The sequence below is a fragment of the Bactrocera tryoni genome, chromosome 4 (assembly GCF_016617805.1).
Source record: "Bactrocera tryoni isolate S06 chromosome 4, CSIRO_BtryS06_freeze2, whole genome shotgun sequence".
NCBI classification, from domain to species: Eukaryota; Metazoa; Arthropoda; class Insecta; order Diptera; family Tephritidae; genus Bactrocera; species Bactrocera tryoni.
The window spans coordinates 59,775,990-59,848,078 of record NC_052502.1 but is presented as its reverse complement, the minus strand read 5'-3'; the positions used below and the strand labels follow the sequence as shown (position 1 = coordinate 59,848,078).

At 36.4% G+C, this 72,089-nt stretch overlaps 2 protein-coding genes across 2 annotated transcripts; one reads left to right on the top strand and one right to left on the bottom strand.

The window, feature by feature from the left end:
- Positions 1-23,544: 23,544 nt before the first annotated feature.
- On the top strand, positions 23,545-26,656 carry LOC120774629 (piggyBac transposable element-derived protein 3-like). Its single transcript, XM_040104352.1, has 5 exons — positions 23,545-23,570; positions 23,698-23,837; positions 23,924-24,018; positions 24,052-25,141; positions 26,631-26,656. The coding sequence occupies exons 1-5, from the start codon at positions 23,545-23,547 to the stop codon at positions 26,654-26,656; spliced, it is 1,377 nt and encodes a 458-aa protein (XP_039960286.1).
- A 10,891-nt stretch (positions 26,657-37,547) lies between these two features.
- LOC120774628 lies at positions 37,548-38,038 on the bottom strand. The gene is made up of 3 exons (XM_040104351.1): positions 37,916-38,038; positions 37,710-37,848; positions 37,548-37,648 (listed from the first exon to the last, which is right to left on the bottom strand). The coding sequence occupies exons 1-3, from the start codon at positions 38,036-38,038 to the stop codon at positions 37,548-37,550; spliced, it is 363 nt and encodes a 120-aa protein (XP_039960285.1).
- Between the last annotated feature and the right edge of the window lie 34,051 nt (positions 38,039-72,089).

Sequence of the window (72,089 nt, the reverse complement as noted above, 5' to 3'; positions counted from 1 at the left end):
TATAGCTTCCATACAAACTGAACACATAGTTACTAACAGAAATTCACCTGTGAAGGGTATTTAGCTTCGGTGCAACCGAAGTTAACGTTTTTTTCTTGTTTTTTTTTTCATGATTGACGCTGCCGCTTCGCTGACAGCATTCCAGTTCTCAGTGGACTTAAACATAAGTGTCGTCAAATTTTCCACCGCAAAACTACCACCGAGTGTAGTTTTAAGTTTTTCCCTTGTACTTAAAAAGCGAGGGCAATAAAAGAATACATGTTCGGAGTCTTCTAAGCACTCTGAACACGTCGGGCAATTCGGACTAAAGTCGTGCTGGAATCTGTACAGGTAGCTTCTAAAGCACCCATGCCCACTTAGTATTTGGGTTAGGTGGAAATCCAGGTCCCCATGTCGTCTGTCGATCCAGGAATGGATCACCGGTATTAGTCTGTAGGTCCACCGTCCTTTAAGTGAGGTTTGCAACCGCTTCTGCCATATCGTTAAGCTTTTCACTCTCTCTTCTCTTTTGGCTCCTATAGATGGCTCTGATAATTTGTAAACTCGTTCGTATTCGTCACCCTGGATGTCAATGGGCATCATATTGGCTATTACTTCAGTAGCATCACTTGAAATTGTTCGGAAAGCGCTGATAACTCTTAGTGCCGATAGCCTGTGCACTGGGTTTATTTGTCTGGCATATTCTTTGATGCCTAGCGTCTGGATCCATATTGGAGCTGCATATAACATAACCGATCTCATTACCTTTGCTAGTAAAAAACGCCTGTTGGAACGCACGCAGCCTTTATTTGCCATCATTCTTGATAAGGCATTCAGGATTTTATTCGCTTTACCTGCAGTGTACTCTAGGTGATCCTTAAATTTGAGCCTTGAGTCTACTATTACTCCCAGATATTTTAGGTGTGGCTGTGAATGAATCTCGCACTCCCCTATGGTGAGAAATATACTTTCCTCTACTTTTCTTGTACTTATGAGCAAGACTTCTGTCTTTTGCTCAGCCAGTTCTAAACTCATTGAGGAGAACCATTGGCGCAGACCGTTTATGCACTCATTGCATTTGCTCCGGAGGTCGTCGAGGTGTTTAGCAACTGCTACCACAATAAGGTCGTCTGCGTATGCAACTAATTTAATAGCTTTCTCTTGGTGTCTCCTTAGCACCCCATCATACATTATATTCCATAGAAGGGGGCCTAGTACCGAGCCTTGCGGTACTCCACTCGAAATTGAGTAGCTCTTTGTGCCTTCATCTGTATCGTATAATAGTCGCCTGTTTTCAAAATAACTTATGACAATTTCCATAAGATATTGAGGAACACGTATTTCATCTAGAGCTTTGATTATGTTTGTCCACCTTGCTGAGTTAAAGGCATTTTTCACATCCAGGGTGATCAGCGCACAATATTTTTTTGTTCCTCCTTTCCATCGCTTGCCACTTACTGCGCATTTCGCAGTGTCAACGACATCGTATAGTGCGTCAATGGTGGACCTCTTTTTCATAAATCCGTATTGTCTTTCTGATAATCCGCCGGCTTTCTGGATTGCTATCTCCAAGCGGTTTCTAACTATGCTTTCATATACTTTGCCAATAGTGTCAAGCATACATAGAGGTCGATATGAAGATGGTCCCTCCGGAGGCTTTTTTGGGTTTAGGAAGTTGAACCAATCGCTGGACTTTCCATGGGTCGGGAAATATTCCTTCTTTTAAGCACGCATTGTACATTTTCATGAATAATTTAGGTTTCAGAGTCATGGCTTCTTTTAGGGCTATGTTCGGAATGCCATCTAATCCAGGCGCTTTGCTGCTTTTAATGATTCCGGCTATGGCCAACATTTCTTCTTCACTAACTAGCAGTGGTGACTCCTCCACTTCGGTTAGAGGCTTAGCATGAGAAATACTGTCGTGTTTTGGAAACAAAGTTTCGACGACATTTCTCATAAAGGATGCGCTTTTGGGTTGGTCGGCCTTATTCTTGAATTTTGACATACAGATTTTGTATGCTGTTCCCCAGGGATCTTCATTTGCTTCCTCACAGAGTTTTTCAAAACACTTCTTTTTACTGCGACCGATGGCTGACTTCAGAAGCTTCTTTTGACTTTTAAATATATTCCTAAGACTGCTTTCATTTTCTTCACTCTGATTACGTTGTAGGCGGCGTCTAGCTGAGTTGCAGAGTTTTCTGAGCCCAGCTTTTTCTTCATTCCACCAATACACTGGTCTTCGGTTGTTGTGGTGTGCTGTATTACGCATAGTTGCGTCGCAAGCTGTGGACAATTTTTCCCGCATTGCGGTCCAAGTTCGCTTTTGGCATGTGCTCCTGCTGCGGTGTTCCGTCCCTCAAGCATATGAGACTTCGGCAATAACAGCTACGTGGTCACTATTTGTAAATATATCCGACACCGCCCACTTAATGTGCCTACTAAGGGCATCGTTGGCGAACATGAGATCGATTATGGAGCCTTTGTTTCTTTTTTGAAATGTGTTTTGCGTTCCCCTATTCATGATCGTAAGATTCGTTTGGCCGAGGAATTCAAGTAGTAGACGCCCACGGTGGTTTGTGCGCCTACTACCCCAAGCGGTCGACCACGCATTGAAGTCACCTGCGATTATAATCGGAGATTTTCCTCTGGTTTCTAAAGCAAGTTCCAGGAGGAAGTCTTCAAAATCCTTAATTGAGGCACTGGGAGGAGCATAGCAGCTAACAAAGTATATGCCTCGCATATTTACCCATGTGAAAAAATTATGCCCTCTGGAACGAGACATAAATGGTTGTCCTTTACATGACCATATTGCAGCCTTTCCAGATATGTCTGTAGTCCAAGTGCTTTCCGAACGCTGGGAGTATTGCTCGCTTAGTAAGGCGACATCAATGTTTTTTTCAAATACTGTCTGTTTTAGTAGCTCTTGTGCTGCTGCGCAATGGTTCAAATTTAATTGTATTATTCTCATTTCCCTAGCGATTTCGCCATCTCTAGATATTTGGGGCACGTAGTACTCAGGGCTGAGTGCACTGCTTTGCAAAGCATGCAGCTTGGATAGTTAGTACATAACTTCGCTACATGTCCACCGGCTCCACAACGTGTGCATAGAGACGACCTGTCCACAGGGTTGCAACATTTGTGCGCCATGTGCCCCAGATGGAAACACCTGAAGCAACGGGGAATAGGGGAGTATTCCCGGAGGCGACATACAGACCATCCGATCTTTATTTTGCTTCCCTTGAGCGCAGTCTTGGCGTCCTGGGCGCGCAGGCATAAGATAGCTATTTGTGTTCCGCTTCGGGTCTTTCTTATGCTCTTAATGTTTACTTTTCCCAGATTTTCTATTCCGCACTCTTTTTGCAAAGCTTGCACATAATCATGACGTTGTGGGTTTTTGGCTGTATCGCAGCCATTTCCCCGACCACTCCTTCTAAGGCACTTTGGAACGATTCGGCTCTTTTATCCGCTTGGTTTTTCAGCAGTAATAGCAGATTTCCTTTCAACGTTTTTTTTATGTACGTTACGCTTGAGCCCAATTCCTCTAAGCCACTGTCGCCTTTTATTTTCCGGAGAATATCCGCGTATGATGCACCATCCTTTTTCGTAAGTATAATGGCGTCTGGCCTCGATCTTATTTTCTGTTCGAGTGGTCTTCGCTTCTTAACAACGTCCACCCAAGCTTCGCTTGCGTTGGGTCTAACCATTGTATTGGCTTGCATTAATTTCGCTGTCTCGCTGTAGGTGGGCTGATCCATTTTGTTAACATTTTTCGGCTTTTTTGTTGGAGGTAAAAAGCCTATTGTCTTACGCAGCCTTTTCGGGGTATTTACCTCCTTACACATTGGGGAAACCTGGGATACTTTCCCTACCATAATCCTTTTGGGTAGGTTTTTTCCGCCTTTCTCAGTCTTAGCATGTAGCGCCACTATGTTGCTTACCAAGTCGCGCATGGCCTGGTTTATGTGCCTTTGGCCAGCTATCATGTTCTCCAATTCTTTTATTTTATTACCCAACTAGTTAAAGTTTTGGGTAGTTTCGCTACTTTGGATTTTTTCAGAAGTTTTGCCACTTTCAATTATGTCGGCATTTTCGCATTCTCTTTTTGATCCAGCAGCGGTGGATATCTCATTTTTTCCGTTAGGAGGTGTTCTCATAATTTTTGAGTTTCTTTTAAAAGGATTCTCGGGGGTGCATCCACTACTGTTCTCAGAGGCCATACCTCAATGAGAAAATAGTTGGAAGCTACTGACAATAGGTATGTTCAGTCACTGCCCCTAAAACCTTGCTAATATTTTGAATAGTTGGCAATGCCAAAACCACAGGGAATACGAAAAAGGAGAAACAAAAGGAGAACAGCTGATCAAAACAAAACGGCAATGCAAAAATTAAGCACACGCTTTGTTTGGATTGCTGCTACAGGGGAAAAATAATCTGCTTTCAATAAAAAACACAGAATATTTGCGGGTAAGTGCAAATGAATTTTTATTAAAAAATACAAATTGTACTTATCTTATCTTGAAGATTTTGTGTCCGTTTTAGTTATAATAGCTTCCGAAAGCCTCAGCAAGGAAATTGATAGTAAATGGTGGGAAAAACTAAGTATTTTATGAAAAAACCCCAGAACCGCACCAAATCACAACCACTTCACTTCACTTCACAATTTATGTAGTGTCTAGTGCATGGGAATATAGCCTTACTGTAGCAAGAAGCTCGATGGATCTCTTGCGATCGATCTTGAAACAAAAGAATCTTACGAGAGCACAAGAACCTGCAATTCCGCTGTGGCCTAATACCCATAGTATTCGTATCATAAAATAATAACGAGGTTAAAAATTACTTAACTTACGGTTAGTCAGCTGGCTACTGTTGCCGCTATCAATAGCTGAAAATCGACCGCTAATAAATTTTCAAAAGAGTCATAACTAAAGTGTCTCACAGATTCTATGCTAAATGAATGTATTTTTATGACTGCCACACCAATGACTGTATTTTTATATTTATCAACTTCCGACGCGTGCAAATAATGGAGAAATAAAGTGGCGAATAACCATAAATCACCTTATTTTGAGTGGCCGCATAAAAGACTTTATTTTATAAATGATACTCCACGCACTCAACCGGTAGATTGTTGCATACTGTGTGTACTATTGTCAACCAATATTGTAGTCTCTGTACCTTCGTTAAAATAACGATGCCGGACCTGTTATACGAATGTTGCGCATACACCATGGTAAACTATATATTAAACTAACAAAATTTAGTATTTTAAATGCTGAGGAATTTGCTTTTATAATAAAAAAATCACAAGTTTTAGCAAATATTTTAAACTAGTTAAAAGTTTCATTGAAAACAGCTTTATTTGATAAGACAAGCGTTGTTTAAATGAACTGGCATCACTTACGATGCACGCTAACATTTCCGCTGAAGCCAGTGGATTTCTGTTGCGATCTGCCGTTGTCGGAAAAGTACTTCAAAATGGTTAAAGCTTGTGGTCTGAGATCATAAAATTTTTTTGATTATTATGAGTACATCTAATATACATATGTATGTATTCGAGATGGAAAATGCTTAAAAAACTGTGAATATTCTGACTCCTAATGCTCCAAGCATTCTTTGTGAAAATGTTTAATGAGCTTCCCACGAAAAAAATTTTTCAAAAGTTTGGCATACATGGTATACATATGTAAGTATATTAACAATGGTAAAAAAGCATTTAGAAGCAATCGAAATTTACTGTCTAATTGAACACAACTTGAATCAAAACATTAAAATGAAGTATAATTTATTATTATTAAGCAAAGGGTATACCAAATTAAAAGCTTAAATTGTGCAAAAATTAATATAATTTTGTCTATCATAAGCTAATTTGATGATAACATGATTTTAGATTCAACTTCAAATAGTGAAAGTAAAGCGATGCTCATTTTATATATCTAAAATTAAATTAAAAGCAATTGCCATACATTTCGAAGGGTATATTGTACTACAAGGAGTGTTCCAAAGTAAAAAGGATCTTTTTGAATCTAGCGCCCCCTGGTGGCGCCATCTGTATGTCAACTAGTGCGTTAGAATCTGCTATCTATATCGATTGTTCAGTGAGAACTTCACGACATTTCATCTATTGGAACTGAATTTATGCGTTTTAAGTGTCAGTACGTTTGTATTATCGGTGCGAAAATGAGCTTCGAACATTAAATTTTGTTTTAAAATTGGTAAAACTTTCCACCCGGCCACAACGTTAATGCGGTATTCTACCTTGGAGTTTTGAAGCGTTTGGTGCGCCGCATTCGACGTGTTCGGTCCAAATATTGCGAAGATGAAAGTTGACGTTTGTTACATGATAATGCGCCGTCTCATCGATCGACGCTTGTGACCGATTATTTTACCAAAAATCACATTTTAACCATTATCCGCTCCCCGTATTCACTTGATATGGCACCGTACGACTTCTTTCTTTTCGGAAAAATGCATTTGTCCATGAAAGGAAATCGTTATGCAGACGTAATGGCCAATCAAAAGGCTTGCACCGGTAGGAAGATACTATTTTGAATAAAATAAATTGATCTTGCGGAAAAAACAATTTGTTCTGTTTTTTTTTAAGTCCTGTTTACTTTGGAACGCACCTTGTATATACCTATTGATGCTATCGTGTGTAGCTCTTGCCTGCAGTTAATAGCCGAGTAGTCATTTGTTCAAAAAATAATGATGGTTTTGGTTTGTTTAGATTTTTCGTGATTTTGGACGTTGGACATGTTTATTATATTATACAGCGCAATTTCGTTTAGTGCAAATGCTGAATTCCGGTTATTTAAAGTTCTCTTCATGTAAGATACTGGCCAATCAGGGTTATCAACCGATTTTATCCAATTTCACACTGTCGGTAATACAAGTAGATCCTATAAGAATTGACTTAAGCGAATTTGGCTATTGTAGCTATGGTGGTGTACATTTAACCTATTAAAGAGCGGGCCACTCCCACAGATGTCCCTTGCTACTATAATACTTTGTGCCATATTATGGTTTTACATTATTTTTTTTTTGCTTTAAAGGCGTTTTATGGGCACGACAGTGGTCCGATTATGCCTATATACGACTCGGCCTTACTTTTTGGTCAAGGAATATGTGTATCAAATATGTTAACTTTTTCTCAAGTTACAGCTTGCACGAACAGGACGAATGGACGGACAGACAGGCATTCATCCGGATTTTAACTCCTCTGGTTACCACATTTCTTTCTCGCTTAGTTTAAGGTGATACGTGCAACCGTTTGGTGAACAAAACTATTTTGGTTTGTAGCAACATTAAAAAAATAAAGGTTCAAATAGCCAAAAGAGCGGCAAAAAAATTTTGTTGTAAATATCCAAATATTAAAAAAAGAATTTAATAAAAATGTGCTGTGACAGCTGAAACAAAAGTTATGTATTAGAAAATAATATAACTGGTAGTAATAAATCTTAGAATATCCTTACAATTAGTATAATAATATACCAAGGAAATATATGAAAAGATTTCTGTAAAGCTCTAAAAGAATATACATTTTATATGTATGGAAATTTGCAGCACTAAACCTTTTACAATTCCGGTACTGAACCAAAATGTAGTATATTTGGAAAAAGTTGCAAAATTTAACAAGCTACACTAACGTGGTGTGAGCTTTTTGCGATTCATAAACTTTGCTATTATGACTATCATTTTGACTGCAACTTCAGCAGATGAGCGTAAAACAAATAAAATACAAATTTTTGTTCAATTACTACTATTTTTTTGCTTTAAAAAACACATCCTTTGTTTACTTATGCATTTATGTATATATACTAAGCAATCTGTATGGAAAAATGTGATAAACTAACTCCTGTGAATTAAATCAAAGCTTCTACCGACTTTTGATCTATCTAGCGAGTATACTACTTTTGGCAAGGCAACTACAGCAACCCAGCAGTTCAGATCGACCCATACATACTGTAATATATTGTGACAAAAATGTAATTTAAATTCCCCAGGTAAAACATATTTTATAAAGATGTGTTTTGGCAAGTTGGCTTTACTGTCCTCAATTAGTGTACTATGCCAAATATGAGCGCGATTTGTCAGCCAGTTTGTTTACAGCAGCTCCTTAAGTCGCTACACCTCAGTAGTGCGTTGCGATTTTTACAATAAATAAAAATATTTGAAAAAAGAATTTCCCTCAAATTTTGTATTACTAACCAAATTTCGTATGAGGAATGTCGAATGTTGAAAACATATTATGGAGGTTCAGTTTTGTCAAAAACACAAGCATATGAGTGTTACAAAGCCTTCAAAGAAGGTCGAGAGATCGTTGAAGACATGCCTCGTTTTGGCCTCTTCAACTGATGAAAATACAAAAAAAGCGAAGGAGAGGATTGAAATCGTAAGGCAATTGTTAGAGAGATGGCAACAAAGCTCGTCATCTCTCGCGGGTCCGTTCTATTGGTTTTTTGAATATTTTGAGTATGAAACGCATTCTTGCTCGGCTCGTCCCGATAAAGCTGAATGTTTTTCAAAAAAAAAATACGATTGTGACCGAACTTAAAGCCAGCAATGAATAGCTTCGATCAGCCACCGTATTTACTACACACTCAGCGCGATTTTTTCTTGTTCCCCAAACTGAAATTGACGGTCCGTGGAACCCGTTTTCACTCGATCGAAGAACTGAAACATAATTCGATGAAGGAGCTGAAGGCTATCCCAAAAATTGCTAATGAAAAATGGAAAAATCGTTGGCATAAGTGGTGGGAATTACTTCGAAGCAACAAAATAAATATTGATGAGTAATTAAATACGTTGCGTTTAATTTACAATTTGCGGGTACTCTTTTGTAACAATGTGTATGGATTTATTATATAACACGACTTCATTCCATCAGCGAATCTAAACTTTATGAATATTTATGATATAAGTTTGAGTAAATGTTATCTGAATTTGAGTTTTTATTGTTATATTGTTTAAATTTTTGTATAAGTTAAAAATATGTTCAAAAAATTTCCTTAAAAAAATGGTAAGCACTGAAATTGTTGAATGATTACATTACATTTTACAACATTGTTAGAGAATTAAATGTACCCAGATAAAAGCCACACAATTTAAATGCAAAAAATATTATCAAGTTAGTTAACAGTAATTGAATAGCAATTTCCAAACGTTTTATTTAAGAACAACTTTTTTTATGCTAAGAGATGAGGATTTCTTATATTTTTGATATCGAGTGTATCAAAAATGTTTTTTAATATTTTATCTACACTTTTCAATTTTAATCTAATATTTTCATAAATTTTTAAAATGAAATTTAATATGAAGTCAGCTTTCATAAAAATTAAATTACTAAAAATATGCATTCTTAAAAGATATATGTATGTAAGTATATTTAATCTATTTAAAAAAAATATAAAGTAATTTGTATACAAACACCCTGTACTTACCTTTAAGCTTTATAGCAAAAACAAAACCACTACTATCGTGGATTCATATTGTTTGTTTGCTATACGAACGACGTTGTTGCTTAATTATAAAATGACGAGAGACGAACATCGAAAAAACGAACGTTTGACCTTACATTTAACGAAAGATTTTTAAATAGAAATTAATTCACTATAGCATTATGATTGATATACATTATTCAATTTCCACTCACTTCGGTATTAACACCATTAACAAACGTAAACATATGATAGAAAACAAAATTACCTATGCAAGCTATTTTATTTCACTTTACACAGATTTTTTGCTTTTACTTGAACACTTACAACTTTTCACTTCATTTTAGTATTTATTTACACACTTGCACAACTCTGACTCGAGATTTTAAACTAAACAAAAGAATTTAAAATGCTCTTTTACTATAAATTTCTCACGCGTTTATTACTATTTTTCCGCCACACGAACTGACGCCGATGACCGATCGCAATTGAAAAACTCCAATTGACTGACTCTGAGCAAATGTGAAGTTCATGTATGGAGTTTACCACGACAGCGGCGTTGCTGTTATCGTTGTGTAGTAGTATGTGGTGGAGTTTGAATATGGAGAAGGCGTCCATTGTTTTTGTCCACCTTGCTTTGCGTTTCCTCATCGCAGCATAGGGAAGGGGTAATGCATTCGCTACATATGTACCTACTACATTACGGTAGCTGTTGCTTCTCTTTGCAATGTTGTTTTGTTTACAAACGAATTTAGCGACTGAGTTCTCAAATGAAAGAACTCGCAATGTTTATTGAATATAAAATGTAATATTAAGTTATACTATAGACTTGTATACATACGTACTTTGAAAAAAAGAGTTATTTTAAATAATATCAGTTAAATGAAATGAACATTTTTTTGGACTTTTAATTTTCATTTACTACTTTTTTAAGTAATTTATCGATAACATATTTCTAACTTCTTTTGTATAAACTAAAACGAATTAATAAAGCAAGAGCATATTATAAATAACATGAACAAATCGCAGATCACAGTTTGTGGAGCAGAGTAGAAATTTTTTAAACAAAAAATCAAGGTATTCTGAAACTCATTGGAAAAGAAATGTAAAAATATAGTTTAGGTGTTTTCACATTATTTAAGGAAGTACTTGGAAAAATTTATTATTCAAATGACATAGTTGGTGCTTTTAGCTGCACTTTAGGGTAAGGAATTTTACAATGCCTAACAAGAAGTTTATTCTTTGATCAGTGTTTTTCAGTGCCAATGCCACAGAAAATAGTTGCAAACATATTAACATATAGTATATACATACATACAAATATACACATCTAAGCATGCAGACGAAGCTAATATTATAGGCATTATAAAATGGAGTTGGGCGTCTCAATTGTTTTCGGTAGGTAGTCTATATTCACTAGTAAGGTACATATTGATGCTCTGTTCTCAAAAGGAAGCTGTACTATCCCAATTATGTTACATATATAACCTAGGAACAAAATTGGGTATAAATATCATGTACAAATTCAAATATTTCACTGTTTTACCGATAGTTTATTACAATTGTTTTATCATTGACCTATTGATCCCAAGAATTGTATTATATAAATACATTATATACATATATATTACCTATAAAAATCAGCTATGTTATTTTACATATCAACTTTTGTTTGAATTTTAATATCAAACTGTTTGATTTGTATGATAAAACGTTAAAACTTAAATAAGATTCTTTAGATTTTTACCACTGGTGGGGGAAAAATAAAGACCTTATTCAAACTGAGAATTATTCATTCTATTGGCAGTTGTGTTATCTCCTCAAGCTCCTATGTCCATCTCATTGGAAGCTAGTTCCCTTTTAAGCTCCTAGACTCGTTTCCTATTATCCTCGGCTCTCCTCCATATATATTCTGGATTAATTTCCCCTTCTACGCGCAGCTTCTTCTCAAATGTGATCTCTTCTACGCGTAGATCACCTTTCTTTTAGCGTTGTCCGTAGTGTTCAACATTTTTAACTATTTTTTTTAATACACTGTTTTTATTCCTCAAAAAAATAGTTGGAGGTAATTGTTTTGGTACCCTGGTTAACTTGCTGTGCCTCGATTCACAGCCACTGAATATTTTTTTAAATAACAGTTTTACACAGCATTTAGTTTCGTAATCAAACGGCTTATGTGATCAAAAGAATAGAGGGGAACATACACCCCACCTACAATTTCATTATTTATTTGCCTGTGTAGGTAACAGGGCTTTTATGTTGCCTATAAACATACATATACTTGTATAATAGGACTTTTACATCTGCTACAACTCTCTTGGCAAGTTATAACCAAATCCTTGATATTGCCTCTATTTTATTCATACAGGTCTTTCAATTTTGGCACAAGCTGCTTATCCGGCTCGAAAGACCAAATTTTTAATTCAATAAAGACTTTGTCAACCTTGCCGCTGGTGGGGGGAAATAAAAAAGTATTTTCTTGAGGGAGAAACCTTTCATTCTAATTTTATTTTTAAATTTGTAAGCCTTATATATGTACTATTTTTGAAGTCTTACTTATCTAATTAAATATATGTATGTGTATGGGCTGCACACCACATGGGGTTGATTTTAACTATACAATGCAATACATGTGTGTGCGTGTGTTATAATATTATTTTTGCTATATGGTTTGGGATTACTTTCAAGTCTTCTTCTTCTTAATTGGCGTAGACACCGCTTACGCGATTATAGCCGAGTTAACAACAGCGCGCCAGTCGTTTCTTTTTTTCGCTACGTGGCGCCAATTGGATATTCCAAGCGAAGCCAGGTCCTTCTCCCCTTGGTGCTTCCAACGGAGTGGAGGTCTTCCTCTTCCTCTGCTTCCCCCGGCGGGTACTGCGTCGAATACTTTCAGAGCTGGAGTGTTGTCATCCATCCGGACACCATGACCTAGCCAGAGTAGCCGCTGTCTTTTAATTCGCTGAACTACGTCAATGTCGTCGTATATCTCGTACAGCTCACCGTTCCATCGAATGCGATATTCGCCGTGGCCAATTCGCAAGGGACTATAAATCTTTCGCAGAACTTTTCTCTCGAAAACTCGTAACGTCGACTCATCGGTTGCTGTCACCGTCCAAGCCTCTGCACCATATAGCAGGATGGGAATTATGAGCGAATTATAGAGTTTGGCTTCTGTTCGTCGAGAGAGTACTTTACTTTTCAATTGCCTACTCTAAGTGTTCCCTCCATAATTTAAGTATGCTCTGGGCATCGGTCACTAGATCACCTTTGGGGGTTTTACAAGAGTATGCGACGGTCTTGAAACCTTCTGTAAGCCGCCGCATTATTTCGTGGAATTTTCGAGCATTTCCCCTGTCGGCCAGCGTATCAAGCTCTTCGTACTCACGCATTTCGGCCTCTTTCTTTTTCTGTCTGCAAATGCGTTTCGCTCTCCTTTTCAACTCTCGGTATCTATCCCATCCCGCATGTGTTGTGGTCGATCGTAATGTTGCAAGGTAGGCAGTCTGTTTTCTCTCCGCTGCGACACGGCACTCCTCGTCGTACCAGTTGTTCTTATGCACTTTCCGAAAACCAATGCTTTCGGTTGCATCTGTACGTAAGGAGTTTGAAATGCCGTCCCACAGTTCCCTTATACCGAGTAGTTGACGAGTGCTCTCAGAGAGCAGGAGTGCAAGCCGAGTTGAAAATCATTCGGCTGTCTGTTGTGATTGCAGCTTCTCGACGTCTAACCTTCCCTGTGTCTGTTGACGTGCGTTTTTTGCTGCACAGAGGCGGGTGCGAATATTGGCTGCAACAAGATAGTGGTCCGAGTCCATGTTAGGACCTCGAAGCGTACGCACGTTTAGAACGCTGGAGACGTGTTTTCCGTCTATCAGAACATGATCAATCTGGTTGGTGGCTTTTCGATCCGGAGACAGCCAGGTAGCTTGATGTATCTTCTTGTGCTGGAATCTAGTACTACAGATAACCGTATTTCGGGCCCTGGCGAAGTCAATCAGCCTCAACCCATTTGGGGATGTTTCGTCGTGGAGGCTGAATTTACCGACCGTAGTGCCAGATATACCTTCTTTTCCCACCCTGGCGTTAAAGTCGCCAAGCACAATTTTGACATCGTGGCGGGGGCAGCTTTCATATGCGCGTTCCAAGCGCTCATAGAAGGCATCTTTGGTCTTTGGCTTTTACGTGGCGGGTCCCAAACCCAGCGCACAACCCTATGTAGGGGATGTTTATGTATGTATGTGTGTTGCATATATGTATATTTTTATTTGTTTATTTATGTACGTATGTACGTATGTTCAATATATTCGCGAATACCCTGTCAGCCACGGCTAACCACTTTTGTCAAATATTCCAATACAACTATACATTTTTTCTGTATGCACTAACACCAACTCACATTTTCGGGTTGTTTTTTGTTTATCTAAATGCGATGAATAAAAGTTTCTTTCATTTCTTGATACAGATAATATTAATCTTTTCTTTCAGGTATGATTATCATATTATACAATTAACCTTTCTTTTTTTTAGATATTACAAATTCAATGTAATTATTATTTATTTTTAGGTATCAATAATGTTTTTCTTTAATAAATCTTTTTTCAGATATTAATTATTTTTTTAAATGAAATATATTTTCATTTATATAAATTATAATAAATTTTTGTAAATATGTAAAAAATAAAATAAAATAAAAATTTTAAAAATTAAAAAGTTTTGTTTGAAATTTTAAGAAATTTTAAAAGTAGGAATCAAAATATATAAGCCCGTATCAGCTGTTTAAAAAGAGAAAATGAAACCCTGCATCAGCCGTGGATTGGGGATATTAGAGCAGTACAGATATACTTTTTTATATGACACTGCTGAATGAGCACAACAGAGATGTATGATCAAATGTATTCGTACGTGTAAAGGGAAAAGTGGAGAATCTTCACGCGGCCTATGGCAATCTAACCACATTTTTAACCACTTTACTACCTACTGTTTCACAGGTTTTTTAACCTCTCGCGGCTGGCAGGGTAGATTTTTAATATTAGTGGACTTTTTGATTCTTCTGGTATACTGTATTTTGGCTTCATCAAACATATAAAATATACATTTTTATGTAAGCATTTGGAATTCTAAACATTAGTAAATGTTATGAATAATTTCCCAGCCTTTCCGTTCACACTTGAATATTTTGCACTCGTCCTTGCTACTATTCGTAAATTATTCATTCCAAACTTGGTTAAATGGCAACAATTTGCATGTGTGTAGAAAGGCGTTAATATATACTTCTATACATTTACACATTCACCATTTAATAACGATTTGTTCAATAAAATAACATTTGAATTAATATAGTAAATGACAAATAACTAAAATGATGACTTTTAAAAAAACATTTTTTACTAAGCGTTTAAACAACGCTTGTTTGAGATCAGTTATTATGAATTCTTCAATTGGAAATATTCGCAAGAACACGAAAATAATAATGAGTATAAGGATTTCCTTAAAAATATTCAGCGTATTCATATTTATTTATTTATTTTAATATGACTTGTAAATAAATTTACAGACATACTAGAAAAAAACGAAACTGGCCTTCGTCCCAGTATTCATATATCAAAAATCACTAACTACTAAAGAAAACTTAAGTTCCTTGCTAATCTCAATTACACCATCCTAAATGGTAATGGTGGATAATATTCGAAACGAATTAAGTTTCATCTCTATTAATTTGCAAATTTTTTAGTATGTGGTATTTGAACAGTATTGTGACCTATGACCAAGTCTTCTATCACCTTCCTTTTATAATATAACCAACTTTTTTTTTTAACATGCCTCACACTAAATTATTGTTTCCTAACAATCATTTAGGTATTGACCTTATTCAATCTATTTTTGACACACAGACATGCTATTTTTCGGAAAAGATTATTTAAGCATTTTAACTATATATATCTCACACATTGTACTGTGGTCAACATATTCGGTACCAAGAGTATTCAACACGTGGGTGCAATTCGATTTCGCATTTTCGCGCCATTACATAGGAATATGAAAAGAATGTCTTTAACCAAAAAGTGAGCGGTACCACTCCCATCTTCTAATATTTACACCGGTTCTTTAAAACCTTCTCATATCATACCGGGAGTAAATTTAATGTGTTTGGCGTCTTCGGTTATTGATTTATCGCTTTAAAAGATTTCCGATTACGCCCATCTATGAAGTCGTAGTTTTTTTTGGACCAAGGAACCCGCATACCAAGTTTCATCAATACACGACGTCATTACATTGAATAATACAAGTATGTATTTGTATATGTTACCATTGTACTCACTCTTAATGATAATGCGATGACTATTTGTTCGCACATCCATTACAGAACTTGTTACTTTCAGACCAGTTAACTTAAAAGGGATATCTCGTACAATAACTGAAACTACATTACATGTGCGCCCTTTAGCAAATACTGCGACTTACTTATACCATATCTGGTAATCCAGTAAATGACAAAGAAAATAACGTCATAACTCACATAAGGCTCATATTTTAAGTTACCACCATTATAGATCACTAACCTCGGCAACAAACATTAAATCATATACAGTACAACGAAATTGAGCTTACAAATAAACAGTAAGCAATGTTAAAAGAAAGCAATATGTAGTGTGAAAGTAATTGAAAGAGCTTGCATTACGCTCACCTGCTGAAATTGTAGTCAAAATAATAGTCATAATAGCACAGTTTATGAATCGTTAAAAAGTTCACACCCACTTGAGTGGAGCTTGTTAAATTTCCAACTTTTCAGCATTCGTTTTCAAACATGCTTCATACTGTTTCAGTACCGGAGTTTTGAAACATATTTAATTTTAGAATTACATATACGGAAATACTCTTAGAAGTTAGAAGAACTAGTTGCGTATCTTTTTCCGTTCTTACATTTTTTTTTTCGATTTACGGAAACCAATTATTTATAAATTTAGTGAGTATTTAGAAAATTACAAAAAATTGTATTATGTTAACTAAGTATCCAGCTGCAGATATTTAGGCTTCTCATAGAATTAGAGTTTCTGCTAATGGTCGACGGAAAAAAAATAATCTATAAATCGGCACACTATAATGAAAAATTTGGTTTGCACTTACTACTTTTTGACATGCCCATATGTACAAATCAAATTATGTAAATGAATCTTTAATTTAGCACTATCCATTCGGTTTCATATAACACCACTGTCGGCCACTTGGCTTTATGCTGCATTATTATAGCATCTACCACGTGAATACATAAATAGTATCCATCCAAACAAAGCAGTGCTCAGCTTACTTATACACCCTCCCTTCCTCCTCGTAAAGGAGTTGCCAATTTGTACATTATTCTGTTTTCCTTTCTGTCGCCAATTGGCAACAGTTAAAAGTTGTACTAAATTATTTATTTGCTTCTGTAGCATCGTAAATCTCGGGGTGTTTCATGTATTATACACAACCTATGACCTCGAAATATTCATTGGGTTGTCAAGAAGTGGTAATTTTAAGCCATATTATTCACTTTTTCACTATTTCCTATACATATATACTATTTCCCGTCAATAGCACCTGTTGCAGTATTCTTCCGAAATTTCTTAGCATTTTTATTTGATATACGATTAATTAAAAATATTTTTGTGCTTCACTAACTTGCTTTATACAGAAATTCTAAGAAATACAATAAATAGACAGATGAATAGAGGTAGATATCGAAGAAACATTTGACAACACCTTTGATGCGACCTCTCAAATGATATTGTAATAATAGCAGTAGGAAGGTTTGAAAATGTACTCCGTCGTGTTATAGAGAGCGCTCACACTAACGAATGAATTGAGCTCTAAGGAAGAACTTAGTATTATTAATTAATAGCACCAATTAATATATGTGACCTGGTCTACGAAAAGGGGGCTTAGGTGTCAAAAAAAAGGAGAACAATTAATGAGATAACGAGAAACTGACGATTATTTTTAACAGCTTTTCCCAGAAAACTAGTTTTCGCACGTTTGCCCCCTTTTCGTAGACCAGGTCACATATATGGAGTAATTGCTTAGACGAAAAGAGTTAACCGTACCCACGACAGTCAGGTGTACATAACCGGAATGGACCCTTGGCCCTATACCTTTTCACGAATTTATAGAGTTTTCACAGAAAACAATGATAAAAGATGGGTCAGGGAAGTGAAGATCCAGTCACGAAAACACGCAAGCAACAGAAGTAAACTTTGCAATTTCTTTATCCAATTGTAATAGAAGTGAAACACTGAACATAATAAATTTTTGATTTCAAATTCAACATAATGATAGGAGAAACAAAAAAGAAAGGCTAAGTTCGGGTTCAACTACTATTGAAATGATCTGATTATATAACTACAGGCATGTTGAAATAAATTAATAAGAATTTTTCAATGAATTGTGATTGTTTTTAAGTTCGGATATTCTCCCGAGATTTTCGCAAAAATTATTACACTAAACTATCATTCCCAGATGGGAATACAGCAGCAATCTCACGGGCCGATTAGCACAAACGTTTCTGTTCTAACTTCTCCTTGTTGTACAAGGTGCGTTCCAAAGTAAACAGGACTTACAAAAAACACAGAACAAATGATTTTTTCGGCAAAATCAATTTATTTTATTCAAACTAGTCTCCTTCTGCTTCAATACAGCTTTTTGCAAGGTCCAAAAGCATGTCAAACAAGTGTTTTTGCTCGTTGGCCGGTATAGCCGCCAGTATGCCGGTGCAAGCCTTTTGAATGGCCTCTACGTCTGCATAACGCTTTCTTTGCATAGGCAAATGCATTTTTTCGAAAAGAAAGAAGTCGTACGGTGCATTTCGGGTAAATAGGCGTGGTTAATGGTTAAAATGTGATTTTTGGACAATGAGACGGCGCATTTTCTTGCAACAAATGTCAACTTTCATCTTCGCGATATTCGGCGCACCAACCGCTTCAAAAATCCAACGTAGAATACCGCATTAACGTTTTGGCCCGGTGGAACAAACTCTTTGTAGATAATACTCTTGGAACTATAAAAAACAAATGAGTATTGTCTTCACTTTTGACTTCTCCATGCTCGATTTTTCGGGTTTCGGCTCGTCCGGTGCTTTCCATTCAGCACTCTGGCATTTCGTTTCGGGATCATATTGGAAACGCCATCGATCGTCATTTATGTCATCACGACTACTTTGAAAACATTGAAACCACTCGTGAACTCTGCTATGGGATAGGCACTCATCGCCAGGAACTTGCTTCATCAATTGAAACGTTTCAGTAAAAGTTTTACCAATTTTATAACAAAATTTAAAGATTTAATTTGTTCGAAGCTCATATTCACACCGATAGCACAAACATACTGACACTTAAAACGCAATAACTTCACTTCCAATCAATAAAATGTTATGAAATTCTCACTGGACAATCGATAGAAATAGCAGATTCTAACGTACCAGTCAACATATAGATAGCGCCACCAGGGGACGCTAGATTCAAAAAGTCCTGTTTACTTTGGAAAGCATCTGTTAATTGAAGTTCCCTGATGATAGTATGAATAAGATATAAAGCTTGTCAAACTACTTCCACTGCTGAATTGTTTTTGATGAAGCTGTATACTTGTCTGCTGTTATAAGCACCATCATCTTGGTGATTTTCACAACGTTTAATCTTCTGTATTATTTTACTTCTATCTTAGAAATTTGCACATATTTTCTATTTCTTTCAGACGATTATACATAATATCAAAGTATTTCTTAGCAATCACTCCATATTCTACCCATATATTTTCGTAAACAACATTACATAGCTCTCTTTTTCTTGGTGAAGAAATAATTTTTTCCCCTAAGTTATTAACTATTATAATTGATTTTAAGTCTTAAGCTTTTTAACATGGTAATGGTAAAACCATCAACAAAATTTGTAAGGAAACGGCGAATCGAAGATTGCTATTAATTCTCGATTACGAGAATTGTTTTCCTCACTGCTGCGATAAATTTCAACGAGTTACGCAAGACCATTTGCACCACATTCTTAATTGCCCTAATATGTTTGCCATAGAAATGACAGTGATTGCATGCTTGCGTTGTATGGTATAGTAATGTATAGTTATTGCCCACGAAGAAATCGAGGAGGCTCTAAGGGTATATTGGAGTGTTTTACTGACATATAAATTGTTAGATATTTTAGCGAAAACTTAATATTTGACCACGGTACTCTAATCCAGTGTAGATTGATCATAATTTCATGTCTTAATATTAATAAAACTTTTAAAGAAGTTAAAGTTCGCCTGATTTATCTTCGTGTAACTTCTGGCTATTCAGCAAATTCACATGACCATTCCGAGGACACCCTTTTGATTCAATTGAGGATATAAAAGCTGAATCGAAGAAGGATTTGATGGCCGTCACGACTAAGCGCAATGATGACTGGAAAATTCGTTGGCATTAGTGTATTGCAGCATAAGGGAATTGCTTTGCAGGAAATGAAGTGGACAAAATTCACCTTTCAATTTGATCACAGCCGATAGTGAAAGCAGAAGGGCGTAAACATATTAGGAGTATGAATTTTAAACCAAAGTTTAGTCTGACTTCATTCATACTCAGCATACATTATGTTTATGAAACTTAATTCCATTAAAATAGACCAATATGTATGGCCTACATTAACGATTGAAACTAGGCTGGAAAATTGCAAACCTCTATGTCGGGGATTTTAAAGTGGCGTTAGATTAGAGCATTACTTTTGGTATTAAACTAAGGTTTCCAATAAAACTCCATATGTATTTGCAAGCAATTGGTAATTGTATTTAGTATAGGGAAACCGCAATGGTCCGTTTCCGCCCATCTGCTATAACAACCTGCTCAGAGTAGCTTTATCTATCTTTATTAGTTTGACAAGTTATAAACAACCGTAAGGTGAAACTATTTTATTCTGTAATGAATTAATAAACCATATCTAATGGTAAATTCATACATAAATTTGTACTTGACACTATTGAACACTGCTGAGTTTAAGGCTACTAACATAAGATATACATACGTAGCTACATAGAATCACCCTCAAAGGGACGAAAGTTCTCATTTGTGTTGCAGACAACGTACTATATTTACGAATGGAATTCCTGTATAAATAAAATATTTAACAGATATTCGATAAATGAATGCACATACAAGTATGAATGCATTTTTATTTTCGGTACAGCATTCTTTACAAATCTTCTTGCTGGCAAAGTTTTGGCAATTTTATTGTTTGAAAGTTCGTGAAATCTATGTTGACTAAATAATTTAAAAATTTTACGTGAAAATGGATTTTAAATATTTTATTTAACAACACTTTATTTTTTCATTCATTCACCGAAGCCACTTATGGTGTTCATATAGTTTGGAATAAAAAAACTCACAGAAAGGATAAGAAATTCCAATAAGATTAGTTTTAGCCCAGACTTTGGATAGTATTCCGCTTATAGGACGACTTTATCGTTAATCTTAAGGAAATTAAGGATATATATATAGTTATATATAATAGTAATGGGTTTAAAGTGTAATATTTTACTTTTTAATTAACCAGTAATTATTTAAAAGTAGTTGCGCATTTGAATTGTCACGCAGAAACAGTCTCACGCTCATGCGACCCTTGAATTGAAGAAGTCACGACAAATATACATATATGCTCAATGTGAGACACAGATAAAGTCTGTTTGTATTTATTTGCTAATTAAAGAAAATCTTTATGTAGAAAAATTATGTCGTAGCACTTAAACTAATTAGTTAAATTCTGTTTTACAAACTTTATTTGTGCGTTAAGATAGTAGTCTGGTAACTTATGCCTATTTCCATGACTTCTTTATAGGAAAATAAAAATTAATTATCTTGAATATTTAGAGTGTTTTTATTTACATATTGAAATATAAAAAAAAAATTCATTTGAAAAAGTTTTACACTTTATATTATTATTGTCACTCGAAGTTGGAACCTCAAAAAAAAGCACATGGGTAGCCCGAGTGATTTTGGCTCTTGAAGTTATCTGAAATCCAATATTCTTGATTATTCTTCATCTATAGACATGTAATTCTGGTCAGAACTACTGAAGTTAAATTTCAAGGGTAAATAACAAAATGGCCGACTTTGAAAAAAAGTCCTTTTATTTTAGCAAAGAAAGGGTTGTAAAATAAAAAGATATGATTGAAAAAAATTCTCGTTAGTACCGACGAGAACTATAAATGTGTCGAACAGCGTTTTAAAATTTTAAAGCAATCACTTTAGTAGAAAAAAAGTTAGGACCTGGGCCGACCAGAAAAACAATGTTTTGAGAAAAACGCGTTTAACCCTGGTCGAGACCAACGGTCTGATACACTTAGTCGAGACCAATCGTGCTTGGCTAGGCCAAGTGGTGTTTACATACATTGGTATGGAAATACGTGTTGTATTTACGTTCATATATTTCGATTTTATGAACTCAAGTTACCAGACTACCACCTTAATACATTTGTCCGTAAGTTTAGGTTTGTTGAAAAATGTGTGCTCCCCTCTGGAAATTTACACAACAAAAGGAACATACAAGTAGTTATGGAATACGCTGACAATTTCCATTACAACAAGTGGTATTTCGTATAATTTCACTAATTTAGTTATATTTGCATGATCAATAAGCTTTAATTGCTTAAATGTTATTATTATTCATTTTTACTCTAAACGTGCAACTGAAAGACGTTGTACTATTTAGATGTATGTATTTACTCATTTTGTTTAAAATTCGCCAATGATCAGATCGAATTATTGTTTATTTTCCTCATATTTTTTGATTTGCGATATACAAGTACTAGCATGTGTGTGTACGAGGTGTGTTCAAAAAGTATCGCGAATTTTGTGTTTTTTCAAAAATTATTTATTTATTCATGAATATCTATTTTGTCCCCTTCAAAGTAATCCCCATGAGATATTTTACACTTGTGCCAACGGTTTTTCCAATCTTCGAAGCACTTCAAAAAATCATTTTTTTTTTTATCTTCTTCAGCTCCTCCTTAGATGCTGTCTTTATCTCGTCAAGAGAAGCGTAACGTCGTCCTTTCATGGGCCTCTTCAGTTTAGGGAACAAGAAAAAGTCACAAGGGGCCAGATCTGGGGAATACGGTGGCTGCGGCATCATTAGTGTGTTGTTTTTGGCCAAAAAGTCGCGCACAAGCAACGATGTGTGAGCAGGGTCGTTGTCGTGGTGCAAAAGCCAATTTTTGTTCTTCCACAAATCCAGGCGTTTCTGGCGGATTGCTTCGCGCAAATTGCTCATAACTTGCAGGTAATATTCCTTATTTACCGTTCTTCCCTGTGGCAAGAACTCATGATGCACCACGCCCCTGCAATCGAAGAAAACTGTCAGCAAACTGTGGCGATACTTATTGAACACACCTCGTACTTGTCTACATCGAAATGACTAATCTGGTAGACTAGTCCAGACTAGTGCTGGAACCTTTGAAAATGATAAAAAAAGAAAGAAATTCATAATAAATTCATAAATCCATCGAAAACGAGAGCCAAAATGACAAACAATATTAAAATAATTTATGGGCGATCTGTGGTCTGGAAAAGGGTGTGGTTGAAGGGCTTAACCGTCCGGTCAATGACAAAACTTTCACCTTTCGTTCAATGACCGGGTACCCGGGTACCCGGGTACCCAGGTGGAGCAGATGTAGAAATCGTTAGTATACTAAATAAAATTTTTTTTCTGTGTAAGTTGGCTACATGGCATAGGAAATAACTATAAATGGGGACATATTCTATAGTTCTCGTTTAAATAACGAAAGCGGAGTGCCAAGGTCTATGGATATTTAGGTACCTATCCCCTTTTCATTTCAGACGGAAAGAAATAACGAAAGCTGAGTGCCAAGGTCAATGGATATTTAGGCACCTATCTCCTTTCCATTTCGGACGGAAAGAAATAACGAAAGCTGAGTGTCAAGCACAATGGATATTTGGGTACCTAAGCCGCCCCCTTTATATTTCGCACGAAAAGAAAGAAACGTGTTCAGTTGGAATTCTACAAGCCTAGTGAACAGAGTTACAGATAAAGATACAGAGATAAGTGAAAAAACATACAAAATAAATATTATCAACAAACAAATTGTATTTAATCTAAATACAATGGCTGATTCAACGAGTTCTCCACGGTAAGGCGAGCTTTATATATTTTATTTTCAAGTAAATTATTTATTTTATGTTTTCATGTTAAAAAATAGTAATTAGTATAATAATATACTATATAATAGTATAATAATTAGTTATTTTTGACCATAGAGTCACCCGTTCTCAAGAAAATAAAAACTTCGAGAAAACGTTCGAAGCAGAAGAATCTCATGATGACCACGTGTTGGATAGTAGTGATGATGAATTTTTTCCACCAAACGAGGCGGTAGCTTCGGATTGTGATGATACAGGTAATTAACATTTATATTTTCTCTTGAGTATATTGATAATTATAACGTAATTTATGTTAAATAAATTGTGTATTTTTTTATAATAGATGATGAAATTGCACCCAATAATGAAGATAATGAAGACGAAGAAGATGAAGAAATTGAAGATGGAGAGGATAAAGATGAAGATGAGCAATGTGAAATAGAAGCGACGTTGTCTGGACTAAAAGCAAAAGATGGCACTCAGTGGGCTGCGACACCACCAAGTGAACATCAAGCTGAGAGACGTAATATTGTGCGAAAAAGATGTGGACCTAATAGAAACACCAATTTGTTGTCTAATCTAGACACATTTAAATTATTTTTCACACCGGAAATGGCTGATATCATTATACGCCATACTAATAAAAAGGCAATCTCAACGTATACAGCATATAATGAAAAAAATCCAGAAAAAAAACAATTAGAGTGGAAAAATCTCGAGCTGCAGGAATTTTATGCATTTTTGGCTATTTTGATAACTTCTGGCGTAAATAATTCAAATACTGATAATGCAAGGGAAATGTGGCAGCCGTATTCATATCCATTATATCGCGCAGCAATGAGTATCAATCGCTTCTGGAATATTATTCGTTTTATTCGATTTGACGATGCCAATACTAGAGCTCAGCGCTTAGAAAGTGAAAAAGCTGCTCCAATACGAGACATTTGGACAATGTTAAATAGTAATTTAGCAACACATTATAAACCAACAGAATACCTAACAATCGACGAGCAACTTTATCCATACCGAGGTCGAACTAGATTCACTCAATATATTCCATCAAAGCCAGCTAAATATGGAATTAAAGTATGGTGGATATGTGATGCGGAAAATTCGTATCCACTTACTGGACAGCTTTACACAGGGAAATCGAAAGATGGGCGTGAGAAAAATGTTGGTGAAAGAGTTGTTAAAGACTTGGTGGCACCATATAAAGGATCCGGTAGAAACATTACAATGGATAATTTCTTCACAACTCTGCCACTAGCAAAATTTTTATTATCTTGGAACTTGACGATTGTTGGTACTCTGAAGAAAAATAAAGCATACATTCCACCAGCAATGGCTGTTTCAAAAACTCGAGAAGAATTATCCACTGTGTTTGGCTTTCATGAAAAAGTAACTCTATGTAGTTATGTGCCAAAAAAAAACAAGGTAGTAATTATGCTATCATCAATGCATCACGAAGCAAAAATTAGTGATAGTGCACAGAAAAAACCCGAAATCATCGAGTTTTATAACTGGTCCAAAGCTGGAGTAGACACGATGGATAAAATGCTTGGTAGATATACTACAAAAAGGTCAATTCAACGATTTTTTTACAATATTCTCGATATCGCCTGCCTTGCAGCATATATTCTGTATTATGAGAATAATAAAATGCTTGTTAAAAAATCGTATGAACGACGCTTAATTTATCGGCAATTGGGCAGAGAGCTTTGTACTCCATTCGTTGAAAATCGTGCGAATAATGCACAAATTATGAGGCATTTCTCAACGAAAGTGGCGATTGAATCTCTTCTTGGTCGAGCTGTCAATCCAATTGCGCAGCCAACATCATCTGTATCATTGAGACATCAGAAGCAGTGCGATTCAACTGGAAGGAAAAAGATTACTGGTGTATGCTATGAATGTCTTCAAAGTGAATTAAAAAACGTCGCAAAACTAGAAAAATATGTTCAGTATGTGAGAAACCTATTTGTGATGAACACTGTATTACAACCACGACATGTGAAGGATGTACAGAATAATTTAATATACTTTAATTCTTATATAGCACTGTATCATAATAAATAAAACAATATAAATAAACAAATAGTAAAAAAATACAAAATACTATTACCAAAATAAATAAAAACGGAGTTAGTTTGTTCTTACTAACTATTTTTTTCTCAGCGGGTACCCTGGTACCTGGTTATTTAACGGAAGGGGTATCAAGTTTGATAGTTAATAACTTTTATTAAATAATTGATTCTAAACAATTTTGACGAAAACTGGGTGTCAAATAACTTTAATTTTGGGGATCCAGGCGGCCGTAAAATTTTTTTGAGGAGGAGTTAAGAAAAATTGACATGTAAAGTGAAATGGATACCCGGATACCCGGTCATTGACCGGACGGTTAAATCGGTTTTTATCGATTTCGGATATGAAAAGATTGCAGTATTTTTATTGATTTTTTTTTTTTTTGTGTTATTGAAATTGAAATGAATTTTTGATGACTCATGCTCAGTTCTTGACCGATGCTACGGCTGCTACTATGCCGGTCTCTTTCGACCAATTCAGCGATTTTCTCGCAATTTTCGACGACAGGCCTTCCGGAGCGTGGCGCATCTTCGACCACCTCTACACCAGAACGAAAACGTTGAAACCATCGTTGTGCGCTGGAAATGGAAACTGTATCGGGTCCATAAACTGCACAAATTTTATTGGCGGCTTGAGATGCATTTTTGCCTTTAACGTAGTAGTACTGTAAAATATGCCGTATTTTCTCTTTATTTTGCACCATGTTTGCGACGCTATAACTCACGAACGACTTAAAAGAAGCGACAATCAATCACGTGTTAGCGCGTGAAATGAGCTTCCCAAAAAGGTATAGCATGACCCGTTGCGACGAATAAAACTAGAACTACGCGCTTTCAGCGCAACTAGCGAAAATACCGCAAGACTTTTTTGACAACCTATTATAACTTATGTGACTTATTTCAAATAAGAATCAAATTTTGAACGTTCTTATTATATATACATACATATATATTTTTTTTTGTTCACAGATATGTTACCGCATTTATTGTCCTAAGAACTCATTTTATCAATAATATTACTTTTCTGTAACTGTTTGCCTCCACCGCCAAAAGTTTTTCGGAAACATCATTTTTCACATGCCACACTGAAGGACCCGCAAAAAATATCTTCTTCTTCTTAATTGGCGTAGAAACCGCTTAAGCGATTATAGCCGAGTTAACAACAGCGCGCCAGTCGTTTCGCAAAAAATATACTAGTTATAAAAATATTGGATACCTGTGTTCCATATTTTTGAATTCCCCAAAAACTTAAATTTTGCCTCCTCCTTTTCTTCAATTTCATTCCTTAAAACTGAAATCGCTGTGTCGCAGAAAGGATCGAATTAGAAAGAAAGGTTAAAGGAGAAGTTTTCTGTTAAGAGTTCTCCGTCTTAGCTTTAGGTTACCGGACCATTGTAATGTTTTTGAAGCAGAATTCATTGCTATTAAGGTAGCGGGGGACGTTCTGGTACGAAGTTCAACCTCTTTCATAGTGAAGGACTTACAGACAAAGCGACAATAGTAGTGCTGAGCTCGAACGAAAGTCAAGAAGTGTTTGTCTTCACTGGAAACAGCTTGAAGCTACTTCATATTGACATTTGGACATAGGAGAAACGCTAGTAACTGCTCCTTGTGGCACCCTTGTCTCCTTCACATCAGAGTGGGCCCGAGTTAAATCTCCATTGGTATTTTGCGTTCTGACACTAAGTCAATGGACCTCACATGCGCTTAGCAGGTGCTGGTCGACAACCGGGATATATAAGCTCAAATCACTTCGACGAATTGTGAGGATCTTATGATCTATAATATAACAGTGTTAGGCATCATTCCATGATAACGATGTAAGGATCGACCTCTTAAACTAACCAAAGCAATATTAAACAAATATGTAACAATAGTCTTTTAGCAAAGACTTTTGGAGACTGTTAAGATTTTAACTCAAATCCTAAATGGTATAGTACAGTCAGTTTCTATGAGTAGTTTCAATGGTCATAAAAAATCATCAGAACATAGTATGTAATATAAACTCGAATCTGCTGAACAATAAAATTGGATACACAATTTAAGTTGTTTCCTTAATGTTATTTGTATATCCATTTAACTATGTGCGGCGAATTTGTTGTCATCAGTATATTTTAATTTCTTCTTTAATGTTATTTGTATATCCATTAACAATGAAACTCTGAATGTCAGCAAATTAATTGAATACATGCATAAACGTAAATATGTACATATTTTTTGACACTTTCAACGCCTACTAATAAGTATCTCTGCGATCCGCGTACTTTTATTAAATCCATTGTTATCTTTCGCTCGCGTTATTATCCAATAGTTGGTTCCAATTATTATTACGCAAATTTATAGCATGCACATTTTAACCAATTTGTATTCGTTGACGTTAAATGAAAGAATTGGTCATGCACAAGAGTAATAAATATCAAAAGCAGTCACAACTTGCATTAGAGTTGATTAACTTATCTGGAACTTTATGCTTCAGCTTTTGCAAAGTTAAGACTTATGGCTTATTATAAAATGAGTTAGTTTTCGTATTTTAAAAATTTTTTTTTTTAAATTTTTTCCATGTATTCCTCCAAACTATTTCCCGAATCAAGGAACAAACAAATTCAAACTAAACTGCTAGTTTTTAAACTTTGATAAATGTTTACATATAATATGGAAATTTATAGTATGCACATTTCAACCAATTTTTATTCATTGCCGTTGAATGAAAAAGTTGGATATGCACAAGAGTAATAAATATTAAATGTATTCACATCTTGCATTAAAATTGATTTACTTATCTGGAACTTTATGCTTCAGCTTTTACAAAGGTATGATTTATGCTTTATTATAAATTGAGTTGGTTTAGGTATTTTTTATATCTTTCTTGACATTTTATGTGAATATTCTTTAAATATCTCTCTATCGCATAAACCAACAGAATATGTAAACTTGAAATTTTGGAAAAATAAAAATCGACAGGAATCAAAGGAAAAATTCGAACATTATTTTGGAGTGGCAGCCAGTTTTTGAAAAATATTTTTTTTTTGTTTTGCAGCTTCTTTAAATAGCGACAGTTACTAATCAATAGTCTATCATTGTTTTATTCTTCAAATGACCACAAGGGTTGAAATCATCGCTAAGAGGACACGTCCTTGTTTCAGAACATCCCCTTAAATGATGATTTAAATAATGGTTTCATTGTAGTAATTACCCAGCTAACATATCCAAAAGGTAACGCTGCTTGGGGCTTTGAGATGAATTCAGGTCCTAGCCTCGGACTCATTACCGAGCTGCACTGCATATTCCTTGCTTTTACACTGCCGGTGAAAAATATTACCCATTGTAAGTCTTTAGTCCTCCAGTTAACATCAAAAACCACAAATGTTTGGAGGAACTCGACTCCTTGAAAGTGTGAACTTAGAAAAAATCGACTTTTTCCAAATTTTGATAGCTTTTAGTTTTTAAAATAAATCACTAAATTTTGAAATCGATATCTCAAATGATTTTGAATTCTAAAATGTAAGCGTTCTGGTCAATCAGCTTAATCGGTTAATCTTTAAACGCACTTTGCTCTTTATAATGCATTTTTTGAACTTATAAATTCTTAATAAGATAAATAATTTGAAATAATTGAAATATTTATACACATTGCTTTACTGGAATTTGGTATGGCCAGAACCCCGGTAAAACATGTTTTGAAAAGAATTGTTGATCACTTTTTTAAAAGTATTATTTCTTTGGTTAAAAAATTGTTGCCTCTTTGGTCACAAACACAGGTGATATGGATATTTAAAATATCAAATATTTTTTAAATTGTTTTAAAAAGATTTAAAACCACGGTTATTCTCTTATCGAATGTTTTCTTATGGTGACCTTGAACGGACACCTGTTGCTATCAGTGTGCGATAATGCGCAACCGTCAACATTTATATACATACGTATATACTATGTATATATAATACCAAATTAATTAAACCGTTTGGAGAGGAAATGTAAATAAAACTGTTTACTATATGAAAGTAAAATCAAAAAAATAATTGAATATCATAAAATAAAAACGGTATGAAACGAAAAAATCATAATTTCCTAAATACCACAACCATTCATACAATATGGTGGAAATCTTCAGGATTCTACTCAATGTTGATGCAACTTCCACCACCCTTAAAAGTATAAAACTTAAAATAAAATTTATCTTGACTAAACTTTGAGCAGCAACCATTATCTCGCTCCCAAACAATGAGTATATTTCGTTTTCCACTCAATATACAGTGGTGAGTTGCTTAATTGAGTTACTGGGCAGTAAATGTAGCGTTCGCTGGAGTTCTTGTCTTCTTCGTTGCGTTGGTGGTGAATAGAATTCGTTGTGCTGTGCTGTATGGAATATACATATATGCTGTCGAAGGTCACGCTCGCCGACGGTTTAATTCTGGACTTTTTTAAATTTTTTGTACGGTGTGTTGTGAAAATACAAGATGTTAAGAGTGCACAAATGGAATTATAAATATTAAGTAAGTGAAAGGTGTTTTAACTCAAAAAATATCAACGAAGACCGAAAAATTTAAACCTCTCGACAATTAGTATCTATTAAAAGTGCTTTGATGATTGTTACCAAATGCTTGGATTACAGGCAACAGCAATTAAATTGTAAACGAAATGTGTGTTAAAGTGTGTGTGTATGACTTCTTATAAAGAAGTTTTTATAACAAATGTGAAATGAAAATAAAATATAAAGCTTGTGTATATATGTATGCTTATACATGCATAAATCAAGTTCTGGTGCACACATTTCATAATTAAAAAAGGGCTTGAGAATTCCATATTAAATAAAAAGTGTACAACTGGCCATTCCAGAATTGGTTTGTGTTTGTATCTGTGTGAATACGGTGTAGTTGTGTGATAATTCAATGTTTATTGTTGTTCTTGTGAATTGCAATAGCCCCTTTCCCAAGTTCACTACACCTTCACCTCTGCCATACTGCTAAGTGCAGCAGCAACAACAAAAAAACTAATAGCAGTCGACGTTTGCAGTTCGTTAATAGAGTAATGCGGGCGACGTTTAGAAAAATCCAATCCAGTGCTTTTCCACAACAACAAAAACTACACGACTTATAGTCGCTGTAAAGTGCCAGCAAAATTGAATTTATGTATTATAAGCGGTGTCTGGCTGTTGCTCAGGCCCATTGGCAGCTGCTATTGTTCGGGTATGTGTGTGTGAATTTTTGTTTGTGCAGCCATGAGTGTTTGTTGAAGAAGAAACTGGTATATTTTTGTCAAATGCCGGTCTAACACAATACAACGTATGCTTTTGGTTACGACGGCGGCATTACTCTAATGACAAGCAATTTATAAGGCATTCACTGACCTATGACAAACTATTTTAGTTTTAGGGAGAACCGTGTCCATAAAATAAATCATGTCTTGTTACACTTGTGAAGACGACGGAAATAATATCGCCAAATGCTTAAATCCAATAATTGTGGAAAAATTCACGTTGCGTGTGAAGGTAAAAATGTCTATATTTAGTCATAAGTGCGTGCCTAAAAGCAAATTGAACACTAAAGAATAATTGAGCTGTGGGTATGGTTACAAATGAGAATTCTGCATTTTTACCAACAGATATCCATTCCCTTCTTCGTCCAGTAATATTACGATCAAACTCTTCTCTTTATTAAGCTCAATTAGTGTTCGGTCTAAAAGAAGTAATCGTCTGGAATAATTTATCTATGCTGCAGTAGAACATTTCAGAAAAGCGAAAAGTATTGATATTTGATATAGTCCATATGTAAATGTTTCATATATTAGGGAATGAAAATACCTGTTCAAACCTGGATGTGATTTAATCTATTTCAACGAAGCTGAGTGAAAATTAGTACGAAAAGCCAAGCCATCGCTACAATCTCATTACATATTGCTCAGGTCGAACCACTATAGCCCCTTACACAACAATAATTTAAATGTCATTTTTATTGGACTGGAGTCGACAGGAATCAGACAAAAGTGTTTCCAATCACATTTAATAACGATTCACATGTACTACATAAATATATACAAATATATATATGTATAATATATAAACAAGTAAGGAAGGGCTAAGTTCGGGTGTCACCGAACGTTTTATACTCTCGCATCATAAAGTGATAATCGAGATTTCATTATCCGTGATTTACATATTTTTCAAATACCGTATTTGTGTAAAGTTTTATTCTGCTATCATCATTGATTCCTAATGTATATAAATTAACGAGACGGAGGTTTATTTATTAATTAATTTTATTAGGTCGGCACTATGTGCCTATTTTACTATCTTAAAATTATTTATGTTTTTTTAGCGGCACTATGTGCCTGTCGAGTCCAGTAACTTAAAAAGAGTGACTACACTTAACTTTAAAGTTTATAATCTAACCTATGCTTGAGCCGGCCTACGTGACCAAAGATGCTTGGTCAGCTAAAAGGGTTTGCGCGTTTAGCGCTCACCTGCAGCTATTTGGTTTTGGGGGAGAAGACATGGTTACGCGTGTTTCGCTCACTTAAGAATTTAGCGGATGCGCGTTTAGCGCAGTTGCACTTTTGGTTGTAATAGGACTCCAAAGTATGCAAACGGTTTGTATGTTTCTAGCATATAATGTGGGAATGGAATTTATGTAGTAGTTCATAAAACATTGTGTTAACTTATATTATACAGAGAAGGCATCAGATGCAATTCAAAATAGCGTTATATTGGAAGAAGGCGTGGTTGTGAACCGATTTCACCCATATTTCGTACATGTCATCAGGGTGTTAAGAAAATATTATATACCGAATTTCATTGAAATCGGTCTAGTATCCGTAGTTCCTGAGATATGGTTTTTGGTCCATAAGTGGGCGACGCCACCCCCATTTTCAATTTTTAAAAAAAGCCTGGGTGCAGCTTCTTTCTGCCATTTCTTCTGTGAAATTTAGTGTTTCTGACGTTTTTTGTTAGTCGGTTAACGCACTTTTAGTGATTTTCAACATAACCTTTGTATGGGAGGTGGGCGTGGTTAGTATCCGATTTCTTTCATTTTTCAACTGTATATGGAAATGGCTGAAGGAAACGACTCTATGGAGTTTGGTTGACATAGCTATAGTAGTTTCCGAGATATGTACAAAAAACTTAGTAGGGGGCGGGGCCACACCGACTTTTCCAAAAAAAATTACGTCCAAATATGCCCCTGCCTAATGCGATCCTTTGTGCCAAATTTCACTTTAATATCTTTATTTATGGCTTAGTTATGACACTTTATAGCTTTTCGGTTTTCGCCATTTTGTGGGCGTGGCCAAGAAATACGTGTACCATGTTTCATCATGATATCTCAATTTTTACTCAAGTTACAGCTTGCACGGACGGACGGACGGACGGACAGACGGACTCTACTTGTCACCCTGATCACTTTGGTATATATAACTCTATATCTGACTCTTTTAGTTTTAGGACTTACAAACAACCGTTATGTGAACAAAACTATAATACTCTCCTTAGCAACATTGTTGCGAGAGTATAAAAATAATCGATATTCGCTTCTGTGATATACGTTCATATAAATGTGAAGCACACATAACAACAATAAACAAGTAATAGTAGCTGAAAGTAGCGAATAGTGTATATTGCATAATACGTTAATTGATATCTACATATAATAATTTCCGCGAGAGCCTAATTAGTATTGAAAGCAAAATCCGTGTCGAAAATTCGTGTGGAATGTTTATTCTTATTAAAGTAGCATTAAATAAACAATCTGTTGAATGTCATCGATTTGTCATTTCTCAGCAAAGAGTGACATAGCCGCTATCTTCAATGCTACCAAATTTTACTTTGCACATGTTACATTAGTTTTATTATAGTGAATGATTCAAATGGCAATAAGATTTTTTCCTTGTTTTCTTGGATTTTTAAAAAATAGCTCTTAAAATCAATTATACTAAGTTATAATAAACAAAAATAAAGGGTTACTGCAACGTTTTTGATCGAAGAAAAATAATTTATATATATGAATCTTTAGATTTGTTAGCGCAGGATTGCACGACAAGTGCTGCCCATTTGGGCATCTGACATGGAATGTTCGATAAATTTTGAATTTTTTATGATACTTTAAATAAAGATAGAAGAAAAGTAACAAATGGTGTCCAAGAATAAAAATTTTACTTCGCAGTGTAAGTTCGCAGCTCTCGAATAATTGACATATATTAGAAAACAAAATAATATCAAAAATATGTTTTATTGGTTGCGTTTTCCTAAAAAGGCTACCGCTTTAGAGCTAATTTCGTAGTTGACTAATAAGAAATGGAAATAAACAAAACTACTACCACTTCCCACTGCATCCCATCCACAAATTACAATCAGTGAAATTCGTTGTTGTATTCGGTATGAAGGTTATGTGGGTGTTTACCAACGATACGCCTTTGACTCATTTATTCGACCATCTCCGGCATATTAGCCGATTTCCCACCTCAATACACTTAACGCCGCCACTAGCCGCGGTGCTAATACTACAAGTATACTATATACACACATGTATTAACAAAAGTAACATTGTACAGCTCTTTCTTCCCTTCAGCCAAATTAGCAAACACCAAACACGCATACCATTAATCCACATATGAAATGCGTTTTATAGGTGAAAAATATATTTAATAAAACTAGAATTTTCTAAAAGTCATTAAACATTTACTTGCGGTTCAAACCAAACTCAATGATATTTGTACGAATTTATGAAAATTTGCTTACATGGCGCTTAAGTGGAAAAATAATGTCCATAAATACCAAAAGCTGCGGATTAACACAATAATTTTCATTTTAGAATTGGTAAAATTATAATACGATTATTCTACCCTGCACCGAAACTCGTGCTTTTCTAGTCATTTGCTAATTTCACAGCCTCAGTGCTTAAAGTATTGCGGATTACTAATTGTTGAAACGGGTTAAATTGGAATCATTTACATTTATTATTAGAAATAAATTTGTTTGTTCGCATGCATTTGTCGATCTATATGTTCTTAAATATTGCACAGAAATTAAATATTATATTGAAAGTTTTTTGTTTCTGAGTTAAAATATTTTCGTTAATATTTTATCATCAAAGGATATTTTTAATGCAAAAGCTCCCTAATCGCATTAAATATTATTACTGGCTGATGATCATAAAAGTTTAAGTGTCCATTATAGTTGTTTAACACCTCCACATAACTTTAATATTTTATTAATTGCAATTAAAAAGGTGAAATTTCATTCAAAATTCAACTGTCAATATTTAATAAGCATTAATAAGTTTTAAGAATGACATACTTTTTTTCTCTTATTAATAATAATAATACATGCTTAACTGTATTCTACACAGTTTGGTTAATATCCAGACGTTTTTATTTTGAAAAATTATTCATAATCGATCGTATTTAGAAAAACTTGTTAATGAATTTAGTACTAAGGTTAGAGAAAAGGCTTAGTTTGATTTCTAATGTATTTTATTCGAAAGTTTTTCAATCTCCAATGAATTTTGTATACATATGATCTAAATAGAAGAGTTGGGAGTGGTTAGGTTCGGTTAATATGAAACATGCCACTTTGCGGCCATAACAAATTTTAAATCGATCTAAATTTCTAAGGAGTATACCAAAATTTCCCGAAACATATCAAGTTTTATTTAAAGTATCGCGCAACAGCGGACAGTCAGTTTTTATTGAAAAAATCAGTTTATTATGTTTGGTAATAAAAAAAATGTGTTTGACTAAAAGATTGATTTTTTTAACTTTAACAATAAAAAATATATTTGTTAATAATGACTTTTTCCTTCCTTTAAAAAGTCACGAAATAGTGATAAGAAATTTAATTTTTTTTTTTCACGTACGAAAGGAAGATTCAATTTTTTAAAGCAAGTCATTGCAACAATTTATTTTTCCGGAAGCAGACACGTATTGTTTTCTACCTGAAAATCATACGAAGTATTTATACCTTGAACAGAGAACAGGGTCCAAAAGGAAACGTCGATCACCTTATAAAGTTATACGTATGTATATAAATCGTATATATATCGACCTGCCACACAAATTGATCGATCAAAAGCAAGTCCTTGTATGGAAAGCTTATTTGACGAGATATCTTTAAGCTATTTGTCATTAGGTATTGCCTATGGCATATGTGCAATCTCTGAAGAAATTGTTCAGATCAGATAACTCATTTTTATATAGAAAACTATTATGTTCAACAAATTAACTTATCGAAATCTGGAGAAGATTATTGTCCAAGACAATCTCCTATTATATTTTTTCAATTTTACCACTATATGATCTGATCGACCAAAATAGACATAAATATCTTCATGAAAGATATTTTTTCCTTATTAAGTAACCTCAGTTTGACTTGAATAGTGTTTATATCAAAGTATCCCCGAACTAAAAAACGTTTTCCGTTGGAAGGAAACTGTTGGAGAGTTACACATTAAATTATATAAATAATTGCTAAAAATGCCCCTGTAAAGGGTATTATAGCTTCACCACAATCGAAATTAACGTTTCTTCTTCTTTCCTAAGGAAGTTGTGCTTATCCCATTTGTTATATATAAATGTATGGATTTGTGCAATTCATTTTGTGAAATAGCTACGTTGCACGTATGCACATTTCACTTCGTCACCTCAAGCGACGTAAAAAAGGAGTAAATGAGGCCTCACCTCTGCTATCTAAACAAGTAAGGAAGGGCTAAGTTCGGGTGTCACCGAACATTTTATACTCTCGCATGATAAAGTGATAATCGAGATTTCATTATACGTCATTTACATATTTTTCAAATACCCTATTTTTGTAAAGTTTTATTCCGCTATCATCATTGGTTCCTAATGTATATATTATACAGAGAAGGCATCAGATGGAATTCAAAATAGCGTTATATTGGAAGAAGGCGTGGTTGATAACCGATTTCACCCATATTTCGTACATGTCATCAGGGTGTTAACAAAATATTATATACCGAATTTCATTGAAATCGGTCTAGTATCCGTAGTTCCCGAGATATGGTTTTTGGTCCATAAGTGGGCGACGCCACGCCCATTTTCAATTTTTAAAAAAAGCCTGGGTGCAGCTTCTTTCTGCCATTTCTTCCGTAAAATTTAGTGTTTCTGACGTTTTTTGTTAGTCGGTTAATGCACTTTTAGTGATTTGCAACATAACCTTTGTATGGGAGGGGGGTGTGGTTATTATCCGATTTCTTCCATTTTTGAACTGTATATGAATATGCCTGAAGAAAACGACTCTGTAGAGTTTGGTTGACATAGCTATAGTAGTTTTCGAGATATGTACAAAAAACTTAGTAGGGGCGGGGCCACGCCCACTTTTCCAAAAAAATTGCGACCAAATATGCCCCTCCCTAATGCGATCCTTTGTGCCAAATTTCACTTTAATATCTTTATTTATGGCTTAGTTATGACATTTTATAGGTTTTCGGTTTCCGCCATTTTGTGGGCTTGCCAGTGGGCCGATTTTGCCCATCTTCGAACTTAACCTTCTTATGGAGCCAAGGAATACGTGCACCAAGTTTCATCATGATATCTCAATTTTTACTCAAGTTACAGCTTGCACGGACGGACGGACGGACAGACGGACGGACGGACAGACAGACATCCGGATTTCGACTCTACTAGTCACCCTGATCACTTTGGTATATATAACCCTATATCTGACTCTTTTAGTTTTAGGACTTACAAACAACCGTTATGTGAACAAAACTATAATACTCTCCTTAGCAACATTGTTGCGAGAGTATAAAAAGGAGTAAATCAGGCCTCACCTCTGCTATCTAAAAAAGGAGTAAATGAGGCCTTATTGTTTTAGTAAAAATAAGCTGTTTAATAATGACACGAAAGACTTTTAATTCATCAATATATTATTTTGATTTATTATCGTACGTTTTTATACACCCTATTTTTTATTAATTGTATCGATTTTTTAATATTATTTTCGTAATTAGGGAAGCCGTATTCGGGGAACTTCAGAGCGTCTAAAATTAGAAATAGCAATTGTGAGTTGTGAATTTATGTATTAAATTAAAACAAACCTACCAAACACAAATTTTCCAAATAAGTTGGATTTTTTTAATGATTTTTTCTTCTGCAGCCCATCCCAATTGTACTCTAACAAGCACTCTTCTGTGATGATAAATTGTAGAGATTTTGTAATACATTCTTTAATGCCACAAATCTATTGAAATCAGGAAAGTATTAATTATATAGTTTCGCAGAAAATACTGTTCATTCAGTTAACTTACTACGTCATTTTTTGGAAACATTTCAGCATTTTCCTCAAAATGTTCCATTTCTTCAACGCTTCTTATTGGAAATATGTCCAGGCTTATAGATTTCGGAAATGCTTTCTCTAAAAGTTTATCCATCTTCACATGTAGCTCACAAATTAAGTTTTTCATTTGTTGCACCTCTTCTTCTATAAATAAATTGTTTAATCAATTTAATACACACAATTATGTATAGTAATTACTTATCCAATTTTTTCATTTTATTTCCACACTCGCAAGGTGGAGAATTTTCGTCATTTATCATCATGTAGCTCCGTTTTGACATTTTGGATTATTTAGTCTAAATCGATTATATTTAGATTATATGTTTCAATTTACATATTCAATTGAAAGGATAATTTAAAATGTGAAGTGATGAAGAATTGGCAAAAAAACCATTTTATCTTGATATGGCAAGCACATCGCCTTGTACAATAACTCTTTTACATTAAATTTTTCTACATTAGTGGCGACTTCATGCACTAATCCAATTCCCAATTCCAAACTTCTAACTGGTAGTTCAAAAAAATTCTCTATTGCTAAAACATATTCTTCTTCATTTTCTTTACAAAATCCAACAAAATCTCACAGTTTAGTACAACAGTGAGTTAGGCAATGTCATTAATTGTTTTTTTGGTGCAGGTACACGCACGTCAGCACTACGAAATATTTGGAGAATTTCATCGCATGCCCTCTTACGAATTTTTTATTTGACACACCAATTTCTTTATTTCGCATTTATGTCATTATTATTGTTGTTAGAGTTACCAGTAGCCGTATTACGCACATTATGCACATTACATATATTTATATATGAGGCATTCATGAGAAAGGGAAGGTATTAAGCAAATAAGGCCTCACATTGCCCTGCTTTTGTGAGGCCTTTATTTTGTTCCCGCTGGGTTCCTTCAGGAAAAAGTTAATAAATTTTACCGCATATTAACAAAGGAACAATTTTGAAATTGTCACGCATACCTGCCTAACACTACTTCACTACAGCGCACTAAAATTAATTGAGAGCTCGAACTACTTAACTGACAACTCTTTCGCGTATCTTCAAATGTACTGCTATGTCACAGTAATGCGAACGGTTTTTTCATCTAAGTAAGCTACATGCTTTCCAAACATTTCGTGTACTTTCGTACAAGCACTATTATTGACAATCGCGTAAAGAAACTATTTTTTTTGCCAATTTTTTACCATTAAGAAATAAAAAAACAGAACTTTGGTATGTTACACAAAGTACATAAAGTAACCAAATTCGTATGCCCCATGTATGTTCAACGTTTTCAAAGTGGTCGTGGGGACATAAATGACGATCAACATGTGGGCCAATCAAAATCCGTGATCACCGGAAATTCCATCGAAACTGTGCGTGAATTCATCAGAAATCAGCCAAAATCATCATTGATGGAAATGGAATTGAACATCGATCTATCGCATTTTGACCGAACATTTGGGTTTACGAAAGGTTTTGTTCCGCACAAATTGACTGACAACTAAAAATAGTTCTCATCGATCGACGCTTGTGACCGATTATTTGACCAAAAATCAGATTTTAACCATTAACCACTCGTATTCACCTGATATGACACCGTGCGACTTCTTCATTTTCGGAAAAATGTATTTGCCCATGAATGGAACGCTTTCCATTCAGGCAGACATAGAGGCCATTCAAAAGGCTTGCACCGGCATACTGGCGGCCATATCGGCCAACGAGCTAAAACACTCGTTCGACATGCTTTTGGACCGTGCAAAAATATATATTGAAGCAGAAGGAGACTGTTTTGGTGACCATTTGTTCTGTTTTTTTTAAGTCCTGTTTACTTTGGAACGCTAATTGTATGAGCCTAAAACCAAACATATCACAACTCGAATTGTTGACAGTGCGAAGCAGTAATGAGCACTGACAATCGGCGCCCATTTGCATTTGAATTTCATGCGGTCAGCAATCATTTCTCGCAGCTACCCAACATGGGCAGGTGCACGATTGACACATCTGTTTCTTACTACAAATATTCCACGCTCAAACGTTAAGTAAACGTTATCGTAGGACACAAAGAAACTACAAGCATGCATTGTGAAAGACATTTGCATCTAGGTATATGGATATGTACTAAAGAGTCGTAGAACTGACGAAAGACAGTGCAACTAATTGCGCCTTCAGTTATTTCCGGTTGTTTTTTGTCTGCTGAATAACTTATGGGGAATATGATAGGTTTTTTTTGCACATAAGGGAATAATGACATAAATCCGAAATTCGGACCAAATATTTCAAAAATTTAGCAAGAAATTATACTTTTTCCACTATTTCTGGAGAAATTGTACTCACTCGTTTCTCACAAGTGGTCTTTCATTTCTAACAGTATTATTTGTCATTGTGGTATTCTTATATAAAGTCCTGTTCTTAAAAAATATGAATTTTTTAATAAATTTTATATAAATACATGTATCTATATACCCAGCGATCCGATAAGTACTTAGCTTACAGGAGAAAGCGAAAATTTTGGAAAAATTACTATTTATTTCTCAGCATAGTCTCATCTCATCTTATTTCTACGTTTCCTCCAATTTCGTTAACCAGTCTGAAAAGGAAATCTCTGGAGGTCTACTATGCAGACTATATGAAGAATACGGTAAATGGGACAGAAGTTCGAGGCTTAATTCAATCAATTCGGGCATAGCAAGGGCGGAGATGTTAGCCGATGCCTTGTTACGTTTTAGTAGAAAAGCACTTCTTTCTTCGTCATATGGAAATTTTCTACAATCAACGGGCACGTCCCCATCCACTAGGAGCAAACTTATTATAATTGATAAAGATATGTTTTTGTGGCTTTATTTACTCCTCTCTCCTTACATCACCTCGGAAACATCACATCTTACCGACTACCACTTTTATTGTCTGGATATTGCATATGGTTTACATGAACGCATATTTTCTTACTTTTTGAGGTATTTTACTGCACCCGTCATTGCCCACGCTCTGTCATAAACGCGTACTTCAGCTTTATATTTCGTCAAATTTTCCTATGCCCATTTGTAGTCGAAAATACGACTACAACTACTACCACCAGAGAGAAGAAAAGGCAAAAAATTAAATACAACTATCTACGACGTGACCTACCAGTGGGCATATTCGCACTGCTATAATAAGAAGATGCTCGAGTGCAGTCAGAATTTCAGCCATAATACTCTCGCACCTTAATAGGCTTTATGCTGGTCGTCTGACTTTTGTTGCCTAATAAACTAACAACACTACAAGTTGGCAATTTTATGGAACACAGCGCCGGCAATGGTAACAAAAAATATTGTCGTAAAGCGAAATTCACTTTGTTAAACATTTCTCCAGTTCGTGCGCTTGGTTATCCATCTCAACTAAGCTCCTGCAGTGCTTATATATGTGTATTTGCTCACCTCAACATGTTCACACCATTATCCTGTCCTTGCTAACTGTCACATTAATTCGCCCGTATAATGACTTTTTATTTCTACTTTCGGTCTTAACCATTGAGCTATCGTTAATGCTGAATATCGTGACAGCAATGTTATTTGCAATGTTTTATTCGATACTTGGCTTTTGCTCCGTTATTTCTTTTTTATTGAGTAATTAATTTATCACTTCATATTGAAGAAAGCTAAATTTATTTTAAAATGGATTCAATGTTACCTGTTGAATTAAACAGAGACAACTCATATATAGAAAAGATTATTATCAGAAGTAATTGTTACAAAACGATAGAAAAGAGATACATAGATTATATCCGTTTTATGTCACATTGATTGAATTTGCCGAAATTATTATTTTTCATTGTTTAGATTAGATTAGATTAGATAGATCATTGTGATTAGATTCTATCAGCAGAATTAAGCCCACCAATATGTAGAGGAAAAGCCTAAAAGCTGTTTTATATTGAATACGTAGGTTGCATTTAATATTTCGGGATTTGGGAACAAGTGGAAAAAGTGCTTTGACCATAAGCTAAAAAGCATGCAAAGGTGTATAGATCTTAAATGAAAATATTTTGGAAATAATTAAGGGATTTTCGATGATTTAAAGTTGTTTTTGTTCTCTAACCTTGAAATATAAAAGGGAACCTACCTATGTACCTGTATCATATAAGGTTTCAACGAAAACTTACCTAATTACACAGCAGATGTTCTCAGTACCTTATTGTCCCGCCTATTTCAAGCATATAGTACGGTCACTTAGCTTCGTAAATAAATACCGTTTGCTCAATCCTCCGGCACAAGTATTTATATAAAGTTTAGTTTAAATAATAAATAAGAATTGAATACTTTTCCTGTCATGAATATGCATTATATGTATGTATTTTGCCTTCCCTTAGTGTATACTATGTATATGATATTTAAGCAGCGCAAACAACTATCTCCCTCCATTTTATCAGAAACATAGAAATATACTTAAACTCGTTTATGGGCTAACCGCTATCAATAGAAATTGAGCAATAGACAGAATAATTGTTGTGTATACACATACATGGCATACATGCCCACATATTTATTTATATATGTATATACATATGGTATTTATGTGTGATTACTTCAGACACAAATAAAACAAATTATTAACCGATGTTGCCAGCAATATATTTGTCAACTTAGTCATATTTGGCGCATTTTTTTGTGATTTAAGTTTAAGATCATAAAAAGTAACAAAGAAAAACAAAATGTATACGAATATATAAAGGGTGTTCCTTTTCGAGTTTTTTGTTGAAATCAAATGTCGACGAGATCACGAGCTTCAATATCAGGCATCAAATAGCCATTGACGATTTCTTTCTCACCAGCATCATTTTGGAAGAAATATGGAACGCTGATTCCACCGCACACAAACCACACTACAACAGTTTTTTTCTGGCTGAAATTGCAGCTCTTGAATCTCTTCTGTTTGCTCCTCGTCCCAAATGCGGCAATTTTGTTTGTTTACATACATACCCATTGAGCCAGAAATGGGCCTTACCGCTGAACAAAATTTGGTTCGAAAACTTACGATCTTTTTGGAACTTTTCAAGAGTGCATAGAGCTCAGCGATGTCCCTTGAGAATGTCGAGCAGCTTCAGTTCTTGCATAAGCTGTATTTTATACGCTTTCAATTTAAGATCTCGAAGTAAAATGCACCAAGTCGTTCAATACGTCAGTACGAATTCTGCGAACATCGCCGAATCGACTCTCCACGATGTTCGTGTACACTCTCAGCTACGGCTGGTATATTTTCTTCCCTGCGTGCTGGACGTGGTCTATTCGGTCCAATATTATCCAATAATGAATGCTATTTATCATATGGGTGATGGTGTTGCGAATAGTACACTCAGTAGGCCGATTATTAATACATCCTTTACAGAACGTAAATTTTCGTAATATGTAAAGTTGAGTTTACAAATCGTAAACGTTGTTGAGACGTAAAACTTTCAATGATGTAATGCCAAACAATACTAAACAAAAATAACATGACAGCTTGACACGGCTCACGCGAGATTTGTCAAAAAAAGGCTAATAAAAAAATGCCTCTACGTGGATCACCCGCTATAAATACATATGCATGTCAATTATTCTTTCTGATATGTTGATAACTCTAATTGGTAGTAGCAGCTGTGATATTAACACATAATTTATGAATATCAAATAAGCATTTGGAGCGTTATAATTACTTCAACCGGTTCAATTGGTGCAAAGAGAAAAATATTATTCATACACATTTTTTCCATAGCTATATACACAATTATATCATAATAATTCTCACGCCTGATTATTATGCTTCCATAATTGTCAAAAAACTTGATAAACAACAGCGTTGTATATGGGCAGTTCATTAAAACCTTAACTGCGGTTATAATTTACCATATCTAACAGATTCTCTTTCACTTCATTACAAATATACGAGCATATATTTATATTAATAATTTAATTCCACAAATGCAAATAAAATGTTTTATATTTCACACATTATATATGTTTGTTTATATTCCCGCATGCACGAGGTGTGTTCAAAAAGTATCGCGAATTTTCGCGGGTTACGTATATTCGAATTTCGAATTTTTCGTGGCGTTATGTTGGTACTCATATATCTCACTTATGCCGACAAGCTCGGCCATTTTGAATGTTCATTTAATTGTTGACAGCTGCTTTGCTTGCACGTGTTTTGGATCGTCTTCGATTTTTACCTATTCAAAAAAATTGATCAAAGAACCTGTATCAAATTTTGTGTGAAAAACGAAATTAAGTGCGCGGTTGCATTCCAAATGTTGACTGTGGCATACGGAGAAGCTACCTTGGACCGAAGAAACGTTTATCGGTGCTACAAAATGTTCTCAGAAGGCCGAGAATATGTGAACGACGAAGAGCGTGCCGGACGCCCGAGCACTTCAACAACAGACGAAAAAATTAATGAAATGGAGAAAATGGTATTGGCCAATCGTCGAATCACCGTTAGAGAAGTTGCTGAGGACCTAAACATATCGATTGGCAAGTTATGCGCAATTTGCGCGATGCAATCCGCCAGAAATGCCCGGATTTGTGGAAGAACAAAAATTGGCTTTTGTACCACGACAACGACCCTGCTCACACATCGTTGCTTGTGCGCGACTTTTTGGCCAAAAACAACACACTAATGATGCCGCAGCCACCGTATTCCAGATCTGCCCTTGTGACTTTTTCTTGTTCCCTAAACTGTAGAGGCCCATGAAAGGACGACGTTACGCTTCTCTTGACGAGATAAAGACGGCATCGAAGAAGGAGCTGAAGAAGATAAAAAAAATGATTTTTGAAGTGCTTCGAAGATTGGAAAAATCGTTGGCACAAGTGTATAATATCTCATGGGGATTACTTTGAAGGGGACAAAATAGATATTCATGAATAAATAAATAATTTTTGAAAAAACACAAAATTCGCCATACTTTTTGAGCACACCTCGTATAATCGTATATTCTCTATGTTTTCACTACAATTTATTGTTAGGCAATAAAATATTTTGTGGTTTTTATTGTGTGTTCATTTCGTTTGTTATTTAGCTTTTGAAATAATTAGTTCGTATTTTCAGCCATTTTATGCTCTGTGGCACTAATGGTTTTTATTCTCACGAAGATGACGGTATTCTATGCCGCATTGCCCACTAGGAATGGCAGCGAAATTTCACTAATTAGTAGATATTTCGAAATATGATATCACCATTATCGTCGAGTAATCTTCAACTCACATGTTTATGATTCGATTATCAATTAATTTAGTCTATGAGTGATTGCTGATATATTTGAAGAGTACGACATATAGTACAAATACCATTGCTTTTCGATAAAATTTGAAGAGGATTCGACCTTAGAAAAATTGTTGAAAGATTGAACACAACGAACTACCCCCTCTTACTATTATTGGCTCGTTGTAATTGCTAATTTCATATGGGATCCAAAGATATCATTCATAAATCCATAGTATCTCTAGAGAGATCAGAGCTCGGGATAAATTATTTTTTTTTGCGTGAAGGCAAGTCCGAAATATAAAATGTAATCAATGCAGTTTTTTTTGCAATTATAATTTTAGTCTTATACACGCAAGTGAGTTTGCTCCGAACTACGCCACATCGGGTTTAATAATTTGTTCGAATTTTTATGGCTTATATTTTGAATTTAGTTTGGACAACCTCCATTATTATAATTGGTATATTTTAGTCAAGACTATCTCCGGTTGTTGAAAAGCATATTACATAATTTGCTCATTGCTTTGTAGTATTTCACATAATTAGTTTGCCCCTAACTTTCACCACCTTTTCACCATTTATTATGTACAAACCACTTGAACGTTGCAATTGAACGTTGCGATTCTTTAATAGATATAATACCCTTCACAAATAAAAAAGCTTCCTTACAAGATTCAGTTTTTTTAGCAGCCGAAAGATATAGCGATCCGATCTGAGTATTTTCTTCGGGGATTGCATTATTGTCTTGGAACGATATCAGAGAGACTCGTTCGTGTGTAAATAGACAGACGGACGGACATGGCTAAACTTAGTATTCTAATTTCAAGGTACAAAAAGGAAAAAATTATAAAAGATACGAATACGCAGGATACAAGAATACAAGATATTTGTATAAGGACTTTTCAAATTTGTAGAAATATCTCAAAATAATATAAGAAATAGGGTAAAAGACACATGTGAAATATATTTCTCGGAGATTTTGTAATATTCGTCGCCTTTGGTAAGTGAAAGCTCTGCGTGCTATGTATCTTCCTCAATACTAGGGATGGCAAGATTGGTTACAGAATAGATTCTCGATTCTGACTATTTTTCTATATTTTTCGATTCTAAGAATCGATTATCCGGAGGCAAGAATCGATTCTTTCGATTCTAATCGATTTTAAATTAAAAGGACAAAAATTTATTTATTAAATCACAAGTCATAAATTGAATGAATAATTCAAATCGATTAAATAAAACACAAAAATAGTTAAAGACAATTATATTGTTTTGTTTATAAATAAGGTACCAAGAACATTACATTTCATTTAAATTTTTTTTAAATAATTCAAGTTGTTTAAACAAGTTTAATAAAATAAGTTTTTAAATAAATTTAAAACAAGAAAAAGAACAATAAGCTAATTGTCACTCTCTTTTTCACTCAATGTGCGATTTTGATTAGGATTAGAAGCAGTTAAGGAAAGTTTATGTGATTTTTCGAGATGTTTGATTAAACTAGACGTACTATTATTATATTTTAATTGCTTTCCACATTGGTGACACTGGACATTCGACCCGTTGTTTATTTTTTTAAAGTAAATCCATACAGCGCTAGGCGCCATTTTAATAAATTTATCGTCAAGAATTAAGAATCGCGAGTTTTCTTGTGCTCGTATGTAGTATATATAACTTGAAACTAGTCACTTACGGGGCATCTCGACAGGATAGAATTTATAGAATGCTAACTGTCAAACGTATTGCTATTGCCATTGCCAAATCTGTATGTGGGCATTTGTTATCATAACATAATCATTTTGTTTTACAAATTAGAAAGATCCTTTTTTTACAAATGTAATTCTGGGAAAAATAAGAATACATATTTTTGGACTACTATATAACAATTTTGGCATAAATTTTATATACCAATTAAGTTAATTAATAGTAAAGTCGAATGTCAAGAATCGATTCTTAATCAACTTTGACTAGTGAAGATCGATTCCGAAAACTCGATTATTTTACGAGAAAACTCGATTCTCGAGTAGAATCGGAATCGATTTTGCCATCCCTACTCAATACATGGAATGTATGAATGTTAGTTAATAAAGAAAATACGCTAAGTACGGCACAAACAAATCCACATAATAATGAGTTTTACTTGCTCAACCAACGGTGACATAAACAACATTGCATTTACTAATAACACAGTACAACTAATCTGGGGGGTGAGAAATTCCAAGTCAGGATGATGGTACTAGGTCAGTATAGTAAAACCCTCAAAGGGTTTGGCGTTCGTATGTGTCAGTGACATAAACAACATTGCATTTACTAATAACACAGTACAACTAATCTGGGGGGTGAGAAATTCCAAGTCAGGATGATGGTACTAGGTCAGTATAGTAAAACCCTCAAAGGGTTTGGCGTTCGTATGTGTCAGTTTTTTTATGACCTTTTAAATTTTTTCCTTATCTTGATGTTTTTTCGCTTAGTTGTAACATTTTGGCAAAAACGTAGTTTAACATAACTCGCGAACCACTTGTCCGATTTTGATGAAAAAAGTGTCATTTATCGCCTTTTTTATAAATTTTCCCCAATAACTCCAGACTTCTGGCCATAAACTACAAAAAAATACAGAAAACATTTTTACAATTTTTAATTTTTATTTATTTTAATAAATATTGCCTAGACTTTTTTTACTAAGCGGAAAAACATCAAGATAAGGAAAAGATTTAAAAGGTAAAATAAAAACTGACACATACGAACGCCAAACCCTTTGAGGGTTTTACTATACTGACCTAGTACCATCACCCTGACTTGGAATTTCCCCAAAATGTTCCACAGTGTAATTACTATTGGCGAAATTTATTTTTCCCTAAGTTCAAAATGTAAAGAAATATGTAATTTAAAAAAATTCCAAATAAATTTAAAACAGCCTTTAATAATGTCCAATTAGTTTTTCATTATACTATATCAACTTTCATTGCTTTAGTTTTCTTATTTATTATATAAAGAATCTATCGTTTCAGTACAATTTTTTCTTTCATATTCTTCTTTTCTGATCAAATTATGGCACATGTCGAGAAATGTCATTGAATTGAAGTATTTTTTTATTTGTCACACTCTTTTTGTTGGATAGTCAAGTCAAATTAAAGATTATACAATACCTCAACAGCGGATTTCATTTCAATTGAAATCAACAATGAACCGCGTTTTTTATTTCACGATGATGTCATAGTTCTATATGATTTTGTTATTTACGATTCTATTTAACTGTCTTTTGAGTAAAGATAGCCTGTCACTACATTCTTTAGTGGATACATTAGAACGAAGTGGATACGTCGTCACTATTACCGTTTGAAGGTTAGGTTAGTTCAGAATATCAATTATCAAAGACAGCTTATACATAGTATCTAGCAGTATATATAAAAAGGACGTTGAATTTCGGGCTTACAAAATCCAAATGTTTGTGGAATGCTATAGAGCCATGATTAATGAATTTTTCGTTCCTGAATTAGAGGATGTTGACTCATGCCTACAGCCAACGAAGCAATCAATTTATGAAAGGTAACTTCTGCGGAGCGCATTATCCCTCGTCATGAAACTGTGGCCTCCAAGATGATGCGATTTTACAACGCTGAACTATTTTTTGTAGAGTTATGTGAAGTCGCTTAATATAAGCCTGAGGCTATTAGTTTCTTGGAAGATAATACTCGGCTTGTTATTGCTAATTTATGACCCTCACGGCTGGAATTAATTCGAGCTAGCCGCGGCTGTCACTTGCCAGAAATCATTTTTATTAGTTACATAATGGCAAACCCTTAAATTTAAAAATAATTAGAAATTCTTTGTCATAACAGTAAAAGTTATGCGTTTTATGTCTTCTTGAAAATCACACATCTTAACAGGCACACGTTATATATGGCTACGTACAACCTTCTTCTTCTTAATTGGCGTAGACACCGCTTACGCGATTATAGCCGAGTTAACAACAGCGCGCCAGTCGTTTCTTCTTTTCGCTACGTGGCGCCAATTGGATATTCCAAGCGTAGCCAGGTCCTTCTCCACCTGGTCCTTCCAACGGAGTGGAGGTCTTCCTCTTCCTTTGCTTCCCCCGGCGGGTACAGCGTCGAATACTTTCAGAGCTGGAGTGTTTTCGTCCATTCGGACAACATGACCTAGCCAGTGTAGCCGCTGTCTTTTAATTCACTGAACTATGTCAATGTCGCCGTGGCCAATGCGCAAAGGACCATAAATCTTTCGCAGAATTTTTCTCTCGAAAACTCGTAACGTCGACTCATCGGTTGCTGTCATCGCCCAAGCCTCTGCACCATATAGCAGGACGGGAATTATGAGCGACTTATAGAGTTTAGCTTTTGTTCGTCGAGAGAGGACTTTACTTTTCAATTGCCTACTCAGTCCGAAGTAGCACCTGTTGGCAAGGCAATCCTGCGTTGGATTTCCAGGCTGACATTATTAGTGGTGTTAATGCTGGTTCCTAAATAGACGAAATTATCTACAACTTCAAAGTTATGACTGTCAACAGTGACGTGAGGGTCAAGTCGCGAGTGCGACGACTGTTTGTTTGATGACAGGATATATTTCGTTTTGCCCTCGCTCACTGCCAGACTCATTTTCTGTGCTTCCTTGTCCAGCCTGGAGAAAGCAGAACTAATGGCGCGGGTATTGAGGCCGATGATATCAATATAAATATGAGGGGATACCAAATTCAGACATCGCGGCATAAAGGCAGCTCCTTTTCGTGCTGTCGAAAGCAGCTTTGAAGTCGACGATGAGGTCGTGTGTGTCAATTCTTCTTACACGGATCTTTTCCAAGATTTGGCGCATAGTGAATATCTGGTCTGTTGTTGATTTTCCAGGTCTGAAGCCACACTGATAAGGTCCAATGAGTTTGTTGACGGTGGGCTTTAATCTTTCACACAATACGCTCGATAGAACCTTATATGCGATGTTGAGGAGACGAATCCCACGGTAGTTGGCGCAGATTGTGAGGTCACCTTTTTTATGGATTGGGCATAACACACTTAAATTCCAATCGTTGGGCATGCATTCGTCCGACCATATTTTACAAAGATCTGATGCATGCTCCTTATCAGTTCGTCGCCGCCGTGTTTGAACAGCTCGGCCTGCAATCCATCGGCCCCCGCCGCTTTGTTGTTCTTCAGGCGGGTAATTGCTATTCGACCTTCCTCATGATCGGGCAATGGAACGTCTGCTTCATCGTCATCGATTGGGGAATCGGGTTCTCCTTCTCCTGGTGTTGTGCGTTCACTGCCATTCAGCAGGCTGGAGAAGTGTTCCCTCCATAATTTAAGTATGCTCTGGGCATCGGTGACTAGAACACCTTTGGGTGTTCTATAAGAGTATGCTCCGGTTTTGAAACCTTCTGTGAGCTGCCGCATTTTTTCGTAGAATTTTCGAGCATTACCCCTGTCGGCCAGCTTATCAAGCTCTTCGTACTCACGCATTTCAGCCTCTTTGTTTTTCTGTCTGCAAATGTGTCTCGCTTCCCTCTTCAACTCTCGGTATCTATCCCATCTCGTACGTGTTGTGGTCGATCGTAACATTGCGAGGTGGGCAGCCTGTTTTATCTCCTCTGCAACACGGCACTCCTCGCCGTACCAGCTGTTCTTTTGCATTTTCCGAAATCCAATGGTTTCGGTTGTAGCTGTATGTAAGGAGCTTGAAATTCCGTCCACAGTTCCCTTATACCGAGGTGTTGACGAGTGCTCTCAGAGAGCAGGCGTGCAAGCCGAGTTGCAAATCGTTCGACTGTCTGTTGTGATTGCAGCTTCTCGACGTCGAACCTTCCTTGTGTTTGTTGACGTGCGTTTTTTGCTGCACAGAGGCGGGTGCGAATCTTGGCTGCAACAAGATAGTGTTCCGAGTCGATGTTAGGAAACACTGGAGACGTGTATTCAGTCTATCACAACATGATCGATCTGGTCGGTGGTTTTTCGATCCGGTGGATTGATGAATCTTCTTATGCTGGAATTTAGTACTACAGATAACCATATTTCCTGCCCCGGCGAAGTCGAACGACCTCAACCCATTTGGCGATTTTTCCTCGTGGAGGCTGAATTTATCGACCGTCGCCCCGAAGATACTTTCTTTGCCCACCCTGGCGTTAAAGTCGCCAAGCACGATTTTGACATGGTGGCGGTTGCAGCGCTCATAGGTGTTCTCCAAGCGCTCATAGAAGGTATCTTGGGTCGTATCGTCCTTCTCTTCCGTTGGGACGTGGGCGCAAATCAGTGATATATTGAAAAACCTCGCCTTGATGCGGATTATGTCTAGACGTTCATTCATCGGAGTGAATGGTAGTACTCGCCAGCGTAGTCTCTCTCCCACCACGAATCCCATACCAAACTTGCGCTCCTTTATATGGCCGCTGTAGTAAATGCCACAAGGATCTACTCGTCTCAGACCTTGTCCCGTCCATCGCATTTCTTGGACGGCGGCGATGTTAGCCTTCACTCTAACGAGGACATCAACCAGCTAGTCAGCGGCACTTGCCCAATTAAGAGACCGGACAATCCAGGTGCATGCCCTAATTTCGTAATCCTTATTTCGTTTGCCATGGTCGTCATCAAAAGGGAGGCACTCATCCGAGGCTTGTTTTTTCCTTTCATTAGGGGTGGTTCTTACGTGGTGGGTCCCAAACCCAGCGCACAAGCCTGTGGAGAAGATGTTTCGCCTTCTCAATTTTGTTCGCGTTCAAACGGATGTTCTTAGGCTACCCAGAAGATACTTGGTCAAAGACCGGAAAACGTGAGCTGCTTGAGCCATATGTAAAAGAATCGTGTCCTTCAAGACAGAGTCAGATGACCGTTCTTTATTAAAATCAAAATGCGACTGCTCGCTTACATGTTAAAATGAACTTATTCAAAAATGAATGAATGAACATATAAAGAATATATATACAGTGGAACGAATAAAAATGAATCTATATTGTAATAGATTGTAGGGCTGCCAATCGTCACAAATATGGTGATGACAGCTCGGCCTCTCCTGACATTAACTCGTCCCGAGTTATTCGTCATTAATAGCATCTTCAGGATCACCATCATCGTCTATTTCGGGAAATAAGGCACACCACGGTTTCATCTTGTCGGATGTTGCAATTTGACTGTAGTGACGTTGCGTCCGCTGCATGCCTTCGATATCTTCAACGACGTAACGATCGAACCTCAATACTTTCTTAACCACGTAGGGACCTTTATATTTCGGGTGTAACTTCTTCGACTCGCCCGTGTTTGGAGGAGGAGCTTCGACCAGCACCAGCGCTCCCTCTTCGTACCGTACTGGTTTGGTGTGACGTGCATCAAATTTGGCCTTCCACTTAACTCGTGCCAATTTGATATTTCGTATAGCTTCACTTCGTCGACCATTCATTTGCAGATGTTCTTCTTCGTTCTGGATCGCTGCTAGCATCAAGTTACCACTTAAGTCGCGTAGGGGAAAGTCGTATACCAAATCAATCGGCGCAAACTTTGTTGTCGCGTTCACCTTAGTATTTAAGGACCATTGCAGCATACGAACATGTGTATCCCAATCTTTCGCCTCACTGATCGATGCTCTCAAAAATGCCAATACTGCTTGATTAACCCTTTCTGCCAAACCATTCGAACGTGGTGTACGCACAGCTACCTTAATATGTTGTATCTTGTTTACCTCGCAATAGTTACCAAATGCTGCTGACGTAAATGCGGTACCTCTATCTGTTACAATTCGTTGTGGTAAGCCGAAGAAAAGAGTCAGATCATTCAACGCATCCACGACCGGTTTGGTTTTCGTAGATCTAGTTGGGACAACTACCGAATACCTGGTGAGTGCGTCCACGATGACCAGAACGTACTCATAACCACGTCGACTTTTCACAAAAGGCCCAAGATGATCCAAGTGTAAAGTGTGAAACGGTAATTTTGGAACCTCCATGCCATAGAGCTCGCATTCCTTGCGAATCGGTTCGCGACTGTAACAGCACTCAATACACGACTTAATAAAGCCTTTTGTAAAGTTCCTCATGCGCGGAAACCAAAAATGTTGCATGATCCTTTTTAAAGTACCGTCGACACCGGGATGACCCACATCGTCATGGCAGAGTTTAAGTATCCGCCATCGCATGCCTTTTGGAACAACTAACAAATTACTCCCATTCTTACTTAAGCGGAACAACCGGTGATTCTTCAAACAGAAACTTTTTCTTATGTCACTGCGTTGATTGCCAGCGTCTTTATCCTCGATTAAGCGTATAATTTCATTCAGCTTGCTATCTTGCCTTTGCATGGTGCAAACCCAATCGTCAACTGTCAGCGTCAAAATCTTACTGGATACGTCTTCTACCTGTTCGTCCCCTCTTATTGGTGCACGACTTAGAGCATCAACGTGACTCATCGTTGACCCGGCCCGATGTATTATGTCATAGTCGTATTCCAACAATCGTAGTAGCCAACGTGCTACTTTCGGAATCATAGGTTTTGACATCTTTGCAGTCGTCATCGCCTGACAATCTGTTACGATGGTAAAACGTTTACCGAGCAAGAACATTCTGAAGCGTTCACATGCCTCAACCACAGCGAGCACTTCCAGCTCATATGCATGCCAATTCTTTTCCTGTTGCGTACATGCCCTACTGTAATATGCAATTGGCTTCAATCCACTCTCATCTCGTTGCATAAGAATAGCGGCTATACCCATACTTGATGCGTCTGTATGTAGCTCATGGTCCTTCGTGATGTCATAAATTGTCAAAATTGGGGCTTTACTTATCAACTCGATTAAACGCTGGAATGACTCTTTACATGTTGAGTCCCAAACGAAATCTGCGTCCTTCTTCGTAAGCTGGGTGAGCGGCTTAGCGATCAATGCATATTCGGGAACAAACTTCCGGAAAAACCCTGTCAACCCTAAAAACCTTCTAACTTCTACCTGATTTTGCGGCGTTGGAAAGTGTTCAATCGCCGATGTCTTTACAATACCCGGTCTAATACCATTTTCATCTACCTGATGCCCTAGGAAAGTAACCTCGCTTTTCATGAATGAACATTTTGATAATCTTAGCGTTAACCCTTCCTTCTGAATGATTTTTAAAAACTCTTCTAAGTAAAATAAATTTTCTTCTTCCGTATCAGTAGCTATAATCACCTCATCCACATAGCTTACAACTGCTTTATTCAACGGTGCAATCAGCTGAGTCATCATTTTTTGGAATGTACACGGAGCATTTCGCAAACCAAATGGCATTCTATTAAACTCATAATGGCCATTGTGCGTTACAAAGGCGGTAAACGGTTTTGCGTCTTCCTCTAACTCAATCTGGTAGTAGCCAGACATTAAATCCAACGTGGTAAAAAACTTTTTACCAGACAGTGTCGCCAAAACGCCATCAACTGTCGGCATCAACCACGGTTGTTTTTCAGTTACAGCATTTAACTCACGGAAATCGACGCACAACCTATCCTCCCCATTTTTCTTACGCACCATAACTACTGGTGATGCATATGTGGATTCAGATCTACGCACAATACCCAACTGCATTAACTCATCTACGATTTCCTCAACAACACGCTGTTTAGGAATTGGAATACTATATGGTTTCTTATAAATTGGTTTCGATGACGTTAATTTGATATTCATTCTGAATTGCCTTGATATACCTAGTTCAGGTAACTTTTCACCGAAACAATTCGCATAAACATTCACCATTTCAATTAACTTTTGCTCCATCCCTACCCTTAACTCAGCACCTATATCTAAGACATCCCTTTTAATTTGCATGATTGTGCACATGCCTTCTTCGATCACTACAGTGCCTTTGGATAGGACATCAATACCAACAATTGCTTCGTAAGTCATCACTGAGTCGTCTATTACCCATAATTCGACAGATCGTGTAGCTTTATTCATTCTTATCTGGGCTAACATTTTTCCGTGGCAGGTAATCTGACTACCTCCAAAACCAATTAATCTTTCATTGCATTCAGTGATACACAAACCACACTTTGTTGCTATTGATTTCCTAACCAGTGATCTGCTACTGCCTGAGTCAATTAGTGCCTTACACCGTACATTTTCGTTGCCAAAGATTTCAATGTCCATGCACAACTCTTTGCACTGATTTCTTTCTATTTCTATTTTATTCACTGACATATCGTTTTCTTCAACTTCTACTCTTTTAGCATTTTCTGCACTTTCACTATCTTTTATTCGATGCACTCGCTCATTCTGTTTAACCTCTCTCTTTTTCCGAGGCTTCACACAATTCCTTGCAATATGCCCTCTTTCCTGGCAATTAAAACATATTGGGCCATTTGCACTCTTGCTTACCCTACTTGCCACTTCTGGTGTTTGCTGTTGTTTGTAGTGAAATTCATTTAGCTTAAATTTATTCTCCCCGCTCGGTGGTATACTCAACAGCGATTGTAATAAATCAGAGCACTTATTAAACTTCATTGCACTTAAAACCCTACTCAAATTATCGTCCATTAATCCATTAATAATATATCGTATTATAGACATATCGTCAATATTATCTCGTCGGCCTATTGCTAGCATTTTATAATAAAATTCATCAATTTTCTCACCCTTACCCCTTTTTGAATTCATCATTCTTATATGTGTGTCTGCAGAATTTCTCACGCACGGAAAATCTGCCAAAAAAGAAACTACAAAATCATTCCACTCACGATAAACTGGTTGTGCATCAGCCCATCGCTTTGCCACTCCCCGCAGCCTACTGAGAACAGCGAATATGACGAAAGTGTCTTCCCAATGATATGCTGCTCTCAATTGTTCAACTCTCTCTATAAATTGTACGTGTACGTGTTGTCAATGGGGTTGAACTCAGGCAGAATCGCTGCTATTTCGTTTGGTGTATAACCTCTGCCTTTTGTTGCTAGGGCTCTCTCTTCCGCTCTCGTGCATGTTTCATCGAACCAAGGCGCTGATCGTTCTCTATATTCTGTATGCGTTTCTGCTTGTGGCGTTGTTAGCAAGTGCGTATTTGACGCATTAATTTCTTGAGTCGCAATTACTGGTAACGGTTGTTGTATGATGAACGATTGGTTAGGATGCCACGACGTAGGTGGTTGCTGCGTACTTGGCTGCGTTGTCGCGCGTGACCGCTCATACATATGCAGATATGACGACGGTTGCATATATGCGTGCGACTGTGCATATACATACGGCTGCGAAGATAAATTGCGTTCTACTTGCGACGCAAATGATACTGACGACGTTGCTATCGGCGCTCGCGTAACTGGGTGCACTGCTTCCCGAATGTCCGGAACTGTTGAACGTAGAGTATGCAGTTGTGCAGTTAGCATTTCCACTGCGCCACATAACGCACTAACCTGCACCTCCAACTGCGTCCTTACCCGATCGTTGTTCAACGATGGCTCACCATTCTCCTGCTGATTTTCACCACTTCCTTGCGCTAACTCTGCGCCACATGATTCACTAGACTCCATAACCTGCTTTAGCAAATCTGTATCTACGTCTTGGAGTCGGCTTAATAGTTCGGCTTTTGTTCCACTGGTCTTTAAATTCAATTTTTTCAACGCTTCTTTTAGTTGCACTACCGTTGAATTATTTAAGTCCATCTCACTTCTGAAGTCTGTCCTTCAAGACAGAGTCAGATGACCGTTCTTTATTAAAATCAAAATGCGACTGCTCGCTTACATGTTAAAATGAACTTATTCAAAAATGAATGAATGAACATATAAAGAATATATATACAGTGGAATGAATAAAAATGAATTTATATTGTAATAGATTGTAGGGCTGCCAATCGTCATAAATATGGTGATGACAATCGTTTCTGGCCACTCCCAAGTGAATGGTGATCAGAGAACTTTCCTCACTTGCGTGAACTTCTACACATGACCTCATCCTCCCTACGTACAATCAACTGAGAGAAAATACAGTTGCAAAGCCCAGACAGAACGCTAAAATTCATTAAAATCGATTTATATTCAAAACTTAATCTATACAATTCCTCAAATCTACAATTCCCTTTGTAAAATATAAAATGTCAACGCAAAAAGTCTAAAGCTATAGAAGATCAATGATCAAAAAAGCCCACATTTTTTCAGTCCCGTCACTAAATTGCCTTGGAAATACCCTAAAAAAATTCCTTGAAAATTTTAGCCCTTAATATTAACATTAAAAACTGGACCAAGGCCTGTAAAAATTTTCCATAGAAAATACACTACAATCGCTAGTTTTTATCTTTAAATTCCTACAGAATGTATAGAATTTTTATAGATGGTATGTATTAAAAAATCTATGAAAATTGCATACAGCATAACTTAAAAAGCTGAATACCTCGAAAAGTATTAATGATAGCGATTTTGATCTCGGATCTTTTTTGTAGCAAATAAAATTTCCTACAAATTTGTCATTTCAATTTTTTCTATAGCTTTTGTCATTTATGAGATAAATGCAAAAAAATGCGAATTTCATGGAAAAATCAGGTTTAGAGCCCCGTATTACCTCGCCGGTGTGAGTTATGACTTTGTTGCACTGAGCACTTTTGTAGAGTGAACAACTCTAAGAAATATACGTCTAAAGTCATAGCGATGCCATAAAATACCTCTGATCCGTACGAATTTAAAGATAAAAACTCACGATTGTATCTAGTTTTTTTTCTATGGAAAAGTTTTACAGGCCTTGATCCAGTCCTTAATGTTAATATTAAGGGCTCACATTTTCAGGAAATTTTTTTAGGTTATTTCCAAGGAAATTTCGTGACGGGACTGAAAAAAATTAATAGTTCAAAGAAAAAAAACCCTAATGTATATATTAAAAGTTCCGTGAATATTAATGTATCTGCATCTGCGTTCAATCAATTATTCAGCACTGCTTCCCGACCGATTAGCAATCACGATAGCTTTGATTTCCTCACAAAAGCTAAAACAATGCAGAAAAGAAAAACAAATCATTGAAGTTAGCTCCCATGTGCAGCTTAGTAACGTCACTAACTATTTGATAACCAGTGACGACATGGCCAATAAATGAGTCCGTATCACATACATACTTGTACATATGTTGAAACAAAAATAACAGAAACAGTGCGTTCGTACCTATTTTTGCGAACATGTAGGAAAGATCATGATGACGCTCCCGCCACTCGTTGTTTATATGATTTTAACAAGTCAGAAGAAAAAAGCATGGAAAACGAAGAAAATAGTAGAAAAGGACTGGAAAATAAAAAAGAGCTTGAACTGCGTTTAGCAGACATTTTGCGTTGACTGCTACCGCATTGGACAGTGGGCCTTAGTAATCACAAACAGATGAAAAAAAAGAAGTAGTTTTTAGTTTTAGAAAATGTATAATTCAAGTCATTATATTTAAAGGACATTCATGTCAAGTATTCATGGTATTTATAAGTTTTATAGCATTACTAATAAATATATCATTTTATGACTGATGTTTGCCATGCATGTCAGGTTGTCTTAGTATCGCCAGTTCGGAAATTCGTATATGAATCGAGTTGTTTACCGACCAGTGTTGTTTCTTATTCCAGTAATAAAACAGACGCAATACTCAATATACACCATATTGTCGTGTCTTGTAATTATAAAATATTTTTTATTTTTATTTGTCTCTACTTTTTCTGCATTGTTTTATATTAACAAATATTTCTTTTTTATTTTACTTCACATCTGTTATTGTTCACCTTTGAAGGGCGCTTCTATTTAGTTTCTTTCTTCGATTACTTTTTGTTTCTCTATTACCATTTAAATTGTCTCCGTACTTGTTTCCACCTAGTTTATGTGTTGTTGTGAGATTTCTTTTTTCAAAAATATACCGTGTATCGTCGTCGACTATGAGAATTCCAGAATTGCTTCAAGACAAGTTGCTTACACAGAGCGTTCGTTGCTATTGTTTAAGCTGTCATCAACATATGAAAACTTCTTTAAGTATACGTATATTTATATATTACATACATATGTATATGTACATTAGGGTGGCCCATATTATATAGGCGGAAAACTAAATCGGGTTTACAGATCGGGGCACACCCCAAATTTTTTGCTATCGCCAAAACAAATATTCTGGGAAAGTTTCAATTTAATATTCCAACGGGAAGAGGGTGCTCAGTGACATATGACATTAAGGAAAAAATGAAAAAATCCGCAATTTTGGTAATTTTTTTTAATAAGTACAACTACGTAGGATGTAATAAATTCATTTATTTTATAGAATAATGTTAATAAATAACGCAATCTTATATAATAATAAAGGGGGATAAAAAAACATGGCTTATTTCTTTGAAGTTGCCGACCACAAGCTTTTAACAACTGCTCTCTTTGTCGTTTTTTTCGGAACCCACTTTCTATTAGCTTCTACCACTTGTAGGAGCAACTGCTTCTCTTCTTTATCATTTGTTAGAAGCTTATTGAAGTCTTCAAACAGTTTGACTCCACGCTCAGCAATATCATTAACAACTTTCAGGTTTCTTACGATTTGTTTCCCTCCAATGTAATGCTGATTGATGTTCCATTCATTTGGATCTGTGTTTAAAAACGTTGAATTTATCTTTAACTTTTCAAACACCTGCAAGGATCTTTGATTGGTAAAATCGGCCAATTCGGCTTGGTCACATAAAAGTGACGAATCACCTCTTACTTTTCGGTCAGTAGATTCACACCTTATCTTTTTGACAATTTCAGCCTTTGCATTATTTGTTACTTTATCTGAGAACAAACTCAACCCAACTAATTCATCCGAGAGGTACCAAAGATGGGATTTTGTAGAATTTTAACCACTTCACTTATTTGTGGATCAATAGCTTCATAAGTGGTCATGTCTTTCCATAGAGAAAGGTCTGACCAAGGAGCATTTGCAGCCATAGGAGCCTCAAACCAATATTTCACATATACAAGCATTCCAAATTTCACAAAGCGTTCTAGCTGTGATTTTTCCCTTTGTGTTGTTTCAAAAACACCTTCGTCACGAAACAAGAAGATTTTGATGGCGTATAAGAGTTTTGCCATCCAGCGGGCACGGTGTAAGGCACCCGGAGCTTTCCATTGAACGTTATCTAGAGAATGACCCAGGCATAGTAGTGATAGCTCTATTAACTCCATGTAATCGTCTCTAGATTGGGTTTCCGTCATTAAGATATCTAATAAAGAATTTACTGCATTAACATTTAAATTGTCATTGCCAGTAGCTTTTTCCAATGGTTTAAAGTTATTTAAGTGAATTGATGACCATGCTGCCTGAAACCTTTTAAACAAGGGTATGTCAGGAGAGCTGAATGGTCCAAAACAAAGAGTAAATACCTTACTGAGAACAATCTCTAAAATATGATGCCTGCATGCTAGCCATAATAGACCTTTGCCAGTTTTATGTTCCAGCAAAACACAAGCTCCATTTTTCAACCCTGTATTGACGGCTGTAGTGTCAAAACACATGCCGACTATATTTTTCTCCAAATGCCATTCTGTTAGTACGTCAAATACTGCATTAGCCGAGTTATGGCCAGTGCCACTTACAAGTTTTGGTACTCCAAGCAATTTTTCCTTACCGTCTGCAGAAACTAATACTGGCAAACGATTTACTTTTTCATTGCTCAAAATATCGGGAAGAATCTTACCATCCCAATGAACTATAACTGGATCATCAAAAGAAACAGATTGCTTTATTTCCTCAAATATAGATTTTCGCCCTTGTTTTCATTGGCGTTGAATAGTGCTGCGTGATAATGGCAACGAGCTAGGGTCTTGGCCCAGTGCTGCTGCGATTGGGACCATCAACCTCAAGACTTCTCTATCAAACACTATATTGCGGTCTAAAGAGCTTATCACATGCTTAGAAAACAAGTTTTGCTTAGCAGCCTTCACAGGTTTGTCACTGCTCGGCTCATTAGCATGATGGTCAGTGATCTGGTACAGGGAGCTCTTCTTTACAAAAGTTTAAACTGGATATTCTTCTGGTCTCGCTGATCTGCTAGAAATTTACGGTCTTCTTCAATCTTTATCAAATTTGAAGCATCTGCATGAGCTATATCAAATAAAGATTTTTTTGATGTTTTGAATTACGAGATTTATTTTTTTTTAACAACAACCACTTTAAATGGAGTTTCTCAATCTTATCAACGTAGTGTTTAATTAATCTTGTTGGTATGAGAGCTCTTTCCCATAACTAAGTTACCTCCTCAACTGTCATATGACTTGCACTACGCACTAAATTAAGTTTATGCAAGTGCCAGTGAAAACGCAAAAGCACATGCCGATTAGTAGGTAGCTGATTTAGTCTTAATAGAGATTCCACATCTGTAATACCCAAAAGGAAAACACGGTTACACTGCCTTGTTGCAGGAGAATTGGACGCCATTGTTTCTCATAAGTTATTGATGAAATGTTTAAAACAGGTATCACTTTGGGTACTATTATGAGAATTATTTCGTAATAATATTAAGTTTTGTCAATCTAGATCTTATTGATGATATTTTTCAGCATCTGTTTTAGATATTTGAAACACCTGCAACAAAGAAACAAAGATAATTATTAAAATATTGATTTTTTATTATTTCGACTTTTTGTTATCAATCGTGAAACTTTGGGTTCTTTGAGCACCCTTTTCCCATCCATCAAAAAATCTGAAAAAATTACAGAGGTATATTGAACCCCATTCAAAAAAAATGGAGGGGTGCCCAGGGTGAATTTTTGAAGTTAGTTTTTTTGGGCCACCCTAATGTACATGCTTAGGTCTAGGTCACGCCGTCTAAATCGGATGTGTAACAAAAAGCTAAAAAGTTCCGGCATTATTTTTGCCAAGTTTATTTGACCCCGTTTTTTTCGTGCATTTGCCCTTTTCTGATCTACAACTTGTTTTACGTTTAAAATTACGGTGAACATTTCGTTTCCTCACAGTGGAAGTTATATTACCATAACAGAGAAGAAAATACTAAATAGTAAAATACCTATTTAAATATAATTAAATATATTTGAATTGGGTTGTAATTATATAGCAAGTTATTTCTGCGTTTAAGATTTTTCCAGGGAAAATAAACAAACCTTTTCACATCATACATATTTATAATCCTTAGTTATTCGAATTTGAATTGAATTAAGTTTCTAAGTATTATCCTTAAATATTTCCACTTTTAATTTTCATACTTTCGCAATATGCTGCACAAAGCACAATAGTTTTGTTCACCTACCGATTGTACATATGTATGTATGTATGTGATTGCCGAAACTGATAGGTAAAGAATTATAAATGTATGTATGTAATATAGGTAATCGGAGAAACGTGACAAATTAACTCTGTCGGTAGCACTGAAGCATTAGTATCCAAAGGGTCGGAGTATATAGCGTTGCATTAGACAATAATCTATCCTAGATTTCGAAAAGATTATTTGTACCAAAGGGTCGGAGTATATAGCGTTGCATTAGACAATAATCTATCCTAGATTTTGAAAAGATTATTTGTACCGAAGTGGTTACGGCATCTATCGGCCACAAAACGTTACCCACGCCCGGCATTCACCCTTCAGGTCCTGGATTTCACGCAACAAGAATTATGTAAGCGCACAATGCGAAACTGCAGAGATAAGATAAAATTCCTGGCTGTCGACAACAGTCGACGCTCGTACCGAAGTGGTTAAAAGAATGGATTCCAACCTATGAACAGCTTCTAGACAAGAAAAGGACGTGTGTAAAAGATAGTAAGCATAAATAAAAAGAGACGAACAGCTTGTAGCTCTGATCATTTATACTTTATCGGGTAACCGACTTTTCAGACTGAGTATTACAAATTTAAGGCAAACATAATATACCCTGTTCAGGGCATACAAATTGATGTATCTGTCTGAAACTTAGTACAAATATTTCTTTTTTACCATAAGAACGTATTACAGAGGAGCGGAATCGGCCCAGTCCCAGTCTCATAAAATGTCATTAAGTGTAAAACTATAAAGTACAATAACTAGGCTCAAAATAATACTACAAATGAGTTTCCTCAGAGAATGTCGAAGTAAAAAGGTTGTGTAAATATTTCAAAACGAGATGGAGTCACGCCTATTAGTTTTGAATACAGACGAAATTGCAATATAACCACGCCTACCTGAAAAAAAACGCGGCTTTGTAACGAGCGAACATTGTGAGAGTATGAAGTGCATATACAGTTACACCCAAACTTAACCTTTTACACCATGATAGTTTAGATATTGATAAGGTAAAAGGTATTTCATAACTAATTTCCCAATAATTTTTTAATGAAGAAAATTCTTTTTATAAACCGGTAATATTTGTCAGCAATTTGATACTATCTAAAAGGTATATTGGGCTATTTTTGCTGATTCCAGAATCTCTTGTACAATTTTGTTGAAGCATTATTAACATGTGGTTTGATTTACTCTAGAAAACCATCGCCAAACACAAATTTAGCAGAAGAGTTCACATGTGTGTTTTTTCTTTTTCAAAAGTATGTATGTATATATTTGTCGATTGCACCCGACATATTACTTTTTATTTAAATTTAAATACAAACCTATAAATATGTATACATTAGGGTGATTCAAAAAAATTTTTTTTTTTTTTTCAATTGGTACTCGCAAAAATAGGTTCCTAGACACCTCCAAGAAAGCCTCTCCAAATATGAGTTTTTAATTGTAACGGGAAGGTCCTCCGCCTAACGGTTTTCTATTTTTTCTTATTATCAGATAGAAAAATTTATATCTCGCTTCCAACTACTTGAAAAAATATCTTGTTAATTAGGTTTTGTAGGAAATTGAATGCTCTAAAATATGGTCTCTTATGATTTTTTCGTAAACCCAACCGTTTAAAAGATATTAACAGTTAAAGTTTGATTATTTGTGAGAAAATTTTTTATTTCTTATTAATTTTATAACTCAATAAAAAAAAATTATTATGAATAGATTTTTGAAGAGGTATTCTTAGAGGTGTCTAGGAACCTATTTTTCAGAGTATCAAACGAAAAAAAAAATTTTTTTTTTTGATCCACCTTAATATGCATTGATGTTTGACGATGAATATCTCGTAAACGCTTAACTTAATCGAAAAATCATAGTAGACCATTTTTATAGAGCAGTAAATTTCCTACAAAACTATGTATTTTATCATTCATAATAATTTTTTTTCATTGAATTATAAAATTAATAAGAAATAAAGAATTTTTCCAAAAATAGTCAAATTTCAACCGTTAATATCTTTTAAACGGTTGGGTTTACGAAAGAATCATAAGAGACCATATTTTAGAGCATTCAATTTCCTACAAAACCTAATTAACAAAATATTTTTTCAAGTAGTTGGAAGCGAGATATAAATTTTTCTATCTGATAATAAGAAAAAATAGAAAACCGTTAGGCGGAGGACCTTCCCGTTACAATTAAAAACTCATATTTGGAGAGGCTTTCTTAGAGGTGTCTAGGAACCTATTTTTGCGAGTACCAATTGAAAAAAAAAAAATTTTTTTTTTGAATCACCCTAGTATACATATATGCATGTAAGTATTTACTTACAGAAAATTCACAGTGTCTATTCACATCAGTTGGTATCAGATTACACTTTTAAGTGGATTATGCAAACTCTAGAAAAACGGTCTGCAGTCCCGTCCTACCGTTACATGACAATAAAATGAATATATTAGTATCCCAAACATTTGAATTAGGTTAGTGGAGCTGTTACAAGTGTCTTGTATTTTGTTTAAGTCAAAATAAATCAAAATACTTACTTGTATCCACACAAATTTACCAGATAAAATATCAGAATTCATGCAAAACGATTCCAATTAAATTTATGTCTTGGCAATAGTATTTCATTGTATTCCAAAATTAGTATAATATTTTCGAAAACCCGTACAAATTAAAAATAAAATGTGGCAAAGTGAGTAATGGGATACAAACAACAACAACGACGGAAAGACGACGAAAGGCGGTGAAGGCGCGTCACCTAGATCCAACCCAGGTGGGGCTGCTGCTCCTATGGCGACGAAACCGTCAACTGCAGCAACAGGACGAAGACTCCAGTTGGTGTCTCTTCAGGTAGTAGAATGGGGGAAGCCGGCGCAAACCCGCCGGCAAGAGAAGTAGCGAAGGGTGAATCTTTCATACGCGGCGGAATCGCCAGCACTAGCAGAGGAACCTCTGCTAGAGTTATGAAAGGATGCACGGGGGGTAGAAGCAAAGCAGCTTTAGCGAGAAAGCTAAAGTCAGACCGCCTATTGGCGGTCAAGATCGTGGAACGCTACGGTGACAAGCATGTTGGTCAGGTATCTGAGCAACATGCTAGTACACTCGAGTGGGCCAAAAAGGTGCTGTGCGAGGAAAGGCGCCAACCTTTGGAGAAATCGCTAAAGGCGCTGGTGCTATAGTACTTGGGGTGCTCGATCGCAGTATCTGGTCCGGTCTTCCTGAGGGTGGTCAAGGAAAACCCTGGGCCACCCCCAAAATGTGTGAGTGCCGGTTTGCACCAGGGGCTGCACAAGCTCACAAGTTGTTCTGACGAGACATCGGCCATCTTATATCCAGACTGGAGGCCGTGGTCAAAGCGGATCTTCCTCATCGTCTTAGTGCTCGCGTTTGGCTGCCGGCCGAACCTTCCACTGCGAGTGAGATTGAGGAAATGCTCAGATATTGCAATCCCTCACTTCCAACGCAGGACTGGAGAGTTTTAAGGCAAGAGAGAACCGATGAACCATATCGGCAAGCGCTGATAATGCTAAACGCGGTATCCATCGGTCCTCTCAGCAAAACAAAGGGAGCCATAAGCTATGGTTTTGAAATGGTAGTACTGAAAATGAAAGTTGATGGCACCCAAGCTGCGGCTGCGGTGGATGTGACAGAGGGCGCTGACGGTCAAACCACCGTGGAAATCGACACGAATCTCTCGGACGTGGCGAGTACTGGGGGCGGTTCGTCGATCGGCGACTCCGTCTTCAGCCTCGAACAACTGTTTGAGGAGGTGCGAGTCGATCACGACTTGGGCGCTGAGCTAGCGCTCCTGGAGGAAAGTCAGAAGGATGAAATACCTCCAGATTAACCTCCAGCATTCGAAAGCGGCCTCCGCCAACCTATTGCTTCGTCTGGAACAAGACGGTGCTGATGTCGTCCTGATCCAGGAACCGTGGCTGACTGGCAACGAGATATCTGGATTGACGACACATAGCCATAGGCTCCTGACGGGCAAGGATGCAGGTAGGAACAGAGCCTATATGTTGGTAAGGAATGAATTAACGGTATTTCTTTTACCTAATTTCAGCAATGCTGACATAGTGACAGCAAAACTGGAGTGTGACACCGGAGATTTCTGGCTTATTTCCGCGTACATGCCACACGATTACCTAACTGCTGAGGAGGACCTTAGCCGATGCTAAGACTGGTACCGGCGTCATCATCGGTTCCGACGCTAACTCGCGGCACCAAATCTGGGGAAGCTCGGATACCAATAATAGAGGTGAGTCGCTTTTTGATTTTATTATTAGCGAAAATCTTCGCATCTGTAACAGAGGAAACTGTCCTACTTTTGTGACCGTAGGCAGTTGGGAGGTTCTCGACCTCACCCTAACCTCACAAGGGATTGCCCCGCTGATCTCCAACTGGAGGGTCCTCGAGGATCACTCCTTTTCAGATCAAGGTTCGCGTAGGAAATCTTTCAGAAACCCTAGGAACACGGATTGGGAAGGGTGGACTCGTTGGCCACTACCGATGCGGTGGAGAAGTGGGTTGAAGTCTTCAGCTCAGCGTGCAATGCTGCGCTGGAGTGGTCCTGTCCACTGAAAGTACCGAAGGGCAAAGGGAAACCTCTATGGTGGACTACGGAGCCCTCAGATATCAGGAAAGAAAGGCTAAGAAGATTTCGTGGAAGAGCTTCTGTGAAAAAGTGGAAGGCTGTCACGAGTCCTTTAGATTCAGGCGTATTTTCGCAAACAACCCAGTGTCCCTGGGGTAGCTCAAGGACGCAAATGGGAAGTGGGCTCTCAGCAGCTTTTCGACGCTCACTTCCCGAGCAACACGTCCTCTGTGAGGGGATCTCTCGGGGTGCTGCATGACGAATGTGCGGCCTTTGTCGTCATTCTAGATGAGCGACACTTGCCGTGCGCGATTAATTCGTCAAATCATTCAAGTCCCCGGGACCAGACGGCATCATGCCAGCGCAGCTGCAACAGGCTGTAAGGCCTATCTATGGGAACTTCATCAGATTAGGCTACATCCCGGGGGCCAAGAAAGCGTTAAACGGGCTGCGCTAATTAGCATATGTGGTGCATTAAGATCCACCCCAACTATGGCACTTAATGCAATTTTGAACATTACGCCCGTGGACATTGCCGGTAGGTGCATAGCCGCGAAGGTGGCTATCAGACTCAGAGAATCTGGATTCTTAAAGGAACGCGTATCTGGTTATTCGAATATCCTCACAAACTTTGTCTGCACACCGGCTCCTTCCTGCCAATATACCGGCGAGAGAGATATGGGTGGGAAGAAGCCGTTGGAGAAGAGGGGCAGCAAGCTTCTTCACGAAACTGTCAAAGCTTGGGGGGAAGGTCGGTGGAGGGGTCTACTGTCAGGAGCCCTCCATAGATTTCTGTTTCAGGCTTCGCGACTACTGCAGTGTATTGCAGGCTGAGGTCGCAGCCATCAAGGTAGCAGCAGATTTGCTGCTACGAAGTGCATCCACCTTCAGAGAAGTGGCCATTCACTCAGATAGTAGAGCGGCAATACTAGCCTTGAACTCATTCACAGTGCGTTCAGGGTTGGTCGAATAATGTCTAACGTCGCTATCTCTAGCAGCTAGAGTTTTTGTGATTAGACTGATAATGTGCCGGGCCACAGCGGAGTTGCAGGTAAATGCAAAGCTGATAAGTTAGCAAGGAAGGGCAGCCTAGAATCATTATCCTCTTGTGTTCTACTATTAATAGCGTTGGACAAGACTTGTGCGGTTGCAAAAGCCTTTTGGCCCAAGATAGATCGCAGGAGATCTAGTGATCTCTTAGCCCTCAGTGAGGCTAACCTCTCATTAGTAGTGGGACTCTTGACAGGCCACTGTCCTATTGGCATAAATGCGGTAAGAATGGGTATCTTACCGGATACCGACTGTAGAAGCTGTTTGGAAGAAGATGCGGTAGAAACAAGCCAACACTTCCTGCTTGACTGTCCCGCGTTTGGGAGGTCAAGACTCAGACACTTGGGGGTGCATACTTTCGGACATCCCACGAACTGGCCCACATTAATATGTTGAATGTTGTCTTTAGACTGGGTCAACAATCAAGGTGCTCTAACTAACCAAAACTCTAATTAATTTACAGATCGTTGGCTTAATTAAAAACTTACTTTTTTATATAAAAACTTGTAAGTAAATCGGAATATATTTTTGGCAATGATCAAAAGGAAAAGTTTTTGCATCTCAATTTTAACTATTTCAGTATTTTTTTTTTGACTCATTCATAAGTTTAAAATATTATCTTTTTCTCATATATTACACTATATCAATTATGAAAATTACAAAAAACATTGACTAAAATATTATAATTTTTTTTCTTTGCAGGTTTGTTTAACTATATACCTATGTCCTATGTATATACACAAAAGATATTTACTCACATATGGGAATTAAGAGCAATTGTTCCAGCCACTTTATGGTCTTCCGGGATGACTTCCACGCTTTTAATTTTCCATTTATAAACAAAAGAGCAAACTCTTCAAGAGTAAACATACATACATAAAAAATACAAGGGAGTAAAGAAGTATGTTTAAAAAAAGTAAGCTCTGCACACTGGGTTCTAGGAAATTGCTTTTGTATAGCAGAGCGATATCTCGACGTTGACAGGTGAATAGAAATAAGCTTCATATGAGAACATCCGATATACGCTGGTTTAGCAATTACTTTTTGTAATTAGTGCATTTTATTCATCCCAAGCTCTGTTATAATCTGTGACAATTTTTTATAAAAAGAAAATCTTGGTGGATTTGTTAGCTAAAAAACAGATGCGAGTTCTGTATGTACTAGTATGTGCTGAGCTTTTTCAAATTCTAAAAAAGGTATGTGAGAACACTATACTTACTAACTATAATACGTGCTGGTGCGTTTATATAAGTGCTCAAAGGCACACAAAATAACTTTAAGTGCAGGGACATAACATTGCATTTCATTACGTATTTCATGGAATAGAAGCGACTAAGTCATTGTCATTACCATCGCCTAGGGAACTGAATATGCTATCCAGCAAGAGATTTTGCAGTCGGTTATGCACATATGCCGCAGTAACTGTCTACAATGTTTGATTGCTCTTATCCGCTATGCTTCTGCCATTCAAAGCTGGCGTGTACGATATTCTAACATTTTCGCATCGTAATTCTCTAAATTCGTATGAAAATAATATGGGGATGTTCGAGTCTCAATCACTGCGGCAATATTGCAAAGCATCATATTCGACGGAAAAATGTAGCAACTTTTGCAAATGTCAAACGTTCGAGCAACTCAAATTTTGACATTTCTTGCGCGCAAAAGTGACAAAATCGGCATCAACAAAATTTATGATGAAAAAATGAGGCAAGCGAAATCGCTCTTTATTTTTGTTTGTAACTAATTGTTATCATTAATTGTGTTTCACGAGACATCCGAAAATGTGATAAATATATATCTGGAGGATAAAATCGAATTGTTTTAAAGAAGTTTTGCGATTTTACTATTGCACTCTTCTTTAAAATTTCAGTTATAAGCTACTTTTTTACGCAAAAAACTTTGTTTCCTTGCTTTTTTGTATTTAAGAAGCAAACTACACTACAAGTTATTCACTATTAAATTGATTAAACATTCATTTTTAAGACTTCTTAAACTTCACTTCTTCGATGTGCCTGCACGCCGCGCAAAATATTTGCAAAATATTTGTTTAAGTATCAGCTGAGTGTCTGCAAAAAAACATAAGGGTTGCAATATTGCCGCAGTTATTTGCTTGCTCGAACATCCCCTATGTTACATTTCATTAAAAACCTAAGGAGGAATTCTAAAGGTTTGACAACGCAGATTTCGTCAAATCTTTTTGGTTTTCAATTTCATTGAGAATACTAACGAGCTTGCAGAGAATTATCTGCAAATCATAAAGCCACTGCGCAAAAATCACCTTCCGATGCTTTTTGGCTGTAATTAAAAAAAAAAAATTGGGGTACTCACAACCCGTCGTAAAGCATCGTAAAATCATAAAATTATAAATTTTTACACTTGTTTAAAAAAATTATTGTTGGATTACATACAAAATGAGTTTATATATTTACAATTCTCAATGCTATGTTTTCGAATCGTTATAACTTATAATTTTATGAGACTTGTGAAAACCCTAAATGAAAGACTTTGATTCTGCTTGTGGATTAATTCTATTTGGTCTTTTAATTTTTTTTTACATCAATACAAGAATATGATATCATGTAAATGGCCGCCGCCACAGTTGATTGTTATTTGAGCCTTGTTTATGGCATTTTCAATCACTTTGGCCAGAACTTCCGGCGATAGGTCCTCAGATTCTTGACGGATATTGTCTTTAAGAGCTGCAAGAGTCTGAGGCTTGTTGACATAAACCCTCGACTTCAAAAGCCCCACAAAAAGAATTTCCTGGCCAGTGCAAATCGTCAAAATGGGAGATTATGCGCCCAGGAAATACATCCTTCAGCATATCGGTTGTGGCACATGCAGTGTGTGCCGTTGCACCTCTTGTTGGAACCACATGTTTTCCAATCCCAATTCATTAAGTTGCGGCAAAAAGAACTCGTTGATCATTGCTCTGTTGCGTTCACCACTCACAGTAACCGTTTGGACCGCGACGTCTTCGAAGAAAAAAGGTCCGATGACTCCTCCAGCGAAAACAGCACACCATACTCGTACAGTGACTTTGAGCGGGAGTAATGGCTCTTCGTGGGTTACACGCGGATTTTCAGTGTCCCAGAAGCGTAAATTTTGCTTATTTACGTACCCGCTAAGATAGAAATGGGCCTCATCACTCATGATTATTTTCGATGAAAAATCACCTTCCTCTTGGTGGTGATTAAGAATAGCTTGAGCGTATGTTAGACGCGATTGATAGTTAGCAGCTAACAGCTGATGCACCGTCTGGACTTTGTACGGAAACATCTTCAAATCTTGTACCAAAATTCGCTGTAAACACCGTCGACTGATACTCATTTCACGAGGCACGTCGTCTGGTCGATGTCGAGGGCGCTTCCATGACATCCTCGGCAAAAGCAGCAAAATTCTCTGCAGAACGGTTACTCCGGGGTCTGCCACGCCTGGCAGTATCTCGTGTTATGCCAGTCTCTTCGAGGTGCCAAAGTCACCGACCGATTATTGGTCAAATAAATAGTCACCAATAACCCGCGTTCTGGAGCAGTGTAGCGTACCATTGATTATTTACATGTATTTCGCCTGTGTTTACTACACAATTGACAAAACAGAACTGACATTAGAGGTCAATTGCAAAATTTATAGCATGTTCTGAAAGGAGGACTAATTTTGAGCCTCCCTGTATATCTAATAGCAGATATAGTGGAAGCATTGAATAAAAGCGACTAAGTCATTGTCATTACCATCGCTTAGGGCAACTGAATGTGCTATCCAGCAAGAGATTTTGCATTCCGTTATACACATATGTCGCAGTAACTGACTACAATGTGTTGATTACTCTTATCTGCTGTGTTTCTGCCAGTTTTGAATAACATGTACGATATTCTAACATTTTCGATTCGTAATTTTCCACATTCATATGAAAGTAATAGGATACATTTTATTAATAACCTAAGGAGAAATTCTTAAGGTTTGTCAACGATTATCTCCAATATTGCGAAAATTCAGATTTCGCTAAATCTTTTTGGTTTTTAACTTCATTAACTTGCAAAGTATTATCTAGATTATAAAGGTACTACTATGTATTCAAAACGAGTGAGAGCCGATATCCGTTGATAATTAATCCCCTAAGTTAAAGAGG

Coding starts and splice junctions, on each gene's coding strand:
- LOC120774629 (XM_040104352.1), top strand. CDS start 23,545: ATGGCTGATTCAACGAGTTCTCCACG. Junction 23,571..23,697: donor GATTCAACGAGTTCTCCACG/GTAAGGCGAGCT, acceptor TTTTGACCATAG/AGTCACCCGTTCTCAAGAAA. Junction 24,019..24,051: donor ATGAAGATGAGCAATGTGAA/ATAGAAGCGACG, acceptor CTAAAAGCAAAA/GATGGCACTCAGTGGGCTGC.
- LOC120774628 (XM_040104351.1), bottom strand. CDS start 38,038: ATGGATAAACTTTTAGAGAAAGCATTTCCGAAATCTATAAGCCTGGAC. Junction 37,849..37,915: donor TGTTTCCAAAAAATGACGTA/GTAAGTTAACTG, acceptor TGATTTCAATAG/ATTTGTGGCATTAAAGAATG. Junction 37,649..37,709: donor ATTTGGAAAATTTGTGTTTG/GTAGGTTTGTTT, acceptor TTCTAATTTTAG/ACGCTCTGAAGTTCCCCGAA.